The 72,089-nt window shown below is 39.6% G+C and overlaps 1 protein-coding gene and 1 long non-coding RNA gene across 2 annotated transcripts; both read left to right on the top strand.

The window, feature by feature from the left end:
• The first annotated feature begins 21,933 nt into the window (after window positions 1-21,933).
• Window positions 21,934-22,707, top strand: LOC110914040. The gene is made up of 2 exons (XM_022158855.1): window positions 21,934-22,549; window positions 22,700-22,707. The coding sequence occupies exons 1-2, from the start codon at window positions 21,934-21,936 to the stop codon at window positions 22,705-22,707; spliced, it is 624 nt and encodes a 207-aa protein (XP_022014547.1).
• A 153-nt stretch (window positions 22,708-22,860) lies between these two features.
• Window positions 22,861-24,203, top strand: LOC110910065. The gene is made up of 3 exons (XR_002575810.2): window positions 22,861-22,948; window positions 23,422-23,475; window positions 24,075-24,203. It is a non-coding gene; the product is annotated as an uncharacterized LOC110910065 (long non-coding RNA).
• Window positions 24,204-72,089: the final 47,886 nt, after the last annotated feature.

Consider the following 72,089-nt stretch of genomic DNA (forward strand, 5'->3'; position numbering starts at 1 on the left):
ACTTTTAGCATGGAAAGGCTAGCCAAGTTGTACGTAGATGAAGTAGTATCTTTACATGGAGTTCCACTCTCCATTGTATCGGATAGGGATAGTCGTTTTACTTCTCATTTCTGGACTAGTTTCCAAGAAGCAATGGGAACCCGACTAAATTTAAGTACTGCATATCATCCTCAAACAGACGGACAGAGTGAAAGGACAATACAAACCCTGGAAGACATGCTCCGAGCATGTGTAATTGATTTTGTTGGTAATTGGGATAACCACTTACCCTTAATTGAATTCTCCTATAATAATAGTTATCATTCAAGCATCGAAGCTGCTCCGTTCGAAGCACTGTATGGACGCAAGTGTAGAACTCCAGTCTGTTGGGCAGAAATAGGAGAAAGTCAATTATCAGGTCCAGAAATTGTGCAAGAAACTACTGACAAGATAACTCAAATCACGAAAAGATTAAAGACTGCTAGAGATCGTCAGAAAAGCTATGCAGACAACCGCCGCAAACCACTAGAATTTCAAATCGGAGACAAAGTACTCTTGAAAGTCTCTCCTTGGAAAGGAGTAGTACGATTCGGTAAGAAAGGAAAGCTGAGTCCAAGATACGTAGGACCATTTTCAGTAATGCAACGTATAGGACCAGTTGCTTATCGCTTACAACTACCAGAAAAATTAGCTGGAGTACATGATGTATTTCATGTATCCAATCTCAAGAAAAGTTTATCCGAAGAATCCCTGGTAGTACCTCTTCAAGATGTAGAGGTAAATGAAAAGCTGAAATTCGTAGAGAAACCACTACAGATAGAAGATAGAAAAGTCAAGTTTCTCAAACACAAGCGACTAGTGCTAGTCAAAGTCAAATGGGATTCAAAGAGAGGACCAGAATATACTTGGGAGCTGGAATCAGAAATGAAGCGGAAATATCCTCATCTATTTTGAATCTCGAGGACGAGATTTTTCTTAAGGTGGGGAGGATGTAACAACTCTCACTAAAATTAATACTTAGTAGGTTAATTATCTATTAAGGAAACCCTAATTGAGAAACCCAAGTAATTCTGCACTAACCCTAAAATTTTCAGAACAATCGGAATTAGGATCAGGGCCCCTAAAACTCAAGGGGGTTAAACCCTAATTGATAATTATCCTTCGAAACTCGTTGTCTAAATTCTGAAATTTCAAATCAGCAACTCAGCAGGCTTATACCCACGACAAGGCTACCCTAGAGGTGTGCCCCGCGACACGCGACAGGGACCAAGGAACCCTTCGCGACACGCGGGCGGTTCCAATTTCCAGTATATATAGAGGGGGTTGGGACTTGAATTCTGGCATTTGTTCGACGATCAAATTCCAAACTTACGTTAAGTAATAGCAGAAACAGTTCACAACACACACTAATCTCGAAACGCTGCCGCAATCAGGGTAATAACTCGATCGCTATTACGATTCAACGTCCGATCGATTGTAACTATCCAACGATTGTTTTAGTGCTGCTCAAATTGAGTTATACTTTGTTATTCATCGTGATTTCGACTTGAATGTTTGAGTGCTGTTCGAACTCGGACTATACTCTGTCATTCGTTGCAAATCCATTGAATTGTTAAGTATGGCACTTGTAAATCGTTGTGAGGGTTTAATCTCGTGAATTGTCGTAACTGTTGTATTAGTTACTACCCCGTTTGTGTGTGCATTGTTATAAAATTAGGTTAATCAAGACTAATCAGTAGGCTTATATTCTGCTTGTTAAATTTGCAATGTGAGTCATTCTCTTTTTATCAATTGTTTTACAATACCTCAAATTATTTTCAAAAGTTATAATTACAGGGATTAAGTCGTGGCTATCTTAATCAATGGCTAGTGGGGTATTGTGCACATTACTAATTTTCTCACAGGGTTAGGCTAATAAGCCCTAACATAGGTTAGGCATATAAGCCCTAACAGTGATAATCATCACTAATTGGGTGACAGGACCCAATAGTGGTATGACCACCGTCACCAGGAGGTGACACGGTGCCATATAACAATAAGATAGGAACCATTGTAATCGCTCTTATGCTGTAATTTATAACTAAATGTTATTTTTATCAAAATGAATGATTCACTCAGTATTTCCCCGCTGACAAAACCTTTTTCAAACATGTTTCAGGTGATCTGTTGTAAGCAAAGAAAAGTGTCGTGGAGCACTACAAGCTTAGAAAAGTGGCTTAATGTAAATAAATAAAAGAAACATGTTTTGAGAAATAAAGATTTCATTATTGTAAATTATAGGGTTATATCCCTAAATCATGTAAACGGGCAGTTTTATTATCAAAAGATCCTTTATTAAAAAGACTTCCGCTGTCGCCTAAAATTTATACCACGGGATTTTCTGCCTCGCGGCTCTGGACCGGGTCAAACCGGGGCTGAGGGCCGTGACAGGAAAAGGTGGTATCAGAGCCACTGATATAAGCTTACTACTGATTTAAGTCTATTAAATTATTTGAGGAATACTTAAATTGCCATTATGTGATTATGTGTTCTAATTAGTTAATTGTTAGTTACAGTATGGGTAAACAAAGGCTTTCTGCCATCTACCACAAACTAGATACTGCACCAACGGAGAAAGGAACCTCTTCCTCCAAATACCCAGCAAACCTGGAAGAAGGAATTTTTGTCCGTAAAGCACAATATGAGTATCCTCTTACCCCAGAGAAAAGAAATTCGATTATTAGGAAAAGCCAGAAACCCCAAGTCAAGAAAGTGAGGTTTAATCCGGAAATCCATGAATTTAATACTAGTCCACCTTGGGAGGACAACTTAGATGAAAAATGGGCAAATCTGTATACGCTAGCTACCGTAGCAGAAAATGCAAACCTCTAAACTACCAATAAGCCTGAGTTAGTAGAAAATCACTACCCCTTAAATAAATAAATCAATCCTAGTGTGTTCTCTTTCCTGTTGTCTCTTGTACAAATTAGTATGCAATAAAACTTCAATGTTTATTTGTTAAACTTTGTTCCAAAAGTTTTAACTTAGCATTTTTGTGCATTTTGCATATATGCTACACAGCATGAGTGAGATATCGGAAGCATTTCCGAATCTCAACCTCTACCCAGTACCAATTGAAGTCTCCCACGACTGTACTGGTTATATTGCTGACATAGAGGAACCTCTGGAATTCCAAGCTCCACCGCTGGAAAAAGCAAAACCTAAAAAGAAAAGAAGATATGTAGGATGGAGGAAAGTGCGCAGGAGAAAGCCAGCCACTAGGAAACTCCCCAAAATAGAAAACCCTATAGACAAAGGAAAAGGAATCGAAACCGGAGAGAATTCTAAGCCAGCAGAGATAGAAATCAGGAAAGATTCTAAACAAAAAGGAATAGAAATTGGAGAGAGCTCTAGACAACCTGAAGAAATCACATTTCAAGACGAAATAGACCGTCTACTGGCAAATTGTGATGTCATTAGCCCTATCCACAATAATCTATATCCTTACCCTGCCGAAAACCAACTTCCCGTAAATCTAGAACCAGCTATTCCAGACCCACTAATCCACACTCGACCTTTAGGCCAAATGGAAGAATGGTGGACGAATGACTGGCAATTCCAAAATATGATCAACAGTCCTTATTCCTTCCTCCCACAGTTTGATCCAGAACCATTCCCCAATCCTCCAATGAGCAACGAAAACTTAGCTGAACTTCGTCAGTTCGGTGAAGAGCTGATAGGTACAGGGAATAGGATCCGGGAAATGGGGGAACAAATCTCCTGGAGGTACGACGAGAGGGAGCGTCGCTACTAAAACTGCCAGTTGACCAAAAGGATAGTGGGGTGGGAAGTATGTCTGTATCATAATAGTAATAGTAAAAATCTAACTCTGTAAAATGGGAAATAAAACATTGTAAGATAAACAGTGTGTATGGATGCCTATATAATCTATCAAACAAAATAGAAGTCGAAACATCGACAATTTTGGCTGTATATACATATGTGTTGTGAAAAAGATTTATGTGATTACTTGCAATTGTTTTATTTATAATCATTTGATACTAATAGTTATATCTATAATAATTATCAGATGGAAAACGCTAGTAATGAACCAGTTAATGAAGGGAATCAATCTGAGCAAAATCAGGAAAACCAATATATGACTAGACAAGATATTGAAAATATTATTACTCAAGGGATAGCCAATGCTATTCCAGTAATCATGGCTGCTGCTCAGAAACCTGTTGAACCGCAACAAATCTTTCCTAGTAAACGTACCCAGGAAGACAATTTTAGTCATAGTGTAAATGGAGACGGCAATTATGACGATAATAATCAAAGACATGCTCCACCTCCTAAGAAAATGAAAGCTGCAACGCCTGGTTGCACTTACAAAGAATTTCTTGCTTGCAAACCTGCTGAATTTGCAGGCAACGAAGGAGCAACTGCAGTACTGCGTTGGTTAGAGAAAACCGAAGCAGTAAATGCAATAAGTAAGTGTGCCGAAGAAGATCAGGTTATGTATGCTTCAAATTTGTTCAAAGAAGGGGTGTTAGAATGGTGGAATACAGTATTGCAAGCAAAAGGAAGAAGGATGGCTTATGCTATGAGATGGGAAGAATTTAAAATTCTTGTAGAAAGAAAATATTGTCCTGAATATGAAAAGGAACAAATGACAAATAAGTTCCTAAATCATCGTATGACGGGTGTTGATTGTCGTGGTTATACTTCGACATTCTTTGAATATGCTAGAGTGGTACCAACACTGGCTTCGCCAGAACCGGTACTTATTTCCCGTTACGTTTGGGGATTAATTAGTGAAATCCGTAACATCGTTAAAGCTGCGAGACCTCGTACTATTGACGATGCTATGGAATTAGCTAATACGTTAACCGATGAACTGGTACGCACAAGAGAAGAAGATCGGAAGAAAGAAGTAGCTCAAAAGATTACCCAAGGATTCCGTGTGGGTAATCGTAACAACTTCAAAAGAAAGGGGACTAGACAATCCTCTACTGGACCATTTTGCAATTCTTGCAAAAAGAAGCATTTTGGAAAATGCAAAGGATATTGCAATTTTTGCAAAATTCCAGGGCATCAGGAAGAAGACTGTAGGAGAAAGAAATTCATAGTCTGCTTTAACTGTGGAGAAGCAGGGCATTTCAAAACAGAATGTCCTAATTTGGTTAAACCCACAGACAACAAAGGCAAACCAGCTGATGGAACAACAAAGAATAATGCCCGAGCATTTCAATTAACTACTCAGGAAGCCGAACTAATTCCTGATGTGATAGCCGGTACGTTCTTAGTTCATGACGTGTTCGCCAAAGTATTATTTGACTCTGGTGCAAACCAAAGTTTTATTAATATTTCATTTTGTCAAGCTCTTAAGTTACCCTTAACCACCCTTAAGCAAATTTTTATGGTCGAAACGGCAGATGGGAATTCTATTAACATAGATAAAGTTTTGCAAGAAGGAAAATAGAGCTTTTAGGCCATAAGTTTTCTGCAAACTATTACCTATGAAATTAGCCAGATTCGATGTCGTGTTAGGAATGGATTGGTTAGTAGCCAACCATGCTCGAATCCTGTGTGATAAGAATTCCGTAGAAATTCGTACCCCCACAGGAGAAGTAATTTTAATCACAGGAGATAAACCTCGAAAGCCACTGAAATTCATTTCAGTAATGAAGTTGGCTAGTTATTCAAGAAAACAAGAAACGGTGTATATGTTTTCTGTAATCATTAGCACTAAAAGTAAGGAACTTCAGGACATCCCTATAGTCTCAGAATACCCAGATGTATTTCCAGAAGAATTACCTGGATTACCACCCGATAGAGAAGTAGAATTTAGAATTCATCTAATTCCGGGCACTACACCAATAGCCAAAGCACCATATCGATTAGCACCCACTGAAATGCTAGAATTGAAAAAGCAGTTAGATGAATTACTAATCAAAGGATTTATACAACCTAGTTCATCCCCTTGGGGAGCACCAGTGTTGTTTGTGAAAAAGAAAGATGGATCGATGAGGATGTGTATCGATTATAGGGAACTAAATAAAGTTACAATTAAGAATCGATACCTATTACCTAGGATTGATGATCTTTTTGATCAACTTCAAGGCGCTAGGTATTTTTCTAAGATAGACTTAAGATCTGGATATCATCAGCTGAAAGTACAAGAAGAAGACATACCTAAAACCGCTTTCAGAACTAGGTATGGCCATTATGAGTTTACAGTCATGCCCTTTGGACTAACAAATGCTCCAGCAGCATTCATGGACATGATGAACAGAATCTGTAAACCATACTTGGATAAATTTGTAATTGTCTTTATCGACGATATACTTATTTATTCAAAGAATCAGAAAGAACACTGTGAGCATCTGCATGCACTCTTAACTTTGTTAAGAAAAGAAAAGCTTTATGTCAAATTCTCAAAGTGTGAATTCTGGCTACAAGAAGTGCAATTTTTAGGTCACATGGTGAATCACGAAGGTATTCACGTAGATCCTTCTAAGATAGAAGCAATCACCAAATGGAAGGTCCCACAAACGGCTATGGAAATTAGAAGTTTTCTAGGCTTAGCTGGATACTACAAACGATTTATTAAGGATTTCTCTAGAATAGCTGTATCTTTGACTAAGCTAACCTGTAAAGCAATTAAGTTTGAATGGGGACCTAGACAAGAAGAAGCTTTTAAGATTTTAAAGCACAGATTAACAAATGCTCCAATTTTAGCCTTACCCGAAGGAACAGAAGATTTTGAAGTATATTGTGATGCTTCAAAATTAGGATTCGGATGTGTGTTGATGCAACGTAAAAAGGTAATTGCTTATGCCTCCCGGCAGTTGAAAAAGCACGAAGAAAATTATACAACTCATGACTTCGAATTAGGAGCGATAATTTTTGCCCTTAAGATTTGGAGACACTATCTGTACGGAAGCAAGTTTACCATTTATACAGATCACTAAAGCTTAAGGTACATATTTGGGCAAAAAGAATTAAACATGAGGCAAAGAAGATGAATGGAAATCCTAAGCGATTACGACTGTGATATTCAATATCACGAAGGAAAGGCGAATGTAGTTGCGGATGCCTTAAGTCGTAAGTATCAGGAGAAGCAAAAGCGAGTCCGAGCTCTTAGATTAAATCTACAAGTAGGTTTAATGGAACAATTGAAGAAAGTTCAGGAAACAACAATCAAAGACGATGCTGAAGGAATGAAAGGTTATATGAAGGAACTAGAACAAGGAAATGATGGAATTTGGAGATTCCACAAGAAACGAACTTGGGTACCTAAACAGGGAGAATCTAAAAAATGGATACCATGATGGAGGCAAAAGTGGGGAAAGTTTAACTTCACCTGAGGAGATAGAATCGTTTGTTGCTGAGCAGAAGTGTGTTGCGTTGCTGTTTCAATCCGTTCGTGAAGATATAATATCTTTGATCGAGTATTCTACTGCTAAAGACCTCTGGGATAAGTTGAAAACCAAATGTTTAGGAAGTACAGAAATTGTGAAAAACAAAAAGAAACTACTTAGAAAGGAGTTTGATTTGTTTGGCTGTTTAAAGAATGAGTCTGTTTGTAAAATGATTGAGAGGTTTGGGCACCTGAAACTGGAACTAGCTAGACATGGAATTACTTATTCTGAAGATGAGCTAGTTGACAAATTGTTCGACTCATTGCCAGACGAGATGGATTGGCAATATTATGCGCCAGAAGTGTTGACTGTAGATTTGCTAATTGAGAAACTCGAGAGTCACGAGTTGGAATTGAAGAAGACATAAAAAGTAAATCACTCATCGTATCAGCAGAACTTGGATTTGTATTATCCAAAAAGCATGATGCCAAAGAACACATCTCCCAAGATTGCGTTTTCTGCTGAGAATGTCTCCACAACAAACAAAGAAAGTCAAAGCAGTGGATACCATAGTGGTTATCACAGTGAATCTTCATCAAATTCAAACCAGTCTGATGCAAAGAATTTATTTAAATGCAACATCGCTATAGACTTAAAGAACGCTCAGAATTTCAGTGAGGAGTCTGCTAAACAACAGATGGTTTTCTTGGCGTCGGTGTTAGAATCTTATGAAGGTCTTGTAGCAGGGAAAATTGGCAACACCAACTTGACGAAAGAAGATTATGATCAGATAGATCCTGAGGAGATGGAACTGATCGACATAAGATGGTGTATGGCCAGTGCAGTTCGTCGTGCACAGCGTTTTATGGAGATCACGGGGAGGAAGTCAATTGGTGGACCATCTACCAAGTTGGGGTTTGACAAGAGTAAAGTGACGTGCTTCAAATGTAAACAGAAAGGTCACTTCAAACGTGAATGCCAGAATGCGTATGCCGATGAGTCTGAGAACCCATTTAGAGAAGACTACTACAAGAAGGCGATTTATCATCAGAATAAATCAGAGCCGCCAAGATTGAAGCAGCTGGAGGAGAACAAAGAGAAGTCTAGAGCTCTTGCAGTAATTCACGACGATGAAGGCTACGACTGGAGTGCGTTGTTACCTGAGGAGGATGCAGTTGGATATGCATTCATGGCAAAAACAGAACCTATTCCTTGGAAAGACAACAGAACTGAAGAACAAAAGTACATTTACAGAAGGTCGTTGGCCTCAAACAGATTGGTCAGATTAGCTGGTATTTTTAATGAAGTAGTAAGAGCTAAGAGATGGGATCCAGATAGGGAATGTTATCTTGACCCATATGGAAACATTGCTGTTGACCATAAAACTCTTGATGTGGAAACTATAATCAAAGAGTTTAAAGACGAAGATGAGTATTGGCAGAAAAAATGGTGGGGAAGCGGAGATGAGAAAGAGAAAGAAGAGAAGGAGAAAGAGAAGAAATATATAGTAGAAGAGAAGTCAAAGAAGATTGACATTAGGATCATTGACACGACATAGGAGTTGAATGCTGAAAATCTTGGAAAAATGGCTGACAAGGTGCTAGTAGCTAAGGCGCTTGAGGTAGATTCTAAATCTGTCTCTGAGTCCAAAGGCCAGGTCAGTTCAAATATGTCAACGACTGAGTCAGGTAAAAAAGTCAATGGTGATGTTGTTTGCAAAAATTGCATCAAGGAATGCAAAGTTTGTAACACAGTCACTTATCGCAACAGTAAGAAGGTTGAAGATTTGACTGCGAGAGTCAGAAGCGTTGAGGATCAAATCCTTGATCGTGATAAAAGGGTTAAAGCTTCAACTTAATGGTTAAAAGAATTAACTAACAAAATTGAAAATGATAAAATTGACCATGAAAAGATTAGGCAAGAAAATGAAAGGTTAGTTCTTGAAAACCGTCAGATCACTGAAAAGTTTGAGAAACTTAAAAGCACAATGAAAGATAATGATGACAGAAATGGTAAAACTTATAAAGAAAATGTTCAATTAAAAACGGTGCTTCGGTTAAAAGAGGAATCAATCAACCAACAACTGGATGAAATCGCAAAATTAAAACTTAAAGTTCAAGAGGATGAAATTGAAAATGAGCGAATCCATTTGAAGCTTAGGAGTTACAACTCTGCAAGCTTTGTTTTGCAATACATTGTTCCAAAACCTATTGGCAAAAACAAAGCTGGCGAAGATGTTTACTCTGATGGAACCGGGGTGGGTTTTCATCAAGTTCCACCACCAATTATGGACAATTATTCGAAAAAACAATCTGGGTTGGTTGAAATTGAAGAAGAAAAAGAAGTGAAACTTCCTGATACAATTGATGTCAAGTTCACATCTTCCGATGACAATAGTATCCAAAATGATGTTGTAAAAAGTGTTGTTGAAAATGTGCTAAAAACGGATAGTGACACTACTGAGGAAGATGGATGTTTCTTGGACAAATACATTCCGAAACAAAAGTCCAAGAACAACTTAAATGAAGAATCAAATCTTGTCATGTACAAGATGTTGGGTTCAGATAAGTTGTTTTCGGATTCTGAGTTTCCCATTGAGAATGTAAATGTTTCCAAGTTAACAAATGTGTTCAAATTGGTTGAAGTTGAGTTGTCAAAAGTGAACAGTTTAAGTCAAACAAAGCGACAAATGAATTTTGAGAAAGATAAAGCATACTATAAGAAACCCGTTATTCCACCGCGTTTTTATAACAATAATCGAAACAACTGGTCGGGTGGTTATCAGGGTAAGGGTTATCACAAGATAAATGTTCAAAACAAGAAGTTTGTTGGAAAGAAGGTGTTTGTGAATAGTTCAAGTTCACTGTCTGATGAAGAAGCAAAGATTTTTTCGAAATCAAATGAAGAATTCTTTGAAAAGAGAGCTTCACAGTCTCAGTCTAAAGGCACAAGTCGGGTAGCTGACACCCGAACATGCTTTAGATGCAATCAGGTTGGACATATTGCTCGCAATTGTACCAACTTGAAGCCTAAGACTGAAGTTGTGAAGTTTCAGAAAAGGAAAGTTGATTCTAAGGGTAAAGCTCCATTGGTTGTTGAGAAAAAGAGTTTGAAAAATGACAACACCAAAGTAAAAAATGAACCCGTAAAGAAAGTGGTAACTAAAAATGACAAGTTTTACAAACGGGTAGCATTATCTCAACAAGTTTGGAAACCTAAAACAAAGACAAAAATTTCAACTTCTGAGGAGAAAAAGGTTGAGGATTCAATTCCGATTGAGTATGATGCAAATTTTCCACCTCTTAAGGCTAAAAACTTTAAAATTCAAACTGCGAGAGTCAAAAGTACAAAGGTTACACCCAAGACTGATGAGGCTTGGGTAGGCACAATGTTTGACTAAGCAGTTTGAATTGCCGGAGCTTCCTGGATCGCGAAGCATGAATCGGCATCCTTATTGAAGTTTTTAAATCAATTTATGTTATGTGCAGGATCTTCCAAAACTTGTTTCAAGATGGATCATGGATAGTGGAGCCTCTCGACGTATGACAGGGAAAATTGCATTGTTGTATGATGTGAGGAATATCAATGGAGGTTACGTAGGATTCGCGGGTAATCAAGGTGGTAGGATTGTAGGTGAAGGAACGTTGTCTAATGGGATTGTGACATTTGAAAGAGTTAATTACATTGCTGAGCTGGAGAACAATCTGCTGAGTATCTCCCAGATCTGTGACAGGATGTATACTACTCACTTCACTGATAAAGAATGTTTGATCTTGAAGCCAGGATTTGTAATCCATGAGGAATGGATCATCATGAGGGCACCAAGAGTTAATGATCTATACGTGTTGGACATGAGCGTAGCTACTACAACCACGGGCCAGGCTTATTGTTTTGTGTCCAGAGCAACTGAGAAAGAATCGAGATTGTGGCACCGCAAGATGGGGCATATACACCTACGGAAGATGAATCATTTGGTTCATAACGATTTGGTTCAAATGACGATGAAGCAGGTCCTAGCAATGCTGGTGAACATGAAGATGTCCAACAAGAAGTTGCTCCTGGTAATCAGTTGGCAGAGAATGATAATCAAGAAGCTGAGAACATGCCAGCATTTGATGGTGATTCAGATTCTGAGGGGGAGCAGATCCAGTTCTCAAGACAAACAAACCAAATTGGTGAACAAGATGCAGATCAGAATGTTACTAATCTGGAAGGCAATGTAGATGTTCCAAGTGAAGTAATGTCACGAACTCTTTCATACCATCCAGAGGAGTTGATCATTGGAGAATTGCAATCGGGCGTTCGCACGAGACGTCAAATTGTCCAAGGGCTTACATGTTTTTACTCTACAGTAGCACCTTTACAAAATGAATTTTCATTGAGTTGTTTTATTTCGCAGATCGAACCAAGAACTTACAAAGAGGCGCTTACTGAAGATTCTTGGGTCATTGCGACGCAAGAAGAGTTAAGTCAGTTTGAAAAGTTGGGAGTGTGGAAGCTAGTGGATTTGCCGGATGGTCACAGGAAAATCAATACGAAATGGGTATTTAAATGTAAGAGAGACGACAGAGGAGTTGTTGTACGAAACAAGGCTCGACTTGTTGTTCAGGGCTTTAGTCAACATGAGGGAATTGATTTTACTGAAGTGTACGCTCTTGTGGCACGACAAGAAGCAATCAGAATTTTCCTGGCATTTGCATCTTGGAAGAACTTCAAAGTATATCAGCTAGATGTAAAATCGGGGTTTCTTTATGGAAGGTCAAAGAGGAGGTTTATGTCGGACAGCCGCTGGGCTTTACCGATCCAATCCACAAAAACAAAGTCTACTTATTGGATAAAGCGATGTATGGTTTACACCAGGCCTCGAGAGCTTGGTACGAGACTTTGTCTCAACACCTACTAGCCAACAGCTTTATTCGTGGAAAAGTGGATGCCGCTCTCTTCACTAAAGAGGTCGACGGACATCTCCTGATAGTACAGATTTATGTGGATGATATAATTTTTGGGTCAACAAATGAGAGTCTGTGCAAAGACTTTGAATCAGTGATGAAGCAAAAATTAGAAATGTCATCAATGGGGGAAATGAAATTCTTTTTAGGTCTACAAGTTGAACAACTACCTGAGGGAATCTTCATTCACCAGACGAAGTACGTGCATGATATTCTAGAGAAATTTGGGATGTCAAGTTCTACTTCGGCTGCTACCCCACTTGCAACAAATCATGGGATTCACCCAGATCTTACCGGAGACAGGGCTGATGAGACGTTTTATCGTTTCCATGATAGGTTCATTGATGTACTTAACAGCTTCACGTCCTGATATCATGTACCCAACGTGCCTCGTAGCAAGATATCAATCTAACCCGAGAGCTTCGCACATGATTATTGTGAAGAGGATATTACGCTACCTGAAAGGAACTCCTTCATTGGGGTTGTGGTATCCTAGAAAAGGCAACTTTACGCTCGAAGGGTATTCTGACTCGGATTTCGGATGCTGCAAAGTCAATTCAAAATCAACAACTGCAGGATGCCAGTTCTTTGGACCTCGCTTGGTTACCTGGCAGTGTAAGAAACAAACGTCTGTGGCGCTATCTACATGTGAAGCGGAGTACGTGTCTGCTAGCAGTTGCTGCTCTCAGATCCTATGGATACAACAACAGATGCGCGAATACGGTTTGCAGTTTCTTAACACACCTTTTTTTGTTGATAATGAGGCCGCAATTAATATAACAAAGAATCCAGTACATCACGCTAAAACTAAACATATAGAAATTCATCATCACTTTATTCGCGATTGCTTCGAGAAAAAGTTGATACGAATTGAGAAAATCCACACTGACGAACAGAAAGCTGATTTACATACCAAAGCTTTTGATAAAACTCGTTTTAAATATCTTTTAAAACTGAATGGTATGAAGCTTCTTTCGATGTCGGATGGCATTATTGGCGTTGATGAAGGTACTGTTACGGATGAAGATGAGAAACAATCTGCAATGGTTTGTCGATTTTTTACTTGTTTTGGTATTTAGGGGGAGTAGATGTAGTTACATTTTCAGAAAAATACAAAAACAGTAAAAAATTCAAAAAGACAAAAACATGATAAAATTTCAAAATCCAAAAACAATAGAAAAATGAAAAAGAGCTTGTGTAAAAAGGGAAAATGAAAGTACATCAGTTTGACAGTTACTGTACGCTAAAGATTTGTAAAGTTAAAAAAAAAGTTAAACAGTCTCACTGATGATGTGTCGATAGGTTTTCGCACATTTAGTAGATTTATTCGGGATATAAACCAAAAATTGCAAAACGAAACTTATTTCGTGGGGAACGCTACTTGGATATATAGGTAACCCCTGAAATCTCGTTTGAAAGGTCCCTTATTCTGAGATACTAGGTCTTTATACTCAGTGATATCTGGGGTATTATTCCGGGACTTCTGCTGAATGGAAGTTCTGACCTAGTCCCCGAATAATACTTTCCGCAAATGCTTGAAACATAGGATCGCCCTCAGCTACTTGATTAAACAATAAAATTGATAATCAGTGCTGTTGAAACAAAAGATCCTCTAAAGGGGACACACCGAAAAGTCGAAGCCGTCATCTCTCTGCGTATACGGAAGTATCGACCTGAGCTCTCACGACCCTCGCATTTAACCCCTTACAGATATCATCTGTGGTATACTCACCTGTAAGACTGAATATTGGGATTCTGGATATGGGTGTATATTCAAGAGGTGGGACACATGAATGAGTTAAGTTTCTAAGACATCTAAATCATATCCTGAATTAATTGAAGTTTGTGTGAGAATTTAAAGTGGATCAGTATATCGACAATCTACGTGAATTGTTTAATTCTGGGTATGAATTAAAGCTTAACGGTATTTGTAACTTGTCTGATAACTGATATGATTCCCTGACATGCTCATCAAAAATAAGTTTGTAAATAGTTTACTTTGTTTACATTCTGCAATTTAAGTTTCTGTATTTCATTTCCTAGCTTAGAAACTTTATTAAAATCCAAAAAGATTTTATTTCTTCTTTATTTTCCGACAAACCAAAGTGGAGAGTTGATCGTTGGATTCTCGAAAGTTGAAGCAGATGCAGGAGAAGTTCTGGACTGGAGAATGAGGAGAGCTTATCTTGATGAAGTTTGGATTGTTGAAATGTCAAAAACAAGTTCATTAACTTGATACTTGTTATTTTCAGACAATGTTTGAAAATGATGATCTAAATCAGTTTGTTTTGTTTGAAATCAACCAAGGTCATTAAATTGGACTTGGTAGATTAATTGAGTAATCAGGGTCATTAACTTGGACTTGAATACTTGAGTGGATTTCTAAACTGATAGATATTGTTTTTATTGTTAAAATCAATAGTTTGTAATGTTATTGGTTGAGTAATAGCTTGTAGATTATATCATCTCCGTGGCTCAAAAAGTCAAAGATTGAACCAGTTAAAGATCCTAGATCCCAGCATACCGAGAGGGGGAGTCTGTGAAAGGGGGAGTCTAGAGTTCTGGATCAACAGTTAAAGGGGAGATTGAAGATGGAGCTAGGAAGAGTTCCTGAACCTGTGAAGACAGAGTTGGAGAAAAGACAAAGACTGAAGACTCGACGCCAAAGACTTCGTCAACATCCAAGGGGGAGTCTGTTGGTTCACTGAATGTCTATTAACTGCGTCTATATCGAGTCTTAGGTCTTGATAGGTTAGAATGGAGCACGAAAATCAAGAAATAGGTTTTAGCATGTAATTTTGCTCCAAATGACATTCATGTCATTTGAAGCGAAATCAGGTTGTTATGTAATTTCGCTCCTATGTGTTAGATAGGGGTTTCGCTCCAAATCAATCCAGGTGATTTCGCCCGAAAGGTGACTCCGCTCCTGTTGTTTGGAGCGAAATCAACTGCACTATTAATACCTGTGATCTGATTTCATTTGTAACGTTTTGGAGCGAAATTAGATCATGTGCTAGGTGTCGAAACGCTGTCAAAATTTACTGAGAAAGCATTAATAGAGAAGGAAATTGAAAGGAAAAGTTGCTGTGACTTTGTTTACATTGATTCCGCCTTTGTACACGAAGATGAACTGCCTTATACTGACTATTTAGGGTCTGACACGGTCCAACAGTTTATTTTTAAAATAACATTCGCCCTTGTGGGTCTTTCCACATATTCTACATTGAGGTAATCCCCCTTTTGCAACTCCTTTCTTAGGGGCTTCATTCAGCTTTGGTTTCTTTGTAGGGCTTGGGTTTTTATCAAACACCCTCCTTTCACCCCTTTCGATCTGCTTCTTGTAACACCCCAAAAATGGTAAATGATAAATAAAGAAATTAACTTGGTTAATGGAAAATTATGATTTAATGATAACTAGTTAAGTAAAAGGCTTAAGTTAAATACTCCCTCAAGTGGGAGGACTAAATGTGTAACTAGTGAATAAAGGGTGCTAATTAAGGGAAAAATCAAAAACAAAAACACAGTGGGTGTGTCGTGCGAGCCAGAGGAGGAAGAAGGGGGAACCAAGAACCCTAGCTGCTTGAATCAACAAATTGAGCTACGAATTGTAGGAAATTCATATGCATGAGCCCTCAAAATCAAGCATCTAACCCTAGTTAGTAAAGAGGTGAGTTTAAAATTATGAAATTGTGATATATAAGAAGATGGGTCCAACCCAATCTCGATTTATTGCATCAAAAAGGAGAAATCCGAGTTGGAATTGCTCTCTAGAGCAAGAATCATGTTGATTTCAGACTCGTATGGAAGATATTGTTAAAAACCCATTTGGTGAAATTGAGTCAAGATGAGTAGGATCATAATGTTGTGAATTCTTGTTATCTTGATGTATGATCTTGATTGTAGCACTAGAATGATAACTAGATTGATGTAGGTTGAAATGGCTATGCGAATTTGAATAAATGAAATTGTTGTGTGATGATAAACTCATAGAAGTATGCTTTATAGACTTGTACCTTGTACCATAGTTATAATGCCCGCCAAGTGTTTGATAAAATGCTTAAGAGATGGTTATATATGTAATATGTGCAGGAAATGATCGAATGATTTAATTTGACTAAGTAAACGAATGTTATAATGTAGGCGTAAAGGAAGAAAGCTCGAACACTAGTAAAACGGGAGGCGTACAAGATCGAGGTACGTTCCGTTGCATACAAATCTTTGTTAAATTCTCTTTTTCTTAACTTGATGTAGAACTAACCTTGTATGACAATTGTGGTAAATAGTGAGTAAATAACAAATCCTATGTGGATTTGGGTATGCTAACGAAAGTTGTGTTAAGCTATACATTTTAACCGATTTAAAAATTAAATCGTGTCAAGTAGAGATGAATGCCATCCGTTCGAACGGGTAGCTTCGAATGCCATAATGAATGTTGAAAGCTTAATCCGTTATGCGGATAAAATAAAGAATAATGTTGAAAGCAAAAAAAAAAAACCCAATTAAACGGGTCGAATGTGTATGCTTAACTCTCAATGAGAGTGTTTATGCCAAACCCAATTAAATGGGTCGAACGTGTATGCTTAACTCTCAATGAGAGTGTTTATGCCAAACCCAATTAAATGGGTAGAACGTGTATGCTTAACTCTCAATGAGAGTATTTATGCTAAACCCAATTACTTGGGTAGTCGTATGCGTAAAAGAATGAAAATTCTTGTATGTATGGAGTTAAAACGAAAGAATTATGATTTAACAAGTGTGATAACTAACCTTTAAAAATTTGGTTGTTAATGTAGGTAAAACTCCACTTTAGGCGATTTGGAGATATGGAGCGAGCACGTGTTCATGCTTTATTACACCAAGCGCTTCCGCTAGTTATTTGCACACTTTTTGGGTCCATGTCTAGTTATTTTGTTTAATCTTGTTAGAAGTCATACACTTGAAAACTTGTTGTTTTCGTTTTGGGAAGTTTAAAGTTAAATGGGTCGTAGATTGTCGTTAGTTTAATATCTTAAAACTGGGGGCACGCTCGTTTTACGAACGGGTCATGCCCAATTTTTGTAAAGATTTCGTTTTGTATAAAATTTGGTATTTTGATGTCTTTAAATTATTTTTATAAGTAGTTTATTCTTATTATGGAAAAGCGGACCTGACAAGTTGGTATCAGAGCCAAGGTTTGAGGGATTCGGCAAGAGTCTTAGCGCTCGAACTCAAACCGAAGGCTCGTGCAAATGTGCTCGCTCCGAGATCGCCAAGGAGGTAAAATTTTAAACATTCGTTTAATACGTACATATATAGTGCGCTACGGTTTAAGAATTAAGATTTATTATGTTATGAAGTGTTAAGATGGGTTAAATGAGAAATCCCGGGACCTGGGAAGCTGAAAACGGACCTGGAAAACAGTCGGAACAGCCAAAAACCAATCTGCAGCGTTTTGCATAACGAAGGGTCGTCGCCGACGGGTACCCTCCCGTCGCCGACGCCACCCCACTGCCCGACGCCCTGATCGTCTGCCGACGGGATAATTTGGCCGACGGCCATTTGCAAAGCCCGTCGCCGACGGGTTGGTGAGCCGTCGCCGACGGCTTGTCTGATCCAGCCCACAAAAATTTTAGAATTTTCTGAATTTTAATTAACGGTATTTTCCGGGAGCCGGATTCACGATTCCGTCGAGTCATTATAGGGCAAATTAAGCATGTAAGGAATAAATAAATAATGACAATGGTATAAAACCATAAAACGTTGAACGAAATGTGTGCGAAGGTATGAAACAAACGACGAATGTATGAAATAAAACCCGAAACGTAAGAACGAGAATAAGTGACACGGATTGATGAATAATGATATGCTAAAGCTTATGATCCGTAATAAATGTAAACATGATTTTGTGTAGAGGGCTGAGGCAAGAAATGTTAATGATGATAATGATGATAACAATGATGTGGCTAGACAAGAAGCATTCGAGAACAAAGTTACGGAAGTAGCGGAAGGGGTTATGCAAGCCAATCTCCCACGATTGGCTCAAGAAGTTGAAAGCCGAGTTTTGGGAGTTGTGGATGCCATGATGACTAGCAAGATTGAAGAACTGAAAGAACTGATAGAGGGATCTAAGGGCAAAAGCAAAGAACGACGGTGCACATATAAAGATTTTATGGCGTGTCATCCAACGACGTATGGCGGTAAAATCGATCCAATCGAATGTCAAAGATGGATCTCGAATATAGTGGCGGTGTTTATACGAAGTCGGTGCGATAAGGAAGATCAAGTGATGTTCGCTACCGGTCTACTAACCCATCAGGCGAAAGATTGGTGGGATGCGCACAGTAAGGAAGTAGGTGAAGATAGACTGCAAATTATGACTTGGCAAGAGTTCAAGGGGCCCTTCATGAGATATCATTGTCCTCAGTCGGCTATCGACAAGATTCAGGAGGATTTCTTGCGCCTCCGGCAGAAAAATGAGTCAGTAAATGAAATATCAAACGCTTTCATGGATAAGATGAAGTTCTGTGGGGATTTGGTAAAAACCGAAAGAATGAAGATAAATCGTTTCTATGGCGTGTTAAAGGCAGAAATTAGAGAGTTCATCACCCCCTCAAAATGTGAAACCCTCGATGAGCTCATTAATTTAGCTCGGGATAGAGAGATTGAAATTAAAAGGCAAGAAGAGCGAGGTGAAAAGAGACCAAGCGAAAAGGGTGCAAGTTCTAGTCCATCTAAACAGGGGAAGTTTCAGGATCAAGGAAGGAAGGGTAAGTCGAAAGGTGGAATTACTCCATGCAAGACTTGTGGGAAGCTCCATACCGGAGAGTGTTTGTTAGGCAAAAAGGGGTGCTTCAAATGCGGTAAGGAGGGGCATTCGTCTTATCAATGCCCGAACAACCCGAAGACTTGTTTCAATTGTTTCAAAAAGGGGCATATCAAATCGGAATGCCCGAAGCTTCAGCAAGAGTCAAAGAAAGAAGATAAGAAGCAAGAGGGTTCTAGGGCGAAAGGGAGAATGTTTCAAATCACATCTGAAGAAGCCAAATCCCAGCCGAATGTAGTCTCAGGTATCTTTTTAATAAACTCCATACCGGTTTATGTTTTGTTTGATACCGAAGCCACTATGTCATTTATCTCTAGTGAAGTCGTACAACATCCTTCCTTTAAGATTGAACGAATGTCGATTAACCATTGAGGATGAGGAGTTTGCTATTGACCTCATACCTATGATCTTGGGGGAATTTAAAGTAATAGTGGGTATGGATTGGATGTCTCAAAACCACGCGGAGATAAATTGTGAAACCAAAACTATACTTCTCCAAACTCCAAGTGGAAGGCGATTAAATATACAAGGCGAAAGAAAGATGGAAGCGAAGTTATGTACTCTCGTTCAATCTATTAAGTATGTGCTTAACGGGAGTAAGGCATATTTAGCTTACGTGGTAAATACTCAACAAGGCTCCCCGAAGTTTGAAGATGTCGAAATTGTGAACGAATTTCCGGATGTGTTTCCGGAGGAATTGCCGGGACTCCCTCCCAAGCGAGAAGTAGAATTTAAAATCGAATTGAATCCGAGTGCGAAACCAGTTGCGAAGGCTCCCTATAGGTTAGCTCCCATAGAGATGCGGGAATTAATGACACAATTACAAGACCTCCTAGACAAGGGCTTCATACGCCCAAGTGTGTCGCCTTGGGGAGCACCTGTCTTATTTGTTAAAAAGAAAGACGGGTCGATGCGCATGTGCATCGACTATAGGGAGTTGAATAAGCTGACCATAAAGAACCGCTACCCTTTACCTAGAATTGATGACCTTTTTGATCAATTACAAGGGGCGAGTTGGTTCTCCAAGATAGATCTGCGCTCGGGGTACCATCAAGTTAGAGTACGAGAAGAAGACATTCCAAAGACCGCATTTAGAACCCGTTATGGGCATTATGAGTTTTTAGTTATGTCCTTCGGGTTAACTAATGCGCCAGCGGCATTTATGGACCTTATGAACCGGGTATGCCGACCCATGTTGGATAAATCTATGATCGTATTCATAGATGACATTCTGGTTTATTCACGAAGCAAAAACGAACATGCAATGCACTTGCGTGAAGTACTTGAAGTTCTCCGTAGGGAGAAACTCTATGCAAAATTCTCAAAATGCGCCTTTTGGCTCAGGGAAGTGCAGTTTCTGGGGCATGTGATCAATTCGGGGGGTGTTTTAGTTGATCCTTCAAAGATTGATGCTGTAATGAAGTGGGCTTCTCCGAAGAACCTGACAGAGATAAGAAGTTTTATGGGTCTTGCGGGATACTATAGAAGATTCATACAGGATTTTTCAAAGATAGCCTTACCCTTAACAAAACTGACAAGAAAGAAAGAGAAGTTTGTGTGGGGTAAAGAACAGGAGGAGGCTTTTCAAATGTTAAAGGAGAAACTATCCCGTCCCCTGGTCTTGACATTACCGGATGGAACTGAAGACCTGGTGGTCTATTCAGACGCTTCACACCAGGGATTAGGCTGCGTTCTGATGCAAAAGGGAAGAGTTATCGCTTATGCTTCACGACAATTGAAGCCGCATGAAGTGAACTACCCAACCCACGATCTAGAATTAGCAGCGGTAGTATTTGCCTTAAAGATTTGGAGGCATTATTTGTATGGCACGAGATGCACAATTTATTCAGATCACAAAAGTCTCAAATACTTCTTTGAACAGAAAGACCTAAATATGAGGCAGCGGAGATGGTTGGAACTTATTAAAGATTACGATTGTGATATCCTTTATCACCCAGGAAAAGCAAATGTGGTAGCCGATGCGTTAAGCCGAAAAGAGTATCTGTCTCCCCTTCGGGTAAAATCCATGAAAATGATAGTTACGCCACGATTACTCGAGACGATACGTGAATCTCAAATAAAGTTGCTCGGAGCGGAAGACCTGAAGAGAGAACGATTAAAAGGTGTAATCGATAAACTAGAAGAAAATTCGACCGGACTTAAGACGCGATTCGGCCGAATTTGGATACCACGATTCTGCGAAGTCAAGGCCGCTCTACTCGACGAGGCACATAAATCACGATATTCGGTCCACCCCAGGGCTACAAAGATGTATCGGGACTTAAAAACTGATTATTGGTGGCCGGGCATGAAGCGTGATATAGTTAAATACGTCGCGAAATGCTTAACATGCTCCCAAGTGAAAGCAGAACATCAAAAGCCGTACGGGAAATTACAACCCTTGGAGATACCGGTATGGAAGTGGGAGGAACTAACAATGGATTTGATAACCAAGCTTCCTAAAACAAAGAAAGGGCTTGATACAATATGGGTAATCGTAGACCGACTTACAAAAAGCGCTCACTTTCTGCCCATCAAAGAAGCTTACTCTTCCGAGAAGATGGCAGAAATCTATATGAACGAGATCATATCCCGTGACGGAGTGCCCGTGTCAATTGTCTCGGATCGGGACACTAGATTTACTTCTCGTTACTGGCAAAAGTTTCACGAGAGTGTGGGTACGAATTTGCACATAAGTACCGCCTACCACCCTCAAACTGACGGCCAGTCAGAAAGAACCATTCAAACACTTGTTGATATGTTGAGGGCGTGTGCCCTAGATTTTGGGGGAAGTTGGGATGACCATTTGCCACTAGTTGAATTTTCTTATAATAACAGTTACCATAGTGGTATTCAAATGGCACCTTACGAACTACTATACGGGAGAAAATGTAGAACTCCCGTATGTTGGGGCGAGGTAGGACAAAGAGAGCTTGCGCCAAGTGATTTAATAGCAGCAGCAAATGAAAAGATTGAATTGATTAGAACTAGATTGAAAGCGGCCCAGGATCGGCAAAAAGCTTACGCAGACAAGAGGAGGCGTCCTATCGAATTCCAAGTCGGAGATTTGGTTCTATTAAAAGTGTCCCCATGGAAGGGTATAATTCGTTTTCGCAAACGGGGAAAGTTAGGTCCTCACTATATCGGACCGTTTAAAATCGTGGCTCGGGTTGGAAATGTTGCTTATCGATTAGAACTACCACCCACTCTGGATGGAATCCACAATACCTTCCATGTATCACAGTTGAGGAAGTGTCTTGCGGATGATACAGCATTAGTACCACTCGATGATATTGAGTTGGACGAGGGATTGAACTATGTCGAAAGACCCATAGCCATTAAAGACTTCAAAGTAAAGAATCTCCGCAACAAAACTGTTAGACAAGTGTTGGTACAATGGCAACACCGAAAAGGTTCAGATCTTACATGGGAAGCAGAAGATGAGATAAGGAGACACTATCCTTTTCTTTTCGGTATGTCAGTATTTAAATTTGTTATATGTTCAGGTTTCGGGGACGAAACCTCTTTTAAGGGGGGGTAGACTTGTAACACCCCAAAAATGGTAAATGATAAATAAAGAAATTAACTTGGTTAATGGAAAATTATGATTTAATGATAACTAGTTAAGTAAAAGGCTTAAGTTAAATACTCCCTCAAGTGGGAGGACTAAATGTGTAACTAGTGAATAAAGGGGGCTAATTAAGGGAAAAATCAAAAACAAAAACACAGTGGGTGTGTCGTGCGAGCCAGAGGAGGAAGAAGGGGGAACCAAGAACCCTAGCTGCTTGAATCAACAAATTGAGCCACGAATTGTAGGAAATTCATATGCATGAGCCCTCAAAATCAAGCATCTAACCCTAGTTAGTAAAGAGGTGAGTTTAAAATTATGAAATTGTGATATATAAGAAGATGGGTCCAACCCAATCTCGATTTATTGCATCAAAAAGGAGAAATCCGAGTTGGCATTGCTCTCTAGAGCAAGAATCATGTTGATTTCAGACTCGTAGGGAAGATATTGGTAAAAACCCATTTGGTGAAATTGAGTCAAGATGAGTAGGATCATAATGTTGTGAATTCTTGTTATCTTGATGTATGATCTTGATTGTAGCACTAGAATGATAACTAGATTGATGTAGGTTGAAATGGCTATGCGAATTTGAATAAATGAAATTGTTGTGTGATGATAAACTCATAGAAGTATGCTTTATAGACTTGTACCTTGTACCATAGTTATAATGCCCGCCAAGTGTTTGATAAAATTCTTAAGAGATGGTTATATATGTAATATGTGCAGGAAATGATCGAATGATTTAATTTGACTAAGTAAACGAATGTTATAATGTAGGCGTAAAGGAAGAAAGCTCGAACACTAGTAAAGCGGGAGGCGTACAAGATCGAGGTACGTTCCGTTGCATACAAATCTTTGTTAAATTCTCTTTTACTTAACTTGATGTAGAACTAACCTTGTATGACAATTGTGGTAAATAGTGAGTAAATAACAAATCCTATGTGGATTTGGGTATGCTAACGAAAGTTGTTTTAAGCTATACATTTTAACCGATTTAAAAATTAAATCGTGTCAAGTAGAGATGAATGCCATCCGTTCGAACGGGTAGCTTCGAATGCCATAATGAATGTTGAAAGCTTAATCCGTTATGCGGATAAAATAAAGAATAATGTTGAAAGCAAAAAAAAAAAAACCAATTAAACGGGTTGAATGTGTATGCTTAACTCTCAATGAGAGTGTTTATGCCAAACCCAATTAAATGGGTCGAACGTGTATGCTTAACTCTCAATGAGAGTGTTTATGCCAAACCCAATTAAATGGGTAGAACGTGTATGCTTAACTCTCAATGAGAGTGTTTATGCTAAACCCAATTACTTGGGTAGTCGTATGCGTAAAAGAATGAAAATTCTTGTATGTATGGAGTTAAAACGAAAGAATTATGATTTAACAAGTGTGATAACTAACCTTTAAAAATTTGGTTGTTAATGTAGGTAAAACTCCACTTTAGGCGATTTGGAGACATGGAGCGAGCACGTGTTCATGCTTTATTACACCAAGCGCTTCCGCTAGTTATTTGCACACTTTTTGGGTCCATGTCTTGTTATTTTGTTTAATCTTGTTAGAAGTCATACACTTGATAACTTGTTGTTTTCGTTTTGGGAAGTTTAAAGTTAAATGGGTCGTAGATTGTCGTTAGTTTAATATCTTAAAACAGGGGGCACGCTCGTTTTACGAACGGGTCATGCCCAATTTTTGTAAAGATTTCGTTTTGTATAAAATTTGGTATTTTGATGTCTTTAAATTATTTTTATAAGTAGTTTATTCTTATTATGGAAAAGCGGACCTGACACTTCTTCAGCTCGATCTCTCTTTCACGTGCGACATTCACTATCTCTGTAAGATGCCCGTATTTTGAAGGAGTCATAAACTCCTGATACTCCGCACTTAACATATTGTAGTAATAATATATCTTTTGTTCTTCAGTTTGAACCAGCTCATCACAAAACCTGAGCTTGTCGAGAAATATTCCCGTAATCTTTTCTATCGACTCACCATTATGCCTCAGCTGAATAAACTCCTCTTTAATTTTGTTGATCACAGCTTTCGGGCTATGGTGTCTAAGGAACGGTGTCTTGAATTCTTCCCACGTCATCATTCTCGTGGCCTTAATTCCCTGTTCCTTCATCAAATTATCCCACCAATCCTTAGCTTGGCTTCTTAACTGACCGGTTCCGTATGACATGAAATCAGTCTCATCACAATGGGTTCTTTCAAACACCCCTTCGATGTCTCTAATCCACCGTTGACAAACGATCGGATCAACTTCACCATTATAGATCGGGGGTTTGCATGCCATAAATTTATTATATGGACACGCTTTCGATTTACTCGTATCTTTCTCTTTCATTTCGTTCATCTTATCATCCATGATTGATAAGAGTGTGGTTTGTAGTCTATCGATAAACTGCGGTAGACTAGCTTCTAAAGCTTTTCCGACTTCCTTGGAAATTGTGGCTTTCATCTCTTCAGTTAAACGAGATGCTGATTCACCTCCGGTTACACCGGCCATTTCTTTAACTGAAATGTTCATAATAGTTAATCAATAACTATTTAATTTATTTCCATCTTGTTACATAGAAATTTATATCACACATACTTAATCATAAGTAATGTGTTATTCTTTTTCGGTTTGGTCAAGTATATAACTTGCCTTACCTTTCTTACTTAGTGTATTTCCTGTGTTCGAGCGTAATAATACACTCCTCCCATACACTTTTGCATAATTTACATCATTTAATTTTATAAATCTAAACTCATTTATAAGTCACTCTTACCGGATGTCTTGATCAAGATTTGAACTGAACACACTTTGTTTTAACGAGGCTCTGATTACCAACTTGTAAGACCCTTTCTAAAATTTAATAATTTCTTTGGTGTATATAATGCATTCATGTTGTTTTTCAAAAACATTAGTATAACGACATTTATATAAGTTCCATAGCCTTCAAACCATGTTTACAAAGTTTTAGAACATTTTATGTTACTAATACATACTTAACTTGTGAAGTATTGGTTCAATATTTACAAAGTTAGACAAAACAACCCCAAAGAGTTTAGTAACAAAAGTCGTGATTTAGTTGCGGAAGCTTCAATTTTGTGTGTATTCGGTTCATTCATATGCTTGATCGCCATCCATCTATTTCATAAAGTTACCTACAATCAAAAACACCCAAAATGGTTAGTTTATAATAGTTGAGACTTGGTTTAATGAGTTCATGGAGTCACAACACAAAACAGCAACCATTTCTGCAATTCTAACCCGTCGCGTGCCGCGACGGGAGTGGCTGGTGAAGGTCCCGCGACGCGATAAGTGTCACGGGCCGCGACGGTCAATCCCGGTAGGTGTCGCATGACGCGAGCGGGCAATTTCGACAGAAAGATTGTTTCAAAACCTGCACATTCCCAGCTTAACTAACTTTTACTAAAACTAGCATAACTTTTTCGTTTTTGGTCCGAATTGGGTCACGTTTCTTCCTACGTGATCGTAATTCAGTATTCTAAAACATAGAATTAACATCCAACATTCACATGAACAATTTTTCTTAATTTAAACCCTCATCTTAAATGAATTTTCATAATTATTCGACCCATTTCACAAATATGATTAATAGACTTGGTTTTTAAACCCCGTCCTTCCATAGGACTAAAACCAATAGTATAACTAAATCTACGGGAAGTTATACATGCGATTTATGCACACTTACTTATATATATATATATATATATATATATATATATATATATATATATATATATTTACGACACATTATATATAAAGTGTAGGAGCCGCCATCAAAGTTTATAACACTTATTTAACTTGTTCAACTCACTTAGCGACCTCCATCGCCTTAACTCGCCAAAGTTATTACTTTGGTTTGTTTTGACCCATTTGATTTCATTAGCGAAATCCATCGCTTTATTAGAATCAAACATGTGTTATTCGAGTTATTTTGATCCGTTCAAGCATTTAAGTGGAATCCACTACCTTTTAACGTTCGTACTTTATCGCAAATTTCCTAGTTATTCTTGTTAGGTTACTACAAACGAAATCCTTCGTTTTAGTAATATCCAAACATCATAACGATTTGTTTATCATTCAAACAACTAAACATAAAAGTGCTAACAAGATATTACGAAGCGCATAGCCACGTACCTTTTAAAGCTTTCCTTTCAACCGATTATCCGTTCCTCCTTGATTACTAGACGGTCCACCCAAATCGCCTATAAATCCAATTCGGACACATCGCTTTAGCATTCATATTTTCATATTCATCATACAACACATCTAGTTAATTGAATTAAGTAATTCTTTCATGTTTATCACTTAATTTAAATTCATCTAGACATTTTATCGAACATCTTGTGTGCGGAATTAATATCCTAACACTATCATGTTCATGATTTATGTCTTTAACCATGTTAAAGTATAATATTTCAACTCATATGTCAAGAAGACTATACCCAACACTAGAACTTGCATCATAACTATCAATTAACATCAAATATCACAAGAATTCAAGTATTCTTCACAAAACCCATATAACCTTATATGATAAACATTGAAACTAATAGGTCAGGACATGAATGAATCAAATTATTGTCTAAGACTTATTCCTAGACTTGTTTTCATCATAATTTAACCATAACTTCAATCAATTCTCCACTAATTTCAATTATAAGAAATCATGTCAATTCAAAACATCACCAAATCTAAGAATTTAACATACCTTGTGATCTATTAACTTGTGTGATCACAATTCTAACTTGGAATCGATTGAATTTTTGTTTCTCTCTTTGATTTGGAGTAGAGTTTTGGTAGATTAGGGTTTTGAAGATGAGCTCTGTTTCTTGTCTGTGTATAATCGACCAGGGGAACTCAAACACACACAAGGAGTGTTTTAATTTTATCCAACTTAATCAAAACAACTTTCAAAAATGTCATAATTAGTCCCCCTAGTTTTTAAGCTATGTAAAATGGTTAGAATCCTTTGATTCCTATCTTTTTATGATGAGATTTTAACTAGGTTAATTATTCATAGTTTTTATTCTTACTATTTTATTATAAATATTATAACTTATACATGTACACACACATATATAGTTTAATAATTCAGGGGTGTTACAATAACGGACATCCATCAAGCTCAAAAAGAAAACTTGTGTTTCCCATAGCCACCATTCCCATAGTCACAAACGATTGCGGTTTATATTCCTAAAGCCACCGTTCCCATAGTAAAAAAAACGGTTGCGGTTTGCAATTCCCGGTTGTACCGCGAGTGGGCAAAAGATCCGTGGGCCCTATTGTCAGGTCTGTGACTCAATGGAAGATGGGATTAAGGTAAGCGTGCCGTAAAGTTGCATCTTTTAGGGAGAGACCTTTAAGTACGGATCCTACAGATGCGTTTGGAATAATAAGTCCAACAATTCGTTCATTATCTGTTGTTGTCTCAACAATATGAATACACGCAATGAATTTGACAACTGTGACAGTTTATTAAAAGTTCCTCAGGCTCACGACAACCGCTTATTATGCGTTTCAAATCAAGGGTCCCATCATTACAACCACTTGTTTGAAAATGGCCATGAGAGTTGAAAAAACTGCAATTGGAATTGATCTTGGAATGATTCCTCTCAATTTAATAGACAGACACTTGCTTCATAGGATCCGTGGGGCCTATTGTCGGATCTGTGACTCCATGGAAGATGTGATTAAGGTAACTACCGAATCGCACTGATTCGTTGCAACCACATATTCGTGTGTTGCAGTTTGGAAAGATGTCTGAATAGAGATCTAAATATGTTTCTGGAATTGGAGAACCGTTGTGTCTAATCATATCAACTACCACCTTGGTAGTTGTTACTATATCCATTATCCCCTTGGTAGTTGTTACCAGGGCATGATAATTTTATAAAATATCCCTAAATTAGAGATAAAATACATACAACGTCAACAACGGCATCAAAATATAGAACTTCATCCTTATTTATGTAAATCGCACAAACAAGCATGCCTTGAACGAGTCTAGAACACTCGTAATCCTCAACCGGCGTTGAAACCAGATGGAATCTATGAAGAAACTGATTGGATTTCACGGTGAGTGGAGAAATTAGCGATGGAGAAAACTCATCGTACACACTTTGAACAAGATAAGAAGGATGAGATACCGGCAGTTAAAGATAAGTCAAGAACAAAGAAGAACACTTGAAGAAAAAACAAGAATTTGGAAGTATTACCTGAGTAGTTGTTACCATATGACACATGATAAAAGCGCTTCTCTAGACAATCTTGGTTATGTTCCGTTTTAGGAGAACGTGTAATCCAGAGGTCGGTCTTGGGTGGGCATAAGATCCGTGGGCCCTATTGTCAGATTTGTGACCCCATGGAATATGTGATTAAGGTAAGCGTGCCATAAAGTTGCATCTGATTTTTAAAACATTTCCCACTGACATAATATTTTACAAATTGTGTCACACCCCAACCGATGTCGGAAACGTCGGGACATGGCATTGAGTGAAACAGATTGTCCAGGAGAAATGCATAACAACTAATGTTACCAAATATTTAAAGTTACGTCCCATACCATAACATATTTAGCAAAATAGTTAATACAGACATAGTATCTCAAAGACAAATAAATTGTTTCGACAATTCAGAATTAAATGTGACGTTTCTAGACCTCCTATCTTGATTTCCAAACAGCAAACATAGCATAAGCATCCTAAACACCTGTCACATACGTTAAAATAAAAGTCAATACACATAGTGTAAAGGTTAGCATACAAGTTTATTAGTATAATAGTAGCGAAAAGCGGTGTACGCATAACCAGCATGTAACATGTTGAAAGTGAAGCTAGCATGTTATCGACAATGAAATATGCACAGACATGACTGCGAGTTGTAGAATGCACAACACATATCACCACTGTGACACGTGAAGTAAAACCCTTAACAACCCATGTCCACGACAGGTGCTGAGTCCAAACTATAGTACTATTGCTGCTAAGGTGTCAGGCAACAATCACTATGTAAACATAATATAAAAGCATTCATCGAATAACACGTATAACATGAAGAAAGGGTTAGCATATAAAAAGTGTTTGCATTGTGTGATCGATGTGACTTTGTATAGGTAACGTATGTAACACCCAAAAGTGCGTAAAGCAAAAAGGGATCGAGTATACTCACAGATCGTTTTTAATGAATAAACACAATCTTGGATTGAAGGGAGCGCTGAGAGATTAGCCTGATCAGATAACGACAGTATAAGCGCTGAACGGTGCGTAAAACGGTGTCGAGTGAGCTGAGTGACGGATGGTGATCCGATCGGATGACCTTCCGGACGGATTGTCATCCGGACGGATGGCTATTCGGTCGGAGGGTCGTCCGTTTGGGATGGATGTGTTTGTGTATGATGTGACTTTGAAGTTTTCATTGTAGCATTTTGTAAAATTCGCTATCCGGTTGGATGGTCATCCAGACGGATGGCCGTTGGATGGTCCAGCCATCCGGTTGGATGGTCATCCAGACGGATGGCCGTTGGATCGGACGGCGGTTCATTTGGAACGTTTCACAGATGTCAAGTCCTTTGGTTGAATAGTCATTCAATTGGATGGTCGTCCGATCGGATGACTATTCGTTTAGAACTGATGTTTATTGAAAATTTGTTAAAAGTTTAAGTGTTGAACAATAAAACCACAAGTCATCCGGTCGAATTGTCGTTCGATCGGATGGCAATCCGGTCGGACGGCAATCCGTTCAGTAACCTGTTCATTTTGGGAACTTGTAAAATTCGCTAGGTTTGAAAGTTTTGCGATTAAACCGAGAGGGTATGCCTACGTGTGAAACAACGGGAACCCCATCAAGTCCAAGTCATCCGATCAGATGGGAATCACCATGTCCGATCAGTTAACTGTTCTTAACAGAACTTTATGTTTAACCCGTAAATCAGTTGTCTCTTTGATAGAAACCCATTGTCAAACCGGCACTTCACTAGAGAATGAGTAGAAGGCCTTATTGAACTTCGATTTTATCGGTTTTAAGTGAAAAGTTAAGAAAGATGAAGAAAAGTTTGAATCTAGTTGAAAATGTTTAGATTTAGGTGAAATTAGTGTTTAAACATTGTTGAAATCCCTTAGATCTGAGTTGTTCTTGTTGAGATGATGTCACACTTCAATGTTCATAAGAACTCCATGATGACATCACACTTGAACAACCCGAATCAGCAGATTTCATGGTGAAATGGTGAGATTTGATGGTGAAATTGATGAGAAAGTGTGTGCTAATTAAGGAAGTACATGATTTGAGTTGAAAACTTACAAGAATCACGAGGAATCGAGAGAAAATAGGCTAAGAGCGTGCTGGTCGGAGGAGAGCTGTCACATCACGTGAACAGTGATGTGACAGGTGCTATTTATAGGTGAAGAGGAGAGAAAGGCGGTGTAGATGTGACGGATCGGAGGGGCTTCCGATCGGATGGCCATCCGATCGGATGGTCATCCGGACGGACGACCATTCAATCAAATGGTCCTTCGATCGGATGGGTTGAGTCGGTTGGTTTCTATCTTTTCGTTTCGTGCATGCAGCGTTGCGATGCATTGCGAGTAAGCGATGCAATAGTATTAAACAATAGTTACACAAACAATTATAACTCCTACTAATCACAAAAGTAAACCTTAATCTTCGATTTTGACATGAGATTGCGTTGTGTTGGGGTTGCGATTGCGTTTGTGATTAATCACCTCAAATCATATAATAAACATGCACAAGTAACACATAATAGCACACACATAAAACAATATCCAGACTGCGATTCAAGTTGCGATGCGATTGTGTTGAGATTAGAGTTAAGTAAATTAGCAATAAACTGCGATTATTACATTGACTCCACATAATACAACTAAAGTAACATAAACTACAGTATCAATTGGCGAAGTTGATGTGTGTAAAATGCAATATATAAATTACATCAAATGAGGCATAAAACTAACCTTTTTTTAGTACTAATGTTGGAAAAGTGTGCTTTTGTCTTCCTTTTGTATTTTCAGGATTAAATGAGCATGAATGAACAAAAGAAGCAAAAATGCAGCTAAATCTAACATAAATACAAGAAAGGAATAAACATGGCATGCCCGACCCCTCGACATCATCTTCCCAAGCAAAAACAAGAGATCAGAAGGCTGAACACGCCCCGTGCCCAGCGGACACGGGGGTGTGCTCAAGTGTCTGCAGAAAAGATAAAGTTGTAGAAGCTTCTATTTCCCAACACGGGGGCGTGCCCAGCTCAACACGGTCGTGGTCAACACTAAGATTCGCAGAATCCAAGCAAATCTTGATAGTACAGATACGCTTCTACACACGGGACCGTGCCCAGCGGACACGGGGGCGTGGTCAACTAATGCAGACAAACTTCAATTAATGAAGAAAGAGAAAGTGGATGGATTCGGGGCAGTGTTCGGGCTTCTGTGCAGGCTATAAATAGAGGTGTTTGGTTCACTTCAAAAGCATCCCTTGGCAAACCACCTCTCTCCCACTTCACCCACACTCCACCACCATCACAACACCCTCATCCACCACCATCATCTATCATCCAACATAGAGTGTGTGTAGTAGTCTCGGGATCCAAGATTGATAGTAAGAGTTCTTGACAATCAAAGGCCATGTTTGCCAAAGTCTCTTACATCACTTGGTGAAGATAAGCATTTAGTGTAATACTTTTGTTTTTTAAACTTTTTGCACTTTTTATTTGGTTTTGTATTAATGACTTTAATAACTAGTTTCTTATGTTGAAGGTGAAACTTCCTTATCATTTGTCCGTGGTGTCTTGGCGTTATTTTTCTGTCTATAAAAAATAAAAGTTTTACACCATTCATATCTCTACGGTCTATATAGAGATATGTTGGCTACCTGGTCGGGGGTTAAGGGAATGGTTTGGTAAGGTTCTTGCCTTATTCAGTGTATAGATCCTGCAAGGACCTGGGTCAAGCTTACTAGGACCTCCTTCAATACCCACTGGTATTAGATGGCGGGGGTGCAAATGGCTTGACCCCCTCATATGTAAACTACTATTAATACATTAACCCGGCTACTTGGGATTGTATCCCTGCTAACTCAAACCACTTAGTCGAGGGTAACGTCACCTTCAAAAGAGGGGCCTACCACATTACGCATTAATAACTTAATTAATTATCTTTCAATAATCCAACCCTTTATGATTGTATCCTTGCTGACTCAAACTACTGGATTGAGGGTAACGTCACCTTCAAAAGAGGGGCCTACTACTATAACTAAGATAATCTCTTAAAAAGTGTAAAAGTGCGGTAAACATCAAAGGTTACACTAAAGGCGAGTCGGATCCAAGTGATTTATCTTGTCTATCTGTTTTTATTTTTATTTTCAGCATTTTTTGTTTTTATTTTCATGTTAAAACCTTTTTCTAAAATTTTGATTTGATAAGACGTTGAGGATAAACCGGTATTAAAAGCTCTTGTGTCCTTGGACGACCTCAGTATCTTACCAACGCTATACTACGCTCACGATGGGTGCACTTGCCCATATGTGTGTTTAGTGTTAGTAGAATATGGTGTTTTATAAATTTACAACTTGACTAAAGTGTTAAAAGGGCTAAAAATATACATAAAAACCTATAACACACCGCACACATCAGGTTTTTGGCGCCGCTGCCAGGGACACAAGGATTTTAAGAAAGCTTAAAATAAACGGCCTAATCAGTTTTTCAAAACCTTTCTAAAACGCGCGCACATTTTCTGCATTTTTAGATAGTTTTTGCATTTACATTAAACTGAACACGGGGCCGTGCTGCACATTTTTTTCTAAACTCCCAGATACAGAGTCTGAATACGGGGTCGTGCTCACTGAACACGCCCCCGTGCTGCACAAAACCAGTCACTTTTATTAAAACGCCCAGATACAGAACCTGAACACGGGGCTGTGTCCAGCCTCTGTTTCCGTTTTTATGTTTGTTTTCTGGTCTCGAGACTCTGTTGTGGTCTGCTGAGTGATTCTTATGGATCAATACTCAGGAGATTACAACTACACCTATGAGGAGGATGATTATAGGGAAGACTATTGCACCATTTGTGGTAACCCTCACTCGGTACAATATTGTGACCTCTTTGAACCATCCACTTCATACACCTACTATGAGGAACCCAGGTACGAGCCGTCCACTTCATACACATCCTATGAAGACCCAAGGTATGAACCTTCTCCCTCATACCCATATTTTGATGAACCAAGGTATGAGCCTTCATACTCATACTTTGAGGAACCAAGATATGAGCCTTCACCTTCATATTCTTATTATGAGGAACCCTGGCATGAACAACCCACCTCATATGAGTATTATGAAAAACAAAGTTACGACCCTTATCCATCATATACTTACAATGAGGAACAATGGTGTGAACCATCTACTTCATATGAGTATTATGAGGAACCAAGGATCGAAGTTCCGGATTTAAGCTTTGAGGATCCAGATCCTTACTCTATCACCCACATAGCCGATAAGATAATAGAACACATTAAAACTATCGAGCACTGCATAAAAAATCACGCGCAAGGGAAGAGGAGTCCCGCGCAAGGGAAGAATAACTTGTAATAAAGAAGAGATAGTTGAAAATGTAAAAATGGAAGAACAAGTAAGTGAAAAACCGACACATGAATTAAACAACGAAAAGGTGAGTCCGACAACGTTAAAATTCAAGAAGAGTCTAATTTTAAAGAAATTAATCTCTTGTCACCTTCTTTCGAAAATCATTGTTTAGTACCCACTCATGCTAAGTTTTTAAAGGAGTTAAACACTAACACTAAAATTGACGAAACGGTAAGCATTAAGTTAACAAATGATCAAACTATGCTAATAAAAGAAGATCAATTTGAAATTAACAATACACCGGTTCCATGTTTTTTTTTCAAAATTCCTTTATTAGTAATATTACAATCGATAAAGATCTTTGTGTTAATATAATGCCAAACTACATTTTCAAAAAATTAAGTATTGGTGATTTTTCTCCACTTCAAATACCCATTTTTCTATCTAATCGGAAAATAATAAAATCAATAGGGATAGTTGAGGATGTCTTGGTCCAAATAAATCAAATGGTAATCCCAACCGACTTTGTCATCCTTGATGATGCTCCTCTAGTGTTGGGACGACCTTTTGTAAAGACCCACGAAGCCTTGAAAAGTCGGAAGTACAACAATTTACCCATTCAATTAGGGGCATTCAAAAAGAGTGTCGATCTTGAGTTTTCAATGAAATATCCATTCAGCAATAATGACCCCCTAATTGAAGATGAAGATGAACCACCCGATACAAAAGAAGAAATTGACCACTTTGTTGAAGAAGAGGTCGCCATAGAACAAACCTTTGTGGTTCTTGATCAAAAGGAGCAACCAAATAAGGAGTATCCTAAAGACCCACCTCTTGAGCTCAAAGAACTTCCAAAATGTTTGGAATATGCTTTTCTAGATAAAGATGGTAAATCACCTGTAATTATTTCGTCAAAATTAACTAGTTTAGAAAAAGAAAAATTAATTACGCTTTTGAAAAAACACAAAAACGCGATCGCTTGGAAGCTTGTAGATATTAAAGGAATAAGTCCTTCCATGTGCACGCACAAAATTTTAACGAATGATGACTATATATCGGTAATACAACTACAACGTAGAGTAAATCCAAATGTCCAAGAAGTGGTTAAAAACGAAGTCATCAAATTACTTGACGCCGGACTCATCTACCCAATCTCCGATAGTCCTTGGGTAAGTCCCGTCCAAGTAGTTCCAAAGAAAGGAGGTATGACGGTAATAACTAATGAGAAAAATGAATTAATACCAACAAGAACCGTCACAGGATGGAGGGTATGTACAGATTATCATCGATTAAATGAGGCAACAAGGAAAGATCACTTTCCTTTGCCTTTTATTGATCAAATGTTAGAAAGATTGTCCGGTCACAAATTTTATTGTTTCTTAGAGGGTTTTTCAGGTTACTTTCAAATACCGATAGCACCTGAAGACCAAGAAAAGACAACATTCACATGTCCCTATGGAACTTTTGCTTATCGACGCATGCCTTTTGGTCTATGTAATGCCCCCGCAACCTTTCAACGTTGCATGGTGGCCATCTTCCATGACATGATAGAAAAGACAATGGAAGTCTTCATGGACGGCTTTTCTATCTTTGGAGATTCATACGACCAATGCCTCGATAACCTTGAACGAATGCTATCCCGATGTGAGGAAACTAACCTCGCCCTTAACTGGGAAAAATGCCTTTTCATGGTAACAGAGGGAATAGTACTCGGTCACAAAATCTCAAGCGAAGGAATGGAGGTTGATCGAGCAAAAATAGACACTATTTCTCGATTACCACCCCCTCCTTCGTTAGAGCTATCAGAAGTTTCCTAGGGCATGCCAGATTTTATAGACGATTTATCAAAGACTTTTCTAAAATCTCAAGGCCTCTAACAAAATTACTAGAAAAAGATGCGACTTTCATCTTTGACAAGGATTGCAACCAAGCATTTCTAACACTAATAGAAATGCTAGTCAATGCACCCATCATGATTGCGCCTGATTGGAAATTACCCTTCAAAATCATGTGTGATGCAAGTGACTTTGCAGTTGGAGCTGTCTTGGGACAAAGAAAAGATAAGCATTTTCACCCAATTTATTACGCTAGTAAAACACTTAACCATGCACAAGAAAATTACACAACAACCGAAAAGGAATTACTAGCCGTGGTATTTGCTTTTGATAAATTTCGTTCTTATCTTGTTCTCTCTAAAACGATAGTTTATATAGATCATGCAGCCATTCGATATCTCTTTAAGAAACAGGATGCTAAACCACGTTTGATTCGATGGATTCTACTCCTCCAAGAGTTTGACATTGAAATAAAAGACAAAAGAGGAGCAGAAAACACCGCGGCAGATCATCTTTCCCGCTTGGAGGACCCAGCTTTCGAGGCAACCAGGGACGAGCAAATCAATGAAAAGTTCCCAACGGAGTCCCTGGAAATGGTGGAATACCGAGAAGAGCCATGGTACGCCGACTATGCTAACTACCTAGCTAGCGGTATAGTCGCAAAAGGATGGCCACATCATCAAAGAAAGAAATTTTTTGCCGATGTAAAGCATTATTTTTGGGAAGATCCTTATCTTTTCAAAATGTGTGCCGATCAACACATCCGTCGATGCGTACATGGTAGTGAAGCAAGAAGGATTCTCCGCCATTGTCATGAAGGTCTATACGGAGGACAACATGGTGCCGCTAGTACCGCACGAAAGGTATTTGATTCAGGATTTTATTGGCCAACCATTTACAAAGGCGCCCAAAGTCTTGTCAAGACATGTGACGCTTGCCAAAGATCAGGTAATATTTCTTCCAAAAACGAAATGCCACAAAATGGCATTCTTGTTTATGAAATTTTTGATGTGTGGGGACTCACTTTATGGGACCTTTCCCACCGTCAAAAGGAAACAAATATATACTTGTGGCGGTAGATTAATTGTCTAAATGGGCCGAGGTCGAGGCACTTCCAACAAACGATGGAAGAGTCGTGGTAAGATTTCTAAAAAGATTATTCTCTCATTTTGGAACACCAAAAGCATTAATAAGTGATAGAGGTACCCATTTTGTAACCATCAACTTGAAAAAATCTTAACAAGGTATGGGGTCTATCACCGGGTCTCAACAGCATATCACCCTCAAACAAACGGACAAGCTGAAGTGACTAATAGAGGTTTAAAAAGAATACTTGAAAAAACCGTAGGGTTAAATAAAAAGGAATGGGCCGATAAATTAGACGACGCTTTATGGGCTTTTCGAACAGCGTATAAAACAACAATAGGTACAACCCCATATAAGCTTGTCTATGGAAAAAGTTGTCATTTGCCGGTAGAAATAGCACACAAGGCCTACTCGGCAATTAAAAACGTAAACTTAGACTTAAAAATTACCGGTAAAAATCGATTTTGCCAATTAAATGAATTAGACGAATTAAGGAATTATGCATACTCTAACTCCGAAATTTATACGGAAAGAATGAAAATTTTGCATGATAAACATATTAAACCTAATGAATTTTGGGTAGGAGATCAAGTTCTATTGTTTAATTCACGATTTCGATTATTTCCTGGTAAATTAAAGTCTAGGTTGTCAGGACCTTTTTCCATCACCCATATTTTCCCACACGGTGCAGTTGAAATTAAATCTCGGAATGGAATTCCATTCAAAGTCAATGGCCAACGGCTAAAGCTCTATCAAGGATTTATTGAGGATGAAGAGGAGGAAATCTCGCTTCAAGCGGACGAAGAATGAAACAAGGTTCAAGCGTCAACATCATACCCTGTAAGTTACGAACATCGGAAAACATCTAAATCGGTAAGATTTCTAAAACCAAGTTTCGGGAAACTGGGCACTCACACGAGCACTTAAAAAAAATATTAATTTTTGCCCGCCCACGGGGCCGTGTTCGCGCAACTGACGGGGATAAAACCCCTTTTCTAATTCAGTTCTTCATTCCACACGCCCCGTTTCCCCAAAAACTCTCTGGTTCCGGCCAAATTTTCTACAGATTTCAACGTTTCCCCTTCTTCTAACAACGTCAAGGTATGATTCTATCCTTATAATTAGTTAGTTTAAGTACTTGCATGTAGTTTAACATCAAAATTTGGGGAAAAATCTAGGGTTCTTCAACTTGAACCGGATCAAACCCCAAATTTTTGCTTAGATCTGTTAGTATTAGTATAGATACATGTTATAGGAAGTAAATCAACTTGTATTGTTTGTAGATTTGCCCGATTTCTCACAAAAACCCCAAACCCTTGTTTTTGAACCGAAAAAGATGAAATTGAGGGGGTAAACGGTTTTTTTTGGGAAAAACGGCACTTGGGGTTTCATTTTCGGGGAAAACCGCCCCTACTGGACCAAAAATTTTCAAGTTTTCGGGACCGGGTCGAAAAATGGGATTTTTGGGAAACAGATGTCTGGACACGGGGTCGTGCTCAGCGAGCACGGGGGCGTGTCCAGCCAATTTCAGGCAAATATAGGTTGTGTCCGCTGAATACGGGGTCGTGTTCAGCCGACTGTTTTCAGTTTTCTTCGAAAATTTCACTGTTTCGTGCTAATTGCTTGGTGTTTTCTTTCAGATGGCCAAGAAATTTACAAGATTCAACGCAAGTGAGTTGGCTGCTCAGGTGCAGTATGAGGTGCTAAGAACTAGGCCCGAGGAAAATCCCCGACAGGTGTGCATGGACACTCTTGAAGCAGTGAACCAAATAGACCGCTTCAACAACATTGTGACCGGCCCACTATGAGCTGCTCTTTGCACTCGGCTTCACTCCGTGCATGAATACAACATGGAATTTTATAGCACGTTCGTCTTCAAGAGAAGAGCGGATCCGTTTGACAATAAAAGGGTAGAGTTCCATTGTGCAGGGTCCATGTACTCGATCTCAATCGCACAATTTGGGGAAATTGTCGGGTTGTACTCGGAAGAGGATGCTGGAGATGAAGAGAACACTGGAGGTCTCCGCGAGATTCCAGAAAATCAATGCCAAACTGCTTGGGCTCAGATCGGGGAGGGCAACTATAACCCGAGCCGAACTAAGAGCACAATGTTGAGGGACCCTCTCTACCGCTACATCCACAGGGTCCTCAGCTACTCTCTCTGCCAGAGACACGACAGTGGTGGTGTTATAGGGTTGCGTGATCTTCTAGTCCTCCATTGCATTCACAACCATGGCAACCTCGATGTTCCATACCTGCTACTCCGTAACATGCACTTGAACCAACTTGCTACTCCCCCGACTCCTATCCTGTTTGGAGGGTGGATTTACCGCCTTTTCAAACACTTTGTGCCAAGGATGCTGAGGTCCTTTCAAAAGGGACCGTGGTCGGGAAAAGTGGACATGGTCATTTGCCGCTCCATGAACTTAATTAATGAAGCGGATGACGAGACGGTCGGATTTCAAACAATTCAAGGGCATGCATGGAACCCTCAAGAAGCTCTCGTCCCTACACGCTCCTCACATCCGTCCTCATCCCCAGTACCACTACCAGCCCCATGGTGATCCGGGTCAATCCTCCTCTCAAGGAGGTGGTTTTCCTAACTTTCAGAGCTTACATGATTTATTGCAAGAAAATCTTATGTGTACCAGGAACACCTACAACATGGCCAGCAACACATAAGCCCAGGTCAGAGTGATAGAAAGAAATATCTCCGACATGCAGGATGATATTGGAAACATCCGGGAGTATATGGCGGGCCATAGAGGGGATGATGATTGATGAAGACGAGGACATGGATTGAGCGGGAGGAGTTGGAGGTAGCATCACATGGTTGAAGGTCTAACAGGTTAACCCTTATCTCTCATGAACAATTGCATGGCCTGCGTGCCATTTGTTGAACAATTTACTTCTCTTAACACTTTTTAATTTTCTGCATTTCTTTTCTTTTTATTTTGTGATGTGGATGATGAAACTTTGGTAAATTAGGATGTTTGTTATTGTTGGTGAGGTGTTTATTAGTAAAACAGGTACCTACGAGGCTTAAAGCACTAAACATTAGTGCTACTAAAGCCGGGACAGCAGAACCGAAAGAAGAAACCTGTTTTAAATGTTTGCAGATTGTCCACACGGGGTCGCCCAGCCGACACGCCCTCGTGTCCACCTTCTGTAAGTTCTCGTTACTGGCAATCTGACCACGGGGTCGTGCTCATCCGACATGGGGCCGTGTCCAGATGCCCAGTAACATAAATTTTGTTTTTAAGACACCTTTTTACACATTTAATCAACCTAAAAACTTATTTTTGGGACACATTGAGGACAGTGTGTAATTTAAGTGTGGGGGGGATGCTAAAACCTTGAATTTTGCAAGTCCTAATTACAAGCCTTACACAAAACTCTATTGGAACCGCTAAACACCCCAAATTTTATCAAAAACTTTTCATTTTTTTTACTTATCTTGGTTTAAATTGGGAATAACAAGTTTTAAAAAGACTATATTTTTACGAATTTACAACCGATAGCGTCGTGATAAAAAGAACTAACATACGAAAATTATGAAACGGCAAGACAAATCTAGTTAAAATTTGATTATATATACTTGATCACATTAAAAACCCATTCCCACAAAAAGTGAGTTTTGAGCCTTTAATTGAGCATACATTGTACACATCTTTAAATTATATGCTCATCTTTCGTTTCTTGTGTGAATAGCCGCTTGGTTTCTTACGACTCTAGAACTTGCCATGACGATGCATTCCCGGCCCTTACCAACTTAAACCCAAGTAAGTAAATGATGGAGCCATTAGGACCAACCCTTTTTCTTTCAACACCATTATTTTTCTTTTTTTTACCACCTACCCAAAATCCCCTAGTTTACCCCTTTGAGCCTAAACCTTTTCATTTCCAAACCCACAAAACAAACACCCATTACCTACCAAAAACCCCTTTTCATTTTAAACCCTTTATTTTAGTAAAAAGCTCGGTCTTCATGTGACATTCCTTATAAAAAATGAATGAAGTCTAGTAATAAACAAACAAGTTCCCCAAAAGAAACTTTGTTTGAAAATGTTTCGTTTGAATAAAAAGTCACAAAAACAAAAAGTTTTACGAAAACCGACGCTTTTTACGCCTTTCGCCCTTTTCTACTAACCAATAACCCAAAACCACCTACCTTTAACCCAAGCCTAACCCTTCCCCAAGTCCTCTTGATATTTACAAAGGTTTATAGTTAAAAAGGAGGAGGATTGATTGCTTGCCGCATATGGTAGAAGTAAGTTCCATGCCGGTCTCGAGTGTTTCACAAAAATACACCTTCAGCCGAGTGTTGAGTGATCTCCCGTGATGTATGTGAACTTGTGTATAAATGGAATTTTAAAGAGGCATGTTATGCCCAAATAAGTAATTTCTCTTATGAAACATTCTAAATAAATCATAACGAATAGGATTGTAAATAACATAAAAATAAAACTTAATAAAGATCTTGGAATCCCAACACTCAAGACAAGCCCAAAACTTCTCTTCTACCCAGTCCATTTGGGTGTGTAAGCCACATTAAAAAGAGTTTTGCTTGAGGACAAGCAAAGATTCAAGTGTGGGGGTATTTGATGTGTGTAAAATGCAACATATAAATTACATCAAATGAGGCATAAAACTAACCCTTTTTTAGTACAAATGTTGGAAAAAGTGTGCTTTTGTCTTCCTTTTGTATTTTCAGGATTAAATGAGCGTAAATGAACAAAAGAAGCAAAAATGCAGCTAAATCTAACATAAATACAAGAAAAGGAGTAAAACGTGGCATGCCCGACCCCTCGACAGCATCTTCCCAAGCAAAAACAAGAGATCAGAAGGCTAAACACGCCCCGTGCCCAGCGGACACGGGGGCGTGCTCAAGTGTCTGTAGAAAAGACAAAGTTGTAGAAGCTTCTATTTCACAACACGGGGGCGTGCCCAGCTCAACACGGCCGTGGTCAACGCTAAGATTCGTAGAATCCAAGCAAATCTTGATAGTACAGATACGCTTCTGCACACGGGGCCGTGCCCAGCGGACACGGAGGCGTGGTCAACTAATGCAGACAAACTGCAATTAATGAAGAAAGAGAAAGTCGATGGACACGGGGCCGTGTCCGGGCTTCTGTGCAGGCTATAAATAGAGGTGCTTGGTTCACTTCAAAAGGATCCCTTGGCAAACCACCTCTCTCCCACTTCACCCACACTCCACCACCATCACAACACCTTCATCCACCACCATCATCCATCATCCATCATAGAGTGTGTGTAGTAGTCTCGGGATCCAAGATTGATAGTAAGAGTTCTTGACAATCAAAGGCCATGTTTGGCTAAGTCTCTTACATCACTTGGTGAAGAGAAGCATTTAGTGTAATACTTTTGTTTTTTAATCTTTTCACACTTTTTATTTGGTTTTGTATTATTGACTTTAATAACTAGTTTCTTATGTTGAAGGTGAAACTTCCTTATCATTTGTCCGTGGTGTCTTGGCGTTATTTTACTGTCTATATAAAATAAAAGATTTACACCATTCATATCTCTACGGTCTATATAGAGATATGTTGGCTACCTGGTCGGGGGTTAAGGGAATGGTTTGGTAAGGTTCTTGCCTTGTTCATTGTATAGATCCTGCAAGGACCTGGGTCAAGCTTACTAGGACCTCCTTCAATACCCACTGGTATTGGATGGCGGGGGTACGAATGGCTTGACCCCCTCATATGTAAACTACTATTAATACATTAACCCGGCTACTTGGGATTGTATCCCTGCTGACTCAAACCACTTAGCCGAGGGTAACGCCACCTTCAAAAGAGGGGCCTACCACATTACGCACTAATAACTTATTTAATTATCTTTCAATAATCCAACCCTTTAGGATTGTATCCTTGCTGACTCAAACTACTGGATTGAGGGTAACGCCACCTTTAAAAGAGGGACCTACTACTATAACTAAGATAATCTCTTAAAAAGTGCAAAAGTGCGGAAAACATCAAAGGTTACACTAAAGGCGAGTCGGATCCAAGTGATTCATCTTGTATATCTGTTTTTATTTCTATTTTATTTTTATTTTCAGCATTTTAGTTTTTATTTTCATGTTAAAACCTTTTTCTAAAATTTTGATTTGATTAGACGTTGAGGATAAACCGGTATTCAAAAGCTCTTGTGTCCTTGGATGACCTTGGTATCTTACCAATGCTATACTACGCTCACGATGGGTGCACTTGCCCATATGTATGTTTAGTGTTATTAGAATATCGTGTTTTATAAATTTAAAACTTGACTAAAGTGTTAAAAAGGGCTAAAAATATACATAAAAACCTATACCACACCGCACACATCAGAAGTTCGAGAGTACAAGCAATAATTAAGCAAGGAATGACAGATCGAATTAGCAATCTTTTCTTTCTTTGACTTTAACTTTGACTTTGAAAAGTCGGGTTGTTACAACCTCCCCTACTTTAGGGAATTTCGTCTTGAAACTAAGGCGCAAGCGTAACGAATGGCTATGGATACTTAGCTTTCATGTCACTTTCGAGTTCCCATGTGAACTTGGCGCCACGTTTGCCTTCCCAACGAACCTTCACGATGGGAATGCGGGAGCGTCGGAGCTTCTTGGTTTCTCGATCCATGATCTCGACGGGCTTTTCCACGAAGTGTAATGTTTCGTCCACTTGTAGATCCTCAAGTGGTACATGTAAATTCTGCTCGGCCAGACACTTTTTGAGGTTCGAAACATGGAAAGTCGGGTGAACGTTGCTAAGTTCCTCCGGTAGTTCGAGTCTGTAGGCCAGCTTGCAAATTCTTTCCAGAATTCTAAAGGGTCCAACATATCGAGGCGTTAGCTTTCCTTTCTTGCCGAATCTGATCACACCCTTCCAATGCGATACCTTTAGGAGTACGTGATTGCCAACGTCAAATTCAAGGGGTTTGCGGCATCTATCGGCGTAACTTTTCTGACGACTTCAAGCTTTCAGCAGATTGTCTCGAATTTGGAGTACTTTGTCAGTCGTTTCTTACAGTAGCTCCGGACTGGTAATTTGTGCATCTCCAATCTCATGACATACAATAGGCGATCGACATTTTCTTCCATACAATGCCTCAAATGGTGCCATCTGAATGCTAGAATGATAACTGTTATTGTACGAGAATTCGACCAAAGGTAAGTGAGCGTCCTAATTACCACCGAAATCTATGACACATGAGCGAAGCATGTCTTCAAGGGTATGGATCGTTCGTTCAGTCTGACCGTCGGTTTGGGGATGGAAAGCGGTACTTAGATTAAGAGTAGTATCGAGAGTAGATAGAAACGTTTCCCAAAGACGCGAGGTAAACCGACCATCACGGTCAGAGATGATATCACGAGGCGTCCCGTGTCGACATATAATTTCATCGGTGTAGATCCGTGCTAATCGTTCTACCTTAAAGTCTTCTCGTATCGGCAGAAAATGAGTAGACTTAGTAAGACGATCAACGATAACCCAGATGCTATCGTGACCTGATGGCGTGCATGGAAGTTTCGTTATGAAGTCCATAGCTATACTCTCCCATTTCCACATAGGGATCTCAGGTTGCACGAGTAAGCCAGAGGGTCTTTGTTGCTCGGCCTTGACTTTTGAACAAGTCAAGCACTTCAAAACGTAGATAGCGATATCCTTCTTCATTCCAGGCCACCAGTACCGTAGACGAAGGTCATGGTACATCTTGTCGGCACCAGGATGAATGGAATATCGAGACTTGTGGGCTTTAGTCAACAATACCTCCCGAAGGTTATTGCGACTTGGAATCCAGATGCGATCTAGATAGTAGTAGATAACGTTCAATTTGGTGACAAATTGAGATTCAGCACCACACTTCTTCATTTCCTCTCGCAAGGTATTCTCAATGAAGCAGGCATGCTGATCGTCACGAATTAAGGCATCGAGGTCGTGCTGGGCGTGAGTGTTACGAGCGCTATGCAAATAGCTTCGTCGACTTAGAGCATCGGTAACAACATTTGCTTTGTCAGGATGGTAACGAATCTCACAGTCGTAATCATTAAGAAGTTCAACCCATCGGCGCTGGCGCATATTCAGTTCCTTTTGATTCAAGATATGTTGCAGGCTCTTATGGTCGGTGAAGACCGTACATTGGTACCATAAAGGTAGTGTCGCCAAATCTTTAATGCAAAAACAACTGCACCGAGCTCGAGATCGTGGGTCTGATAGTTCTTCTCGTGGATCTTGAGCTGACGAGAGGCGTACGCGATAACCTTGTCCCATTGCATGAGAACACAACTGAGACCAAGGTTCGAGGCATCACAGTAGACTACGAAGTCATTGTGTACGTCGGGTAACACGAGGATAGGAGCATTGCAGAGCATATGCTTCAGAGTCTGAAAGGCAGTCTCTTGTTCGGTTCCCCAAACAAAAGGCTTGTCTTTATGCGTGAAAGAAGTAAGCAGAACAGCGATTTTATAGAATCCTTTGATAAATCGGCGATAATAGCCTACTAGTCCTAGAAAATAACGGACTTCGGACGGGTTCTTGGGTGCAATCCAACTTTTGACAGCTTCGATCTTTGCGGGGTCGACATGGATACCTTGACTATTGACAATGTGACCGAGGAATTGAACCTCCTCCAGCCAAAATTCGCACTTGGAGAACTTGGCATAGAGTCGATTCCCTTGGAGTAATTCGAGAATCAAACGTAGGTGTTGCGCGTGTTTGGCTTTCGACATGGAATAGATCAGGATATTATCGATAAACACGATGACGAAGCAGTCAAGAAAGGGTTTACACACACGATTCATCAGATCCATGAAAACCGCTGGAGCGTTGGTTAAACCAAAGGGCATAACGACGAATTCATAATGGCCATATCGGGTTCGAAAAGCGGTTTTGGGTATATCTTCCTCCTGGATTCGTAACTGGTGATAGCCTGAGTGCAAATCGATCTTCGAGAAACACGTAGCACCTTGTAACTGATCAAACAAATCATCGATTCGTGGCAAAGGATAGCGATTCTTGATAGTTAGCTTATTCAATTCCCTATAATCAATGCACATCCGGAACGGTCCGTCCTTCTTTTTAACGAAAAGGACTGGTGCGCCCCAAGTAGAGGTGCTAGGGCGAATAAAGCCTTTATCAAGCAATTCCTGGAGCTGACTCGAGAGTTCGAGCATTTCAGATGGAGAGAGTTGATAGGGAGCTTTAGTAACAGGATTTGCTCCAGGAATGAGATCAATATGGAAACCGATATCACGAGAGGGCGGTAAACCAGGTAAATCGTCAGGGAAAACATAAGGAAAATCACGAACCACAGGCACCTTATCTATTGCCTTCTCTTCCTTTTCCTCCGCTACTACGATATGCGCCAAGAAAGCTTTGTATTCCTTTCGGAGATACTTGCTCGCTTGGATACACGACATCAGTTTGAGATCTTTCGAAGGAGTTTTGCCATACACATAAAGTTGATCACCATTAGCGAGTGAGAAACGAATCATTTTATCAAAGAAAACGACTTCAGCACGATTTTCGCGAAGAAAATCCATGCCTACTATGATATCAAAACTACCAAGCTGCATCGGGATAAGGTCGATAGGGAAGACGTGATTGTTGAGTTCAAGCGTACAATCACGTAGAACAGAATGAATAGTGACGGTTCTTCCAGTGGCAACTTCTACGTCGAAGGTCGTAGGGAGGTAAGCGTGTTTACGTTTTAGGAGCTTTTCAAATTCTAACGATACAAATCAGTTATCGGCTCTAGTATCAAACAAACACGACGCATATATACCATTAACAAGGAACGTACCATTAACCACATTGTTGTCAGCTTGGGCCTCGCTGACGTTGATGTTAAAAGTACGTCCACGGGCTGCTTGTTGAGCTGGCTGCTGTTGCTGCTGAGGCTGTTGCTGTTGATGTTGTTGCTGCGCTGGTGGCTGCTGTTGTGGCTCTTGCTTCACCACTCTGTTTGGGCAGACATTTGCAAAGTGTTTGGGATCACCACATGCGAAGCAGGCTCTTGCGTAAGCGGGAGCTTCTTGTTGTCCCTAGGGAGCGGGAAGAGGAGCGGGAAGTGCAGGAGCTTGAACTTGGGCTTGGGCTTGGGCTTGGCGGGGACCAGTACAGCAGTTGGTAGTAAAGTGGTCGTACAGGTTGCAGTGAACACAAAACCAGCATGCGATCACAACTGGATGATGATAAGTACTAGTAGGGCATAGCGGGTGTGGGCCAGTAAATGCACGCTTAGCTGGCGGTGCATTGGTCACTGGTGCCGCTACTTGGCGGTTCTGGGGTTGCGGTTGAGCAGGGACAGCTTGGAGTGGAGTGGCGGTAACAGCACAATTCTTGTTGTTGTTGTTCTTGCGTTTGCGACGTGAAGACTTGGAGGCTTGCGGTGCGGCGGTATCAGCGGTGGGAACAGCGGTAACTTGATGGAGACTTTTGGCGGTATTCTTGAAATAACCAGCCCTAACTCGCTTGTCATTGATCTCGGCAGCGAGTAGGTAAGTCTCTTCGATGGTTGTCGTCTTCGCGGCTTGCACGAAATCAGCAACACAATCCGGTAAAGCATAGATGTATTTCTTGATGGTGGTATCCGGGGTAGAGACTTGGCCGGGACAAATGATACTCAGCTGCTTAAAGCGGGCAATTAAACCAGCGTTGTCGCCACCCTCCTGTTTGATGTTCCAAAACTCGTCCTCCAGCTTCTATAGCTCATGGGGAGGGCAGAATTCCGTCATCATGATCTCCTTCAACTCCTCCCAAGTAAGCCCATAAGCTACATCATTCCCTCTCCTATTCCTTTCGGCGGTCCACCAATCCAGAGCCCTGGTGTAACACCTCGAAAAATTTCGTCCAATAATGTCTTGACACGTGTCATAAGGTTCCGGTATGTGAAAATATACTTTAGAGGGACTAAAAGTGACAAACAGTGAAAACTATGGAACGTAAGGGTCCAAAGTGTCAACAATGGATAAATAGACTCTATGATAACCCTACATAATGTTCATAACCTTAAACGGGTGGTTCATGGATCATACGACGCGGAAATTGCACAAAAGTGAGGAATTACAAACTATAGGGGCCAAAAGTGTCAACATGTTTAATTTATACCTCTGAGTGAACTTTTGGCAGACCCGAAGCTTTGAGAAGCTAAAATATACTCACTAGAATATGTGGTTAAAATTTCGTGAAGTTTCGTCAACGTATGAGAAAGTTATGGCCAAAACCGTACTTGAGGGGCTAAAAACGTCGACGTCGAATTTCATGGCTTTTCGGTTGAGCGCAAAGTTATCCAAGGACATTACCATGTTGGTAAATGTCCTAAGGTTCTTAGAAACCAAGTTTGGGGGTTTACGAGTCGAGAAAAGTAGCCGAAACATCGCGTGCAAGACCAGGGACCAAATCTGCCATGTTTGAAACTTGTTTGGCTGATCAGAGGGTCAGGCGACCCGCCTGGACATGCCCAGGCGGGCCACGTGGGACTATCAGGTGCAGATTTCGCGAAATTGGGTTATTTGGGTCCGAATTTGAGTGCTAACCAGCTGTTTTTCACCTCCAATTGCTCCAATAAAATTGCTTGCATGGCTAGGACAACAGTAACCTCTGAATCCAGCTTTAAATCAGATCAAAGGTCCATTTCTTTGGCAATTTCATAGTAACCAAGAAGCTCTCAACTTGCAAGAACTTCACAAGCAATTTCTGGAGCATTTCTGGACATCAAGGCCGATTCCTAGTGTTAGCTAAACATCAAGAGGACCCTTGTAAGCTTCTAATTCTGTCCTTAATTCGTTCTTGCATCGATTATTAGTAAAAGTCAAACTGATTGTTCATATACTTTGACTTTCTGATTAAACGAGTTTCACTCAGTCATTTCTCAAATTGAAACCAGATATATGTTGGTATTTATGTGGGAAACAAACCCTCAAAAGGGTAATCTCTGATTCCCACTACATGCATGCTAATTGTCGAGTCAAACTTGTTTCTAAAAAGTCAACAGAAATGATTTTTGTGAAAAATAGCTTAAATGGTGACATGCAATCTGTTTGATCATCATAGATAGCTTTATAATGAATATAAGAATGTGTTTTACAATGATCAACTCGACAATCTTTAGTATAGATACGAATCGGAACCGAAAGTCTTGTAAAACGACTATTTCGTAGACCATCGATTCGGATTCGTACATGCATGTTTGAGATCTGTATTGGAGAGTATTTTTGACCATTTGTATTTTGGTAAAACTCTCTGGAATTTTTGTTGTTTGAGTCTATACTTAGCCGATTCATTTGCATGTTTCCGATTATGCTTAAAAGTTGACTATTTTGCCCTTTTTGATATAAAACGTGATTTTTGGAAAAGTGAAAGAGTAGAAATCTTTATTTCTAATATATAAACTTGCACCGAAAATTTCGGATCAGTTAGTGGTCCAGATTTTGAGTTATGGCCATTAGCGTAAAACTATATTCTTAAGTTACATAAACGGCCCTTTTCGCGTATAACCCATTTCTGGCCACGTTTTGATACAAAACTTTTTACCCACTGATGTTATATAATATTTTGGGATTTTAGATGATTTTTATTTAATTTTTGGCTGATTGTATCTTAGATCCCTTAGTTATTTCGGTTTATGTCGGTTTTGACCGTTTAGGCCATAAAATGAGTTTTATGCATTCTTTTGACCCGAAACCTTTTCCTACTGATTTGATATGTTAAATAAATTATTTTAAGTATTCTGGAAATATAAAAATCCCAGATTTATTTTGAAAACCCGGAAACGGCGTTAAATCGCATTTTAAGCATTTTTAGCGCATAGTAAGCGTTATACTCATTTTAAACATATAAGACTTATACCTACTGATGTAATTAGTATATTTTCATATAATAACATTAAGTATAAGTATATGAACTCAGATTTCCAGTTTTGGCAGTTTTAGCCCTTGTAAAATTACTAAAATACCCCTACGGTGCATAGTTTGATTTTAAATGTTAAGTTTGGTATATGGGTCATACCCTACTGTTATAATATGTTAAATGGAGTATATTTACTGTATAAACCAGACCCGAAACTCAGATTTCTAATTTGACTCTTTTATAATCTTTTAAATGACCAAAATGCCCTTCTAAGGCATAAATTGAGTTTAAAACTATTCGGGGCAATATAGAACATAACTTACTGATATTATATCATATTTAAAGCATATTATCTCAGGGAACTTGCATTTGACTCTTTTGGCTACCCGTAACGCCCTTTTTGCGTTCGGTTCGGTTTACGTAACTAGTTTGCGTAAATTGACCGAAACGGGTCAAACGTTATCATTTTTATCTCAAAATCCAGAATGTATTTAGTATACCCATATTATACAAGTATTCAAACTTGTCGGGTCTAAATCACATTCTATCCGGTCTTTCGCTTAATCGTGCGCTTGTACCGTATCATACTTAAACTAACCGGTCAAAGCTTAGGCTTAAATAAAAGACCCGTTAGAAATCTAATAGGTTATTATAAACCTTTGTTCCAGATTAGGAGGCCCAGTAAAAGCTACCACATTTACCGTTTGTGTTACATACTTGCTCAGGTAAATACATTTTGACTTATTTTCCCTATACGGGCTTGGGGTACGGTATTTAAAATACCGCTTGATCGGGCGCACAAGTCCTGCACCTTATGGGTGTACAGTCTTGAATAGCTTGTGCGACTCATTTAAACAGTCTTGTCTTACTTTAGGCATTGGGGGGTTATTGACCGTGTCCCGGATATCCTTGGCATTATCTTACGAGATGGCCACGACCAGAGCACGGGGTGTAGGCGTACACTCGGCGTGTATAACTCTTTAATGTGGTGTGTCATTTAATTTTTAGCCCGGACAGCAGATCCCGGGCCACCAAAGATACGAGTGCATGTAAATCGTTCACAAGTTTATATTGCATAATTATCCCAAGTTAATAAAAATATTTATGCCTTGTGCATTTAAATCAATTTTCAATCATTTTCAAAATGAGTCAGTCGATTTGTATTTACCAGTGTAAACTGACGTATTTTTCCCAAAAGGTTAAGTGCAGGTACTATACGAACTAGGCTGGCTGTTTCCTAAGAGCGTCCACTATAGTCTCGCAAGCTCGGACGACAAATAAACTGTTGAACAAATTTTATCTTATTTTTATTTGATCCGCCTGTGGATCCGTTTCAACTACTTATGACGTTTATTATGTCCTTTTACTTAAAGTTGAAATGTATCTATTCTGCTTCCGCTGTGCATTATTATATTGTGTTGTTTGTCTATGACGATGCCAACTACGTCACTGTACCCCACACCGGGCCCACCGGTGACACGTGGAATTCGGGGTGTGACAGGTTGGTATCAGAGCCAACGCTGAGTGAATTAAACACTAGTCCTTTGTGCTTAATCTCAGTTACACAATTGCACAATCCTCGATTTTCGAGTCTAGACAAAGAACTTAGGAAATGTTCGACATTTCGTTTATTTTACCTTTATTTTTATTATTAGCTTTGTCTTATATATTTTGTTGTGCAACTTGTTTAATTTTTGACAGGTTCATCATGCCGCCACGTATGCGAGGACGAGGAGGATTCGCCACATCGCACGATCATGAGGCAGGACCCTCACACAGGCGAGCTCCATCAGCTTCGCACAACACCGCAACCAACGATCTTTGGAGATCATTTGCCGAGCCAGCCAGGCACTCGGTATCTGCGAGCACTTCGCCATCACTACCCCAATCATTTGGGCCCCACTCGGAAAATGGGCCCCATGGTTCCCATGGATCTTATATACCTCTTCATCAGTCATCTCACCACTACCCAGCACCAGCTTATCAGGGCCTATACAATCCTGACGCTTTCTTGGATGAGCCGGTGGGTCATAACCCACTAGGACCTGAAGACCACTTCTCTGGTGGTCACGAGATGGAAGTTGACGAGGACACAGACCCTTCACTGCCACCGTCAGGTACGCCCAACCATCCCATCGAGATATCGGATGGGTCACCATTTAGGGGATCACCCTACAATGGTGTTGATAGCTTTGAGGAGAAGTTCAGGCAGCACGATTGGTATTACACCCCCAGCCACCACAACTCTCCGATGCTCCAGTCTCGCCATGGTTCGCTGGTGCACTCGCAGCACCACTCTCAGCAGCAGCAGCTTCAGCAGCCGCCCTTGCAGCAGGACCTATCTGAGGCCCTCTGGCGCGACGTGATCACTCCGTCGCCACCGCCACCACCAGTTTTGCCACCTCCGCCTCAGAGGCCACGGAGGAATGCGCGTATGTCTACGCGAGGAGGGATTCGCATTGGTACCCCTCCGCACATTGGTAGCAGCCGCTACTCACCTCTTCATGAGGAGTCCGAGATGGGGGAGTCTCCGCATCCCGTTTCGGAGGTCACTTCTGCACCGATTCTGCCTCTGCCGCCGCAGAACTTCGGAGAGCCGATTCCGACTTACGCCAGCGCAGCGCAGTTCAACCCGTTTGAGCCGACTTTCCCTCCCGGTTATGATTATACGGGAGATCCCTATTGGTTAGCCTCAGGCTACAACCCTCTCAACCAGGAGAGTACATTTGGAGGTCCCTGGGCTACGGGACCATCAGCCTTTGGTTACCCTCCGGGTTACCAGCAGCCATCGCAGCCACAGCAGTACCAGCCACCACCGCCGGCACCTATGATGTCGCCGCCGCAGGTTCAGGAAATCCTGCAAGGAATAAACAATGTACGACGTGATTTGCAACATGAGATGCGAGCTGATCGCCGACGCAACGATGGCATGTTCAAGAAGATGTTTGATTTACTCAAGGGTAAGAGTAAGAAGGATCGTTGAATCCTTTGATTGTTATCTCATTTACTCATGTCCCTGCGTGGACATCTACTCCTGTACTCTACCCCTGCGTGGGTATATTTCCCTTATTCTACCCCTGCGTGGGTATGTTGTTCTGATAACCCCTGCGTGGGTTTGTTTTATTTTATTTGTTGTTGTTGTTATTGGTTTAGCCCCTGCGCGGGCATGTTATTCATGTTATTTGAATTAAAGTCCCGTTTAGGGCAAGGATGTACTAGTTACTTTATTTAAAAATTTGAAATGGTTAATTTGAAATTCTCATTTTATTTATGTGCATGAATATAATAATTAAAATAAATGGAAAATATCAATTTTTATTTGATTTGCCGTTTTAATAAGAATCTTAGTAAGGTATAACCTAGCTTGAATGCCTTATTAACAGGCCTGGCCATGATGGTAAAACCTGGTTGAAAAGATTCAACTCTCTGTTAACATCTGAAAACATGTTAACATTCCTGGCTAAGCGTGATCTGTAAAATCACACATGCCACTTTTTTTTTAATAAATTATCTACAGATTATATCTGTACACAAGTCTGTTTATGACTTGATACCTACGGGTTATGACTATGTCATATAGTGGCAGTTGTGGTTTATAACTCCCTGCCTAATAAAGGATTATTTGTTTAATTATACAATTTATAATCCTATAAAATCTAAATTTATAATTTAGTAGCTGTCCGTAGTGACTAGGCCTATGGTGCCAATATATATATTTCATTCCATAATATAGTTGCTATTAAAAGTGCTGAATGAAATTAGTTAAATTAGCTGTTATGGTTCTTAATACCATGGCTAATAAATCGTCCAGAACGATCATACTGTTAGGTTTTTAAATAGACCTCGTCCTTTATTGTAGCTTAAAGCTACAATGGCCAAATCGGAAGAGACCAACAGTCATTCTGGAGAACACCCAGATAATACCAGGATTCACGTCACTGGTGAAGAATTGCAAGCACTGATAGATAACGCTGTTGCCAAAGCTATGGATAGGCAATTCAGGGAATCTAGCGGTACTCGGAGTAGGACCCGAACAGTGTCGCACGTTAAACCCAAGACTCATTCTGAGGCTCATAGTAAGCCACCTTCTAAAAAGAGTGAGCCGAAGAAAGATGAGGATGATAATCACTCCTCCAACCACAGCAGCATTCCTAAGCAAGAAGTAAAGCCGAAGCATGATACGCACAGCAGGTCCTGTACGTACAAATACTTCGTATCTTGCAAACCCAGAGATTTTACTGGGGAAAAAGGAGCAGTTGACTGCATGACATGGATTGATGAGATGGATACTGTGGTTGATATCAGCGGGTGTGCTGATAGGGACGTCGTGAAGTACGTGTCCCAGTCATTCAAGGGAGATGCATTAGCATGGTGGAAGTCACTCCTGCAAGCTGCCGGTAAGGCCACACTGTACGGTTTGTCATGGGAACAGTTTGTGGCCCTGATCAAGGAGAATTTCTGCCCGCAGCATGAGGTCGAAAGGATTGAATCGGATTTTGTATCCTTAGTTATGAAGAACCTCGATTGTCAAGCGTATCTTACCACGTTCAACACTTTGTCTCGGTTAGTGCCTTATCTGGTGACTCCGGAGCCGCGAAGGATTGCTCGATTTATTGGAGGTCTGGCACCGGAGATAAAGGCAAGCGTCAAGGCTTCAAGGCCTACTACATTTAGATCAGTAGCCGATCTATCCCTCTCCCTCACTCAAGATGTTGTCAGATTGAGAGCTATGAAGAGCTCAGAGGAGAACAAAAGGAAACGTGAGGATGACACCTCACGAAGATCTGAGAAACGACACAAGGGAAACAACGACCATAAGAAAGGGTCGGGGTTCAAGAAAGGAGATCAGTCGGGTGAAAAACTCAGATGCAAGAACTGCAAAAGACACCATTTTGGGAAGTGTCGTTTGGAAACAAAATCCCAGTCTTTCGAGAAACGTTGTGGGATCTGCAAGTCCACAGATCATAAAGCTGTGGATTGCAAGAAAATGAAGGATGCAACTTGTTTTGGTTGCAACGAGAAAGGGCACATTCGGCCAAACTGCCCAAAGAATGCGAAGAAAGCTGATGATGGGAAGAAGACTAATGCGAGAGTCTTCAGAATGGACACCAAGGAAGCCGTTCTTGACGACAACGTCATTACAGGTACGTTTCTTGTAAACGATGTTTTTGCTAGAGTCTTGTTTGATTCAGGAGCCGATAAGTCGTTTGTAGATGATAAGTTTTGTAAATTGTTGAACCTTCCTGTTAAAACCTTAAGCGTGAAATATGAGGTGGAATTAGCCGATGGAACCATAGAAACCGCCTCGACTGTTCTAGATGGATGTGTTATATCCATTAGGAATCATTCTTTCCAGTTATCCTTGCTTCCCTTTAAGCTAGCTGGATTCGACATAGTGATAGGCATGGATTGGTTGTCGAGTAACCAAGCCCAGATTCTCTGCAATAGAAAGCAAGTAATAGTTAAGACTCCGTCTGGTGAGTCACTTACTATTCAAGGAGACACCCAGCATGGATTGCCGGAGCAAGTGTCCATGCTCAAGGCATCCAAGTGCATGCAGAAGGGATGTGTCATTTATATGGCACAAGTTACCGTTGATGAGCCGAAGCCGAAGATTGAAGATATCCCTGTTATCTCAGAATATCCTGAGGTATTCCCTGAAGAACTACCCGGTTTGCCACCAGATAGGCAAGTGGAGTTTCGGATAGACATCATTCCAGGCTCTGCGCCTGTAGCAAGAGCACCATATAGATTGGCACCAACGGAGATGAAGGAGTTGAGGACGCAATTAGATGATCTTTTAGCTAAAGGTTTTATTAGACCTAGCTCGTCTCCTTGGGGAGCGCCAATCTTGTTCGTTAAAAAGAAGGATGGATCGATGCGTCTGTGCATCGATTACCGTGAGCTTAACAAGGTCACTACCAAGAATAGATATCCGTTACCCAGGATCGACGATCTGTTCGATCAGTTGCAAGGAGCAAGTTATTTCTCAAAGATTGACCTGAGGTCAGGATATCATCAGCTAAAGGTCAAAGACGAAGATGTGCACAAGACAGCGTTTAGGACTCGTTATGGACATTACGAGTTCCTAGTGATGCCTTTTGGGCTCACCAACGCACCAGCCGCATTCATGGATCTCATGAATCGTGTCTGCAAGCCTTATCTAGATAAATTCGTCATCGTCTTTATTGACGACATCCTTATCTACTCGAAGAGCCAAGCTGACCATGAGAAACACCTTCGTTGTATTCTCAAACTTCTGCATCAAGAGAAGCTTTATGCCAAATTTTCGAAGTGTGAATTTTGGCTTCGAGAAGTCCAATTCCTTGGACATGTAGTAAGCAAGCGTGGTATCCAAGTAGATCCCGCAAAAGTAGAAGCAGTCATGAACTGGCAGGAGCCGAAGACTCCTACCGAGATTCGCAGTTTCCTTGGATTGGCAGGATACTATAGGCGATTTATCGAGAACTTTTCAAGAATTGCTGCGCCCCTAACATCGCTGACTCGTAAGAAGATTAAGTTTGATTGGGGCCCTAAGCAGCAGGAATCCTTTGACATTTTGAAGAAAAAGTTGAGCAATGCTCCAGTGTTGACACTGCCCGATGGCATAGAAGATTTCATAGTGTATTGCGATGCATCGCACACTGGTATGGGCTGTGTGCTCATGAAGAGAGGCAAAGTCATTGCCTACGCTTCTCGACAGCTAAAGGTGCACGAGAAGAACTACACCACCCACGATTTGGAATTGGGTGCGGTTGTGTTTGCTTTAAAGCTATGGAGACATTACTTGTACGGAACCAAGTGTATAATTTATTCGGATCACAAGAGTCTTCAACACTTGTTCAATCAGAAGGAATTGAACATGCGTCAAAGGCGATGGATGGAAACTTTAAATGACTATGACTGTGAGATAAGATACCATCCAGGCAAGGCAAATGTAGTTGCCGACGCCTTAAGTAGAAAGGAAAGGGTGAAACCGATCAGAATCAATGCCAAGCGCATTGAAGTAAGAAATAACTTGAATGAAAGGGTGTTAGCTGCACAGAAGGAAGCTGTGCTGGAAGCTAACTATCCTACGGAAAAGTTAGGAGTAACTGAGGAGCAGTTATCCTACGACAAAGATGGAATGCTACGACTAAACGGACGAATATGGGTTCCAGTTTATGGAGGACTTCGGGATGTTATCCTCCAGGAAGCCCACAGCTCTAAATATTCCGTTCATCCTGGAGCTGATAAGATGTACTAGGATTTGAAAGCAAACTACTGGTGGATTGGTTTGAAGAAGTCAGTAGCTGAGCATGTAGCTAAATGCTTGACTTGTGCGCAAGTCAAGGCCGAGCATCAGAAGCCGTCAGGTTTGCTTCAACAACCTGAAATTCCCAAATGGAAATGGGAAATGGTGACGATGGATTTCATCACCAAGTTGCCGAAGACGAAAAGGGAAATGATACCATATGGGTCATAGTAGATAGACTGACTAAGTCAGCTCATTTTCTACCCATCAAGGAGACGTATAGCTCCGATATGTTAGCTCAATTATACGTCGATAAGATTGTAGCGTTACATGGTATACCTATATCTATTATCTCCGATAGAGATACTAGATATACGTCGCATTTTTGGAAGAGTTTCCAACAATCGTTGGGCACTCGTTTGAATTTTAGTACGGCTTATCATCCTCAGACTGATGGTCAGAGTGAGCGTACTATTCAAACTTTGGAAGACATGCTTCGTGCATGTGCGATCGACTTGGGTGGTAATTGGGATAAGAACCTACCACTGATTGAATTCTCCTACAACAATAGCTACCATTCCAGCATAAAGGCTGCGCCTTTTGAGGCCTTGTACGGTAGAAAGTGTAGATCGCCCATTTGTCGGGCAGAAGTTGGGGAAGTCCAACTGTCAGGACCAGATATCGTCTTTGAGACGACAGACAAGATCGTTCAAATTCGCGATCGTTTGAAAGCTGCCAGGGATAGGCAGAAAAGTTATGCGGATCCTAAGCGCAAAGACTTTCACTTCGATGTAGGTGATAAAGTATTGCTTAAAGTATCGCCCTGGAAGGGTGTGATGCGATTTGGAAAGAAAGGCAAGCTGAGCCCGAGATATATAGGACCTTTCGAGATTATCGAACGTGTCGGGTCAGTCGCTTATAAGTTAAACTTGCCTGAAGAACTCAGCGCTATACATAATGTGTTCCACATCTGTAATTTGAAGAAGTGTTTCGCTGACGATTCACTGGTTATACCGCATACAGATATACACATAGACGAGAGTCTGAAATTTGTGGAAAAACCTTTGTCGATTGAGGATCGACAGGTAAAGAAGCTTCGAAGGAAGCACGTGCCTATTGTTAAGGTCAAATGGGATGCCCGTAGAGGTCCCGAATACACGTGGGAAGTGGAATCCACGATGCAAGAGAAATATCCTCATTTGTTTCAGTAAATCTCGAGGTCGAGATTTCTTTTAAGGGGGTGAGGATGTAACACCTAGAAAAATTTCGTCCAATAATGTCTTGACACGTGTCATAAGGTTCCGGTATGTGAAAATATACTTTAGAGGGACTAAAAGTGACAAACAGTGAAAACTATGGAACGTAAGGGTCCAAAGTGTCAACAATGGATAAATAGACTCTATGATAACCCTACATAATGTTCATAACCTTAAACGGGTGGTTCATGGATCATACGACGCGGAAATTGCACAAAAGTGAGGAATTACAAACTATAGGGGCCAAAAGTGTCAACATGTTTAATTTATACCTCTGAGTGAACTTTTGGCAGACCTGAAGCTTTGAGAAGCTAAAATATACTCACTAGAATATGTGGTTAAAATTTCATGAAGTTTCGTCAACGTATGAGAAAGTTATGGCCAAAACCGTACTTGAGGGGCTAAAAGCGTCAACGTCGAATTTCATGGCTTTTCGGTTGAGCGCAAAGTTATCCGAGGACATTACCATGTTGGTAAATGTCCTAAGGTTCTTAGAAACCAAGTTTGGGGGTTTACGAGTCGAGAAAAGTAGCCGAAACATCGCGTGCAAGACCAGGGACCAAATCTGCCATGTTTGAAACTTGTTTGGCTGATCAGAGGGTCAGGCGACCCGCCTGGACATGCCCAGGCGGGCCGCGTGGGACTATCAGGTGCAGATTTCGCGAAATTGGGTTATTTGGGTCCGAATTTGAGTGCTAACCAGCTGTTTTTCACCTCCAATTGCTCCAATAAAATTGCTTGCATGGCTAGGACAACAGTAACCTCTGAATCCAGCTTTAAATCAGATCAAAGGTCCATTTCTTTGGCAATTTCATAGTAACCAAGAAGCTCTCAACTTGCAAGAACTTCACAAGCAATTTCTGGAGCATTTCTGGACATCAAGGCCGATTCCTAGTGTTAGCTAAACATCAAGAGGACCCTTGTAAGCTTCTAATTCTGTCCTTAATTCGTTCTTGCATCGATTATTAGTAAAAGTCAAACTGATTGTTCATATACTTTGACTTTCTGATTAAACGAGTTTCACTCAGTCATTTCTCAAATTGAAACCAGATATATGTTGGTATTTATGTGGGAAACAAACCCTCAAAAGGGTAATCTCTGATTCCCACTACATGCATGCTAATTGTCGAGTCAAACTTGTTTCTAAAAAGTCAACAGAAATGATTTTTGTGAAAAATAGCTTAAATGGTGACATGCAATCTGTTTGATCATCATAGATAGCTTTATAATGAATATAAGAATGTGTTTTACAATGATCAACTCGACAATCTTTAGTATAGATACGAATCGGAACCGAAAGTCTTGTAAAACGACTATTTCGTAGACCATCGATTCGGATTCGTACATGCATGTTTGAGATCTGTATTGGAGAGTATTTTTGACCATTTGTATTTTGGTAAAACTCTCTGGAATTTTTGTTGTTTGAGTCTATACTTAGCCGATTCATTTGCATGTTTCCGATTATGCTTAAAAGTTGACTATTTTGCCCTTTTTGATATAAAACGTGATTTTTGGAAAAGTGAAAGAGTAGAAATCTTTATTTCTAATATATAAACTTGCACCGAAAATTTCGGATCAGTTAGTGGTCCAGATTTTGAGTTATGGCCATTAGCGTAAAACTATATTCTTAAGTTACATAAACGGCCCTTTCGCGTATAACCCATTTCTGGCCACGTTTTGATACAAAACTTTTTACCCACTGATGTTATATAATATTTTGGGATTTTAGATGATTTTTATTTAATTTTTGGCTGATCGTATCTTAGATCCCTTAGTTATTTCGGTTTATGTCGGTTTTGACCGTTTAGGCCATAAAATGAGTTTTATGCATTCTTTTGACCCGAAACCTTTTCCTACTGATTTGATATGTTAAATAAATTATTTTAAGTATTCTGGAAATATAAAAATCCCAGATTTATTTTGAAAACCCGGAAACGGCGTTAAATCGCATTTTAAGCATTTTTAGCGCATAGTAAGCGTTATACTCATTTTAAACATATAAGACTTATACCTACTGATGTAATTAGTATATTTTCATATAATAACATTAAGTATAAGTATATGAACTCAGATTTCCAGTTTTGGCAGTTTTAGCCCTTGTAAAATTACTAAAATACCCCTACGGTGCATAGTTTGATTTTAAATGTTAAGTTTGGTATATGGGTCATACCCTACTGTTATAATATGTTAAATGGAGTATATTTACTGTATAAACCAGACCCGAAACTCAGATTTCTAATTTGACTCTTTTATAATCTTTTAAATGACCAAAATGCCCTTCTAAGGCATAAATTGAGTTTAAAACTATTCGGGGCAATATAGAACATAACTTACTGATATTATATCATATTTAAAGCATATTATCTCAGGGAACTTGCATTTGACTCTTTTGGCTACCCGTAACGCCCTTTTTGCGTTCGGTTCGGTTTACGTAACTAGTTTGCGTAAATTGACCGAAACGGGTCAAACGTTATCATTTTTATCTCAAAATCCAGAATGTATTTAGTATACCCATATTATACAAGTATTCAAACTTGTCGGGTCTAAATCACATTCTATCCGGTCTTTCGCTTAATCGTGCGCTTGTACCGTATCATACTTAAACTAACCGGTCAAAGCTTAGGCTTAAACAAAAGACCCGTTAGAAATCTAATAGGTTATTATAAACCTTTGTTCCAGATTAGGAGGCCCAGTAAAAGCTACCACATTTACCGTTTGTGTTACATACTTGCTCAGGTAAATACATTTTGACTTATTTTCCCTATACGGGCTTGGGGTACGGTATTTAAAATACCGCTTGATCGGGCGCACAAGTCCTGCACCTTATAGGTGTACAGTCTTGAATAGCTTGTGCGACTCGTTTAAACAGTCTTGTCTTACTGGCTTTGGGGGGTTATTGACCGTGTCCCGGATATCCTTGGCATTATCTTACGAGATGGCCACGACCAGAGCACGGGGTGTAGGCGTACACTCGGCGTGTATAACTCTTTAATGTGGTGTGTCATTTAATCTTTAGCCCGGACAGCAGATCCCGGGCCACCAAAGATACGAGTGCATGTAAATCGTTCACAAGTTTATATTGCATAATTATCCCAAGTTAATAAAAATATTTATGCCTTGTGCATTTAAATCAATTTTCAATCATTTTCAAAATGAGTCAGTCGATTTGTATTTACCAGTGTAAACTGACGTATTTTTCCCAAAAGGTTAAGTGCAGGTACTATACGAACTAGGCTGGCTGTTTCCTAAGAGCGTCCACTATAGTCTCGCAAGCTCGGACGACAAATAAACTGTTGAACAAATTTTATCTTATTTTTATTTGATCCGCCTGTGGATCCGTTTCAACTACTTATGACGTTTATTATGTCCTTTTACTTAAAGTTGAAATGTATCTATTATGCTTCCGCTGTGCATTATTATATTGTGTTGTTTGTCTATGACGATGCCAACTACGTCACTGTACCCCACACCGGGCCCACCGGTGACACGTGGAATTCGGGGTGTGACACCTGGACTGGAAAACGCCTGTTGCGTTGATAGTGCGGAGGTTTTCGGGACAGCCGCTTTGGCACAGGGTGACTTCAATTGAGTCGAACCATTGAAACATGGCAGTAGGCCCATCTTCTCCGGTGAATTCTTTGGGGTCGCATGCCTTAAACTGCTTGAAGCTAAAAGTAGCACGAGGAGTGTCGGTCCTTGATTCCTCAGAGGACTTGCTAGCGTTTTCATTAAGTTCGCTGACAATTTGCGGAATGACCTTAGCCATTTGCTTGGCGACTAGCACAGCGATGCGTTTGTCCTCGTGGTTTCTGCGTGCAGCGCGAGAAGTATGCGATCCAAATGACGACATTGTCTGCAACAGACATCGCCATAAGACTCAGACGCGATATAGTCAATATTACCTCACAACTTACGTAATGCTACTAAAGCTCAGTAACACGTCTACACATAAGCATGTAATCAAGTAGGCACATAAACCACATAGGCACGTAAACACATAGGCACATAAGCACGTATACACATAAGCACACAGCTCGACGAAACCACATATTACACTATATTTTGCACGTATTCACCTACATATATAGCATGTATTCACCTATCTTTCCTGGCTGTGTAAAGTGATCGAGAGTTGTGAGTGCGATTAGCAAGTAGTGATTGCGAGTAATATGGCGAGTATAGTGTGCGATTTGTTAGCGTGTTGAGATAATGGTGTAGTGCGAGTTGTGCGTGTTGATCAAAGCGAAAAGCGTGTATTCTCCAAAATCAAAACACATAAACATGTAAAACCACATAAAACACATAAAATTCCACATAAAAGCGACAACTCACAGAGTCAACGGCTTGCGAGCTCAGAATCAAAACACAATAACACATAAAATCAGCGATTGCGAGCTTGAAATCGAAAATAGATTGTCTCGGGTGTGTAGACATTGACTACCCAAAGTGGTTCGACTATTCTCAAGGACTTCGAGTACACGCTTTGCCCTAGCAGACTGTGCTCTCTCACCGGCATACGGTGAATTGCACGCATGCGTTCGGTTATTCACGCAACTCAAATCTTGGAATCCATCGAGGTGAGAGTTTTGTAAAAACAACATAAGGAACGGAAACAAGTCATCAAGGTTCGGGTTCCACCCCAAACTTAACAACTGTATTCCTGTTTGTGTGATAGAATCACGAGAGGGGTAGGGAGATTTGCGTCGAAATATGGATTTCACTCCTGATTCAATGCAAATTCTCGTGTTTATAGTAAAAATGCGCATCGAACAAGTGATCTAATCGAGAGTTTACGGTTTTCACACCTAGTCTCGATCCAATCACTCGTTCTTTTTCGAAAGTCGTGTGCGTTGCCAGCATTAGGAAAGGCTGACCTTGCGCGAAGTGGTAGTATGCGGCGTCCGCGCAAGAGTGTAGTGTCCAGCGAGTTCGAGTGAGATTATCAAGTAAACTCGTACAAAACCCCTACCGGGTTTGCACAAGTCGGTCTGTTGGTACTTAGACTATAGACAAGGTCAATTCTAAGACATCGGCCTGGACTAGGTCGAGTCTTGCCTAATTCCCTATAGTTATGGCTCTGATACCAATCTGTCACACCCCAACCGATGGCGGAAACAACGGGACATGGCACTGAGCGAAACAGATTGTCCAGGAGAAATCCATAAGAACTAAGATTACCAAATTTATAAAGTTACGTCCCATACCATAACATACTTAGCAAAATAGTTATACAGACATAGTATCTCAAAGCCAAATAAATTGTTTTGACAACTCAAAATTAAATGTGATGTTTCTAGACCTCCTATCTTGATTTCCAAACAGCAAGCATAGCATAAGCATCCTAAACACCTGTCACATACGTTAAAATAAAAGTCAATACACATAGTGTAAAGGTGAGCATACAAGTTTATTAGTATAATAGTGGCGAAAAGCGGTGTACGCATAACCAGCATGTAACATGTTGAAAGTGAAGCTAGCAGGTTATCGACCGGACGGATGGCCATTCGGTCAGAGGGTCGTCCGTTTGGGATGGATGTGTTTGTGTATGATGTGAATTTGAAGTTTTCGTTGTAGCATTTTGTAAAATGAGAAGTATCTCTATTGTTCCAGCCATCCGGTCAGATGGTCATCCGGACGGATGGCCGTTCGATCGGACGGCGGTTCGTTTGGAACGTTTCACAGATGTCAAGTCCTTTGGTTGAATAGTCATTCAGTCGGATGGTCGTCCGATCGGATGACTATCGTTTAGAACTGATGTTTATTGAAATTTTGTTAAAAGTTTAAGTGTTGAACAATAAAACCACAAGTCGTCTGGTCGAATTGTCGTTCGACCGGACGGCAATCCGGTCGGACGGCAATCCGTTCAGTAACCTGTTCGTTTTGGGAACTTGTAAAATTCGCTAAGTTTATAAAGTTTTGCGATTAAACCGAGACAGTATGACTACGTGTCAAACAACGGGAACCCCATCAAGTCCAAGTCATCTGATCAGATGGGAATCACCCCGTCTGATCAATTAACTGTTCTTGACGGAACTTCATGTTCAACCGGTAAATCAGTTGTCTCTTTGATAAAAACCTGTTCTCAAACCGGCACTTCACTAGAGAATGAGTAGAATGCCTGATTGAGCTCCGATTCTATCAGTTTTAAGTGATAAGTTAAGAAAGATGAAGAAAAGTTTGAATCTAGTTGAAAATGTTTAGATTTACGTGAAATCAGTGTTTAAGCATTGTTGAAATCCCTTAGATCTGAGTTGTTCTTGGTGAGATGATGTCACACTTCAATGTTCATAAGAACTCCATGATGACATCACCCTTGAACAGCCCGAATCAGCATATTTCATGGTGAAATGGTGAGATTTGATGGTGAAATTGATGAGAAAGTGTGTGCTGATTAAGGAAGTACATGATTTGAGTTGAAAACTTACAAGAATCGTGAGGAATCAAGAGAAAATAGGCTAAGAGCAGAGCTGTCACATCACGTGAACAATGATGTGACAGGTGCTATTTATAGGTGAGGAGAGAAAAGCGGTGCAGATATGACGGATTGGAGGGCCTTCTGATCGGATGGCCATCCGATCGGATGGTCATCCGGACAGATGACCATTCGATCGAATGGTCCTTCGATCGGATGGGTTGAGTGGGTTGGTTTTCGTCTTTTCGTTTCGTGCGTGGAGCGTTGCGATGCGTTGCGAGTAAGCGATGCGATAGTATTAAACAATAGTTACACAAACAATTATAACTCCTACTAATCACAAAAGTAAACCTTAATCTTCGAGTTCGCGATGAGATTGCGTTGTGTTAGGGTTTCGATTTCATTTGTGATTAATCACCTCAAATCATATAACAAACATGCACAAGTAACACATAATAACACACACACGTAAAACAATATCTAGACTGCGATTCAAGTTGCGATGCAATTGCGTTGAGATTAGCGTTAAGTAAATTAGCGATAAACTGCGATTATTACATTGACTCCACATAATACAACTAAAGTAACATAAACTACAGTATCGATTGGCGAAGTTCGAGAGTACAAGCAATAATTAAGCAAGGAATGACAGATCGAATTAGCAATATTTTCTTCCTTTGACTTTGACTTTGAAAAGTCGGGTTATTACAAATTGGGAACCACATATTCGTGTGTAAAAGCTCGGAAAGATGACCGAATAGAGATCTGAATATCGTACTTTCCACCAAACACTTGGAGTGCTCAAACATACGCATTCCGTTCTCCATCTGAACTATGCATTCTCTCACAATGTCCAACAACTGAATTTTACTTTCTTGTAGACTGGTGGGCTTGAATGGTTTTAATATATTTCATCTTGGACTATCTAGTCTAACAGTTGAAAATGGATATGATCGTGTCAAGATCTTTATCTATCATGTCATCGACCAACTGCTCGAAATCCCTTTCGTTTCTCGGGCTCGCATTCGAAGATCCTTGCATGGACGCAACACACCAAAAATAAACTTCAAAAATTAAAAAAAAAATAATACGATACTCTATAATACGATACTTAACAATAATAGAAATAATAAAGATTTTAAAACTCATTAAAACAAAAATAACCAATAATAAACACCAATAACAAACCCAAAACACCAAAAACCAAACACAACACACCAAAAAATAAACTTCAAACATTCAGGGCCTTAATACGCATCGTATAGGCCTATACGATGCGTATTAGGCCAGCCACCAGACAACACCTGCACTTGTCAGTCTGCCATGTCTTTTACTTTATTCAATACGCAACGTATAGGCCTATACGATGCGTATTGAATTGAAAAGGTGTGCGGATAGACAGGGCGGTGTGCCAATAGAATTTTCGTTTCTAAAAAGCTAAAAAGTATATTTTGACATATTACAATCAGTGGCGAAACTTGAAAATTTACACCGGGGGTAGGAAGTCACCGGATTTAAAAATTCTATATAAGTAATTCTTTTATAAAACGGGGGTCCAAAACGTATATACCTAAAAAATTATATACGAAACGTACATACATAACAATACTGAGCGAAAAGTTTGGGGGGTTGTCCTCCCCCCCCCCCAGCGGCCCCTTGAAAGCTACGCCATTGATTACAATGACTAAATAGTTGTAAGAAGAATAATGTTCCACAAAAGAGCTTAGTCAATGCATGGTACGATCATAGATCAACCATAATACATTAATACATGTGCAAACTTTCAAAACATTTTTCTCACCTCTATTTAACCACTTTTCTTCCGACACTTACGCTAAGCTCTTCCTTAAAAGATTCATAGATTTTGGACACATCTTTAAGTAATACTTTTACTACAATTTAAGTTGCAAGGGAGAAATGTAAGGAGGCTAAAGTGTAAGAATCAAGGATGACTAAAGAATTAGTAATGGGATAATTTTGCTATTTTTAAAATGTAACCATTGTTGTTTATTTTTCCTATCGGTACTTCACGGATATGTTTTTCATTGTCGGGTGGACTCTTCTCACTATGTCACCCGTCCTAATACTGATCTCACTCGAGCACACTTAATTGTGGAGTTCTTTTATCATCCACAACCATTGCGCCAAAAACAGGTTGATGATATTTGAGGCAAGGAATTCTTTAGTCATCCCCTTGAAAGCTACACCACTGATTACAATGACTAAATAGTTGTAAGAAGAATAATGTTCCATAAAAGAGCTTAGTCAATGCATGGTACGATCATAGATCAACCATAATACATTAATACATGTGCAAACTTTTAAAACATTTTTCTCACATCTATTTAACCACTTTTCTTCCGTCACTTACGCTAAGCTCTTCCTTAAAAGATTCATAGATTTTGGACACATCTTTAAGTAATACTTTTACTACAATTTAAGTTGCAAGGGAGAAATGTAAGGAGGCTAAAGTGTAAGAATCAAGGATGACTAAAGAATTAGTAATGGGATAATTTTGCTATTTTTGAAATGTAACCATTGTTGTCTATTTTTCCTATCGGTACTTCACGGATATGTTTTTCATTGTCGGGTGGACTCTTCTCACTATGTCACCCGTCCTAATACTGATCTCACTTGAGCACACTTAATTGTGGAGTTCTTTTATCATCCACAACCATTGCGCCAAAAACAGGTTGATGATATTTGAGGCAAGGAATTCTTTATGAATCCAACACCTCTCTTGCCCATCAACGATGTGGGATTTTACTAGGGTTTCCTTATAGACTTATCGTCATCGATGATGTCAGCCCCAACATCCCAAGCAGGGACATGGGATTTGGCTAAGTTGCCCCTGTGAACACTACCAGGGACTTATCATTGTTGATGAGGTTTGCCCTATCATCATGAACGTAAAATGAGTGACATTGATACTATATTGAACATTGTAATACTCTAGGCAAATTCCACATTGGTCGTGGATGAGAGAGATGTTGGGTTCGTTACGAATGCCCCGCCTTAAATATTACCGATGCGTTTTGGGCGCAATGGTTATGGATCCCATCAAAACTCCACAATTAAAAGTGCTCAGGTAGGACTAGTACATGAGGGGTGATTTTTGTGGAAGTCACTACCTAGGAAATAAAAAATAATAAGTGAGCTCTTTGTGGGCAAAGCGGACAATATCAGTGGCATAACAAGCCGAATATTACATATGGTATCAGAGCAACTCATGTTTCGTTTGGGATGGTAAGGCAGACCTCATCGAGTGTGATGAGTCCCCTGGGTTAGTGATGCACAAAATACCAACTGGTTCTGGTTCCTACCCGATGGTAGCAAGAACCGGATCAGACCCTGTAGTACCCGAAAGTTCCTACTCGTTTGGAACAACTATATAGTTGTTTATAGTCGTGATATGACAGTTGGTGTTATGAACTAAAATTCTGGTCCTGTATCCCAAGTTTTGGTTAAGGATTCTGGATCCTGAACACATTAATATTCTCAAGCGCTAACAATATTAATAATAATAATAATAATAATAATAATAATAATAACAACAACAACTTGATACTTGTACTAATTATTTTATTGTATCTTCATAGGTATTCAATGATGGCTAAGTCAATACTAAATACCTGGTGACTTGTTGCAATCTTTTTGTAGGATTAAGGATCCCAGACCATGAATGGTCTCGGTGTCTTGAATAATAATGCTACTAACTGTTATTTATTTGTTTAATTTGACTTCTACTCGCAAGAACGCGTATACGACCAAGACATGACCTAGAGACTCACATTTACAATTGATATGCACGTGGGGAATAATTTGATTATGTCTAAAACAGTTCTAATACGATCACAACTGAAGACCAGGTAACCCCCGGGATTCTAGGATAGTTTGTTATACTTTATCTTGTATGTAAAGGGCTAGTAGATCGACTAGAAACACACTATACACTCTTGCAAACATTGTAACACTTGTCTTTCAATCTACTATAGCTCACATTGTAATTCTTTTCGAAGTTTAATAAGAAGAACAGAACGTTTAGTCTGCTCCCGAGGTTTTATGCTGGAGATCCTTAACGATCAAGGGTTTTCCTCGTAATATTCTAAGTCGTTTACTGTATTATTTCATTTACACGTTGCGTTATCCCGAAAAGCACACTACCTCACAACAAAGTTTGATCACTAAATTGCTTTGGTAATTTTAACCAAAACAGTAGGGACCGTTTTTAACCCCCAAAACAAGTATAAATAGTTGTGGGATGTATAGGTTGATTACAAACTCAAAAATGCTTGAACGAATTTAAAAAACGCAAAAATACTCTCGGTTTACTCATGTTTCACACTTTCTAGCTTCTACACTTTCTTGATTTCTTCTACACTCGATATGTCAAGCAAATAAAATCATCCACTGGTTTATGTTCTTTATGTGCCCACTTCGTTATTGGGGTTGTTCTGCGTAATCGAAACAATGATATTTTGTGCTATTGGGATTTGCTAGAGACGAGTGACAGTTCCAACAAGGCTCGTTGCGAGTTTTGTGTCGCTTTGTTGAAAAGTAATTCAAAGTCTACTTTGAATAAACATATTCAAAAGATATTATGCAAGGCGTTAAAAGAAATTCCGGAATAAACATATTCAAAAGATATTATGCAAGGCGTTAAAAGAAATTCCGGAAGGCGGGCAATCCGAATTGGGTGGTGGTAATATATTCCTTTATGACCTCGAATTGGGTGATGTTTGGTCGGCTTTACATGGTTTACCAGAATCGTACGTTTGTGCCACCACTCATTTGATAGGTTTGTGGCAAATGATGAAATGTATGATCGCGTTTGATAGTTTTCCGTCTCCACATAATGCAAATAATAACGTATAATTTACAAAATAAATTATTTTCAATATCAGTTGATAATGCCTTGAACAATCTCGTGGCGATTGAAAATTTTTAAATTATAATATAAACCAATTTGTTGAGGCAAATTTTTCCATACTCGTTGTGTTGCGCATATTATTAATTTAAGTGTGCAATCAGGGCTCGAAAATAAGTTCAATAATGATTTTATAAAAACTTTTAGAATGGTGTTACACGATGTTTTTAAAAGTGGAAAAGAAAGATATCAATGTTATATAAAATTTTGTGACGATATCCGTGCCAAATATTTAGGTCCTAATTGGGACATACCGACTCGTTGAAATTCAACGTATCATATGTTTGAAAGTGCTTTGGCCCAAGTTGAGACTTTAAAAGTTGTTCATGGTAGTCTATGTGAAGAATATAAAATCAAAGAGTTTCTGCCATCGGCTTCGAATAATATTCAAAATCTCACCGATTATCTTACCGTTTTGAAAACGACAACAACACAAATAATTGGTTTACTATCCCACAAGTAATTTAGTTCTTTAGGAATTGTTTTTCATACACTAAGACTTAAAAAATTTGAAAATAAAAATTCAGTGTTTAAAATGATGATAAAACCAATGAAAGAAAAAATTGAAAAATATTTCTTGTAACTACCACGCGTTTTTACTTGTGCTGCCTATTTAAACTCTGTTTTAAATATTGTGGGGGTTGAATTACTTATAGATGAAATATTTGACAATTTGAATATGCATGAGTCCAACCCAACTTTAAAAGCCAAAACTAATGAAAAATTCAACAAAAGTTTGAATAAAACGTTTGATTTCTATTTAAATAAATATGGTTTAACCACACACATAAACGTGTCTTACGAATTGAGCTCAAGTGCTAGTGGGGCTCAATACAGAACCCGGTTATGGCTATGTTGAACGTTGTTCGGGATGAGACAAATCACGACTTTAATATTTTGGCTTGGTGGAAAGGAAAGGAAAACGCATATCCGATTCTATCTCCCATGGCTCGTTATTTACTAACCGTCCAAACTTCTATGGTAGCTTTTGAATCTATTTTTCTCTTAGTGGCAGGGTATTGTTGATACGCAGAACAAGACTCACTCCCAAGTTGATAGAGATGTGCCTTTGCCTAAAAGATCACTTGGATGTAGTGGATCGTATACAATACAAGACAAACCTCAAAAATGAACCATTAATTGAAGTAAAAGTACACGATGAAGGGTGGAGGATGGACTATCTTCAGGTGTATCCAACGAAGAACTCGTCGACGATGCATCGGCTCGTGGAAAATAATCCATGGACTAGATTGCGCGGTGGCGTTTTCGTAAATAACATCAATTTTATTATGTGGGACGCGCTTCATTAAGGGTAAAAGGGTCTTTTACCGCTCAAATTCAAAACGCCAACAAATGATAACACGCCATTAAAAACAAAACGCCAAAAAATTAGTGATAAAACGTGTTGGAGATTACAGGAAGAGGAAACAACACAGTAACTGAATTTCAGTTATTAACATTTATTAGAAGAAATTCCCTCCTAAATTACGCGCCAAAAAACATCATTATATAAACGACGTAAAACATCGCTTCCATAATCACTTCAATCTATCATTTCTGCAAAAACATCTTTAACCAAAAACGCCAATTTAACCAAAATGCCAAAAATGGCAACAATCATTTGGTGGAGATACACTCTGGCAATCAGGCGATTCGTCCTGCCTTTTGACAACAAAAGGAGGGTGTATGTTAGGACGATCAAGGCAATTTTGAAGATGGAAGAAGAGGTACAGAGGGGTATCCTATCTCTTGGCATCGCTCTGGATAACGAATGCCATGAAACACATATGCTTATGAAAGCATTAACAAGGAAATTTGGACCAATCAAAGGAGACGTAAAGCCGGACCCTGTCATGACATCATGGCGTTTTGATGATGAAATAGACATGGTGATCGTTATATACGACAGCGGAGAGCAGGAAGACTACTGGCTTGAAAACATCATGACAAAGCAGGGGCTTGGGTTCATGGAAGAATTGCATAACGCCACTTGTTTGAACACAGAAATTGACTCAAAATTGGCGTTAATGCAAGACATGTTCAAATGGAGGTTTCAGAATCTTTAGGAATAAGAAGCCGATGAAGTTGAAGGTGATGACATGGATGAAGATCCAGATGAAAACTCTGAGGAAGAAGATGACGCAACTGATGGATACTTTTCGGATAAAGTACCTTCTGAGGAAGGGTTTTAATTTTTTTTCTTCTGTGTAATCTCCTTTTTTAAGATAATTAAATGATATA

Source organism: Helianthus annuus, chromosome 15, assembly GCF_002127325.2.
Source record: "Helianthus annuus cultivar XRQ/B chromosome 15, HanXRQr2.0-SUNRISE, whole genome shotgun sequence".
NCBI classification, from domain to species: Eukaryota; Viridiplantae; Streptophyta; class Magnoliopsida; order Asterales; family Asteraceae; genus Helianthus; species Helianthus annuus.

What these genes read in the sequence shown, in the direction of transcription:
- LOC110914040 (XM_022158855.1), top strand. Translation starts at nt 21,934, where the DNA reads ATGGCACCTTACGAACTACTATACGGGAGAAAATGTAGAACTCCCGTA.